Source organism: Leptidea sinapis, chromosome 25 (assembly GCF_905404315.1).
Source record: "Leptidea sinapis chromosome 25, ilLepSina1.1, whole genome shotgun sequence".
Classification (NCBI taxonomy): domain Eukaryota; kingdom Metazoa; phylum Arthropoda; class Insecta; order Lepidoptera; family Pieridae; genus Leptidea; species Leptidea sinapis.
In genome coordinates, this window is record NC_066289.1 from 6,012,520 (window position 1) to 6,084,608 (window position 72,089).

At 34.3% G+C, this 72,089-nt stretch overlaps 4 protein-coding genes across 4 annotated transcripts in view; 2 read left to right on the plus strand and 2 right to left on the minus strand.

Moving 5' to 3' along the window:
- Window positions 1–16,785: 16,785 nt before the first annotated feature.
- LOC126972111 (filaggrin-2-like) lies at window positions 16,786–18,847 on the plus strand. Its single transcript, XM_050818699.1, has 3 exons — window positions 16,786–16,901; window positions 16,970–17,309; window positions 18,368–18,847. The coding sequence occupies exons 1-3, from the start codon at window positions 16,893–16,895 to the stop codon at window positions 18,763–18,765; spliced, it is 747 nt and encodes a 248-aa protein (XP_050674656.1). The 5' UTR covers window positions 16,786–16,892; the 3' UTR covers window positions 18,766–18,847.
- A 13,186-nt stretch (window positions 18,848–32,033) lies between these two features.
- LOC126972128 (pupal cuticle protein 27-like) lies at window positions 32,034–33,625 on the plus strand (the record flags this gene model as incomplete). Its single annotated transcript, XM_050818722.1, has 3 exons — window positions 32,034–32,205; window positions 32,872–33,120; window positions 33,514–33,625. Coding segments are annotated over 3 exons (522 nt in total), but the record flags the coding sequence as incomplete, so codon positions are not given.
- Window positions 33,626–34,551: 926 nt separating this feature from the next.
- LOC126972120 (cuticle protein 3-like) lies at window positions 34,552–41,706 on the minus strand. The gene is made up of 4 exons (XM_050818711.1): window positions 41,595–41,706; window positions 40,924–41,112; window positions 37,971–38,169; window positions 34,552–35,105 (listed from the first exon to the last, which is right to left on the minus strand). Exons 1-4 carry the CDS (start codon window positions 41,670–41,672, stop codon window positions 35,014–35,016), a joined length of 558 nt encoding a protein of 185 aa, XP_050674668.1. The 5' UTR covers window positions 41,673–41,706; the 3' UTR covers window positions 34,552–35,013.
- Window positions 41,707–61,590: 19,884 nt separating this feature from the next.
- Window positions 61,591–72,089, minus strand: part of LOC126972117 (cuticle protein 3-like) — a 13,429-nt gene continuing 2,930 nt past the window's right edge. The window contains exons 2-4 of the mRNA XM_050818706.1: window positions 72,024–72,089; window positions 64,919–65,146; window positions 61,591–61,801 (exon numbers count right to left, since the gene is read on the minus strand). The exon at window positions 72,024–72,089 is cut by the window's right edge and continues 184 nt beyond it. Coding sequence (XP_050674663.1) covers window positions 61,641–61,801; window positions 64,919–65,146; window positions 72,024–72,089 — 455 coding nt within the window. The 3' untranslated portion in view covers window positions 61,591–61,640. The remainder of the gene's footprint in view (window positions 61,802–64,918; window positions 65,147–72,023) is intronic.

Genomic DNA, 72,089 nt, shown 5'->3' on the forward strand with positions numbered 1-72,089 from the left:
TATTTTATTTTAGTTATTTTCATAGTATTATGTCCTATGGTATATTGCTGTGGGGCAATGCTGCCAATATCAATACCATTTTTGTGCTGCAGAAGAGGGCTATTTGCGCGATTTATAACCTAGGTCCTTAAGAATCATTGAAAGAAAATTTTTAAGAAATAAATCTTGACTGTGGCCCCTCAATATAATATTATTATTATATTATTATTATTATTATTATTATATTCTTAGTAACAACTCGTATGTACGTACATTAGTGAGTGCTAGAAACTGTCATAATTACACCAGGAACAAACATAAGCTTATAATGCCTACTACTCGGCTGAGTCGAGTTAGTAAGCCTTTTGTGGGGCGATGTATATGCTTTTACAACAAGATCCCAGAAAATGTTCAAAACAAAAGTATTACGTTATTCACAAGAATTGTTAAAAAACTTTTGTGTGGTAAAGGTTACTATGACATAAATTACTTTCTTAATGATGATACCACAGATTGGGAATGGAGTGACCGCCCTCAGGCTTTTAAGTAATAAGTTTTATTATACGATTTTACATTGTTACCATCTTTTTATAAAAAAAGCAGCCGATATTTTTGCTCCCGTTCTTCTCAGGTCTGAGGGAAACTTTTTGCAATGTATTTATGACTTTCAATAAGTGATATTATATCCTACTTTGAATAAAAATATTTTGGTTTGAATTCGCCAAGATCGCCAACTCTCGTATAAGTCCTCTGGCTGTGTCTTCAAATTCAGGAAAATATGAACTGCGCTGGTCACATTCCATAAGGTATGTTCATTTGTCCTCATCTTAATGAAAAAAATTCCTTAAAAACTAGTATACACTAATAAAAACACTAATAAAGCTAATAAAAACATCGTTCGTAACAAAATATCGCTTGGAATTATTAATTAAATAGAGTCAAAAATATGTAAATGATTTCGTGTAAGTGAGCATAAGTCGACAAAATTAAAAAATAATTGACTTTACATATTTTTACTGCTATTGTCAAACAATCGAAGTGAGAGTCATAATAAATAATCTTGGAACGTAAGAAAATTAGAAGTTTGTGTGTAGTTAGATGATATTTTGGTTATATAACTGATAGACTTTGTCATATTATGATGTTGGTACACGTTTTGGTAGTCTTAAGATACAAACTTTGAATCATTTCCTTTGGTGTTCATTGGTTATGTTTTGTAATAGAAATAGAAATATTATTTTTTGCCATAACGAGTGACAATAGCATATATATTTCAATAACACTTGGTAAAAGTTATTAAGATACATCAGTTCGTAAAGGGGCTTTGACATGGGGAGAAGAAGTGATAAGAAACTCCCAGACCATCTTTTAAATAATATAACAATTTAGCGTTTTAAATATAAGTTTGTACAATTAAAGGTGGCCTTCGCAGAACCAGTCAAGAACTTTGGATCATTTGCAGCCTTTTTTGTCAAAGAAGCTTTAATATATATTTTTAATTTATGCACATTGAGCCCTATTATACTGCCTGGTATTTTATTGTAAAATTGAATACCAAGACTTATGAAGGAACAAAATATTCTCAATATATTCTTGATAATGTAATGTATGTTCATAGGCACATACGTGAATTTGCCAGAAACTGTCATAACCATAATGTTAACACCAGGAACAGACATAAGCTTATAATGCCTACTACTCGACTAAGTCGAGTTAACAAGTCTTTTGTGAGGCGATGTATATGCTTTTACAACAGGATCCCAGAAAATGTTCAAAACGAAAGTATTACGTTATTCAAAAGAATTGTTAAAAAACGTTTGTGTGGTAAAGGTTACTATAACATAAATGACTTTCTTAATGATACCACAGATTGGGAATGGAGCGACCGCCCTCAGGCTATTAAATAATAAGTTTAATTGTACAATGTTACTTTGTGAATGTTACTTTAATTATTGCAAAACCTATTTTTGATGAAAAAAAAAGCCCGCTGAGGTTGTTGCGCCCATTCTTCTCAGGCCTGAGTAAAATCCTCACAGTTGGGCAGTTTTAGAATCCGCGTTTATTCGCTTTATAAAACCATACACATACATCTAGCAAATAAAAATCCAATACGTTTTATGTCAAATAACCACGTAATCCGCTGTATGTCAATTATATGGTAACTTATTTGAGTTAATTAAAGGAATATTTTATAATTAAACATCCCGGAGACATTCGCACTATTTTCAAGGTGTGGTGTCATATCTTAGAATGACATTGTTATTATAACGTTTACTACAGAAACGTTTTTAACAATACTTTTCAATTTCGGTATACATATTGTGTTTTGTATATTTTCTGATAAGAGCAGAACAGTCATACATGGAGTTAAGGAAAAGAAGGTCACAGACGGCAGATAGAGACAGATTCTGATTTACTCTGGTTTCGGAGAGACACGCAAATTGCGCATCCCTTCAACACAAAAGATACCTTCGATTTGCTTTACAGAAATTCTTAGCTCTCACCTATCTCGAGACTAAATTGTCTAAAGAAAGTTTCTAAGATGTTTCCAGGATGTACCGGCCTTCATTCCGTTGGAATCAAACAGTCCACCTCAGTCTGAAGACCTTTGAGCAGAAGAGGACATAATCTATAATACCTTCACTTATAGAACTTGTTACTTGCAGTAAGAACTATAATGCTAGTGAGTATTTTCCCCGAAACAATATTAGATAAACGATAATATTATACAACCAAATGATTTATAAAATTATAAAATAAAAATATGGTACCCTATCATAAGACATTTATTTTAAATTATTAACTTCTAGCTGATGCCCGCGACTTCGTCCGCCTAGATAAAGGTTTTTTTTTTTAAATAAATAACAAGTTTGGAATTGAAGATTATCTCATGTCCTATTCCAATTCCGGTTCCCGTTTTCGCTCCCGTTCCCATCATACTATGTGTATCTTATTTCGAGGGAGATTGCTATGTTAAACTTAACCTGCTATTGGCATAGTTATAGCTCATCAACGTGAATTTTTGGTTTTTCTCAAGTCCCGCGGGAACCATGGATTTTTCCGGGTTATAATGTATATGTCCTTTCCCAAGCTCTAGTCTATCGCTGTACCCAATTTCATCAAAATCAACAGTAACTATATCAATTGTTCAAATGCTTATTACGGTAGCATTAAGTTGTAAGTCAAACTTGAAATGTAAGTTATCATGTTACCACAGTGTATCATATATCGCATTGATTAATATGTTACGCTTGCCGATATTTGAAAGTAGTTGTCAAGTATGTAATAATAAACTTAACTTCGCCAATTTAGAATATCAATAACATAATATTGAGACATTTTATTCGGCATCTCTATTACTGAGGGATATAATATGTTTTTCATAAGTATAATTATTGGTGTAATATTACTACGCTTTGAGCAATTATTGTTAATTATATGATAAAACATGCAGATGTAAAAACCTTTTAATTCTGTTTGTTTATTTAATTGAAGGATAGGCCTGATAGACTTGATATGAAACAAAATGATCAGTCAATGCTCAGTCGTCTAATTAAATTAATAATTTAAATTAAAAACTTTTTATACATATTAAAACTATTCAAATTTTAACACAATATTCAATAAAAATATTGTTAATACATTTTCGCTCAATACGACATACTCTCAATCTATAAAAATATAATTCCTGTCAAGATGTTTTAGCAAAGACACAAAACTGAAATTTGTACTATAAAGAAACATCGTTGATCCTATATGTGCATGTTTAGGCAATTATATAATTTATCATGATATTTTTAACTCATTCAAATGCGTTAGTGGTTACTTTTATGTATTGTAGTAATAATTGTGAGTTAATATAATGATAATTGCATAATATATCTCTTATTGAATGTCAAAACTTCCACACATTCTTAAATTTGTCTCAGACCTGAGAAAAATGGGCAATAAACTCAGCAAGCATTTTTGTTTTTTTTTTTTTATAAAATGTCGTAACTTATGATCAAATTTATAATTTAAATAGCCTCACTAGAAAGCACATAGTTTGACTGAAAACAGCAGAATAAATAAAGCTTCATAAAAGAGAGTGATAGATACCATTATGGTAGTAAATACTCGATGAAACGTGTATTACCAGATATGGTCTAGATCACTTTTTGGCCTCAGAAAATCCCCGTGTAGTAAATTATATAAAATCGTTATGACTATTTCACATCAATATCGAATAATTACTCTTTTAACAGTATCAGACAGCTACTAGTTAGTTGTGTATTTCAGTTTATTCAAGATAATAATAATAACGATAATAATAAAATAACGTAATTAAGTTTGGTGTCTCTTAATTCACAGTCATGATATATCCACTGTTATTTTATTGTTATTTTCAAATTAATAAAAGTGGAGGTATTATTTGACAATTTTTTTATATAAGAGGGGGCACACGGGCAAGAGGCTCATGGAGAGTGGTGGCAGATGGAGGCAACCGCCCATGTCCATTGGCAACAACAGGTGTCACGGATGCGATGCCAGCCTTTAAGGTGTATGCTCTTTTCTTTAAGAACCCTAAGTCGTTTTGGTTCGGGACAACAGCAGCCGGTAATTGATTCCACAAAGTGACTGTGCGAGGCAAGATTTTTTATTGCGAAACGCGCGGTTATGGATTGCCAGACGTCAACGTGATGCAGGTTGTATTTTGTATTTTGACTTAATGTCCGGTGGTGGAACTCAGCCGAATCAACCCAAGCAGCCCCTCAGAGCTCCTCTGAATACAGAGCTTCCCGTGATAAATGCGGTAGAAGATACAGACAGAATCCATATCTCTACGCAACGCCAACGAATCAAGCCGATCGGAGATGACTTGATCGTCGATGATTCGAGCCGCTCTTCGTTTTATGCGGTCAAATGGAAGAAGATGATACTCGGGAGTGGGCCCACCCAGAGGTGAGAACTACTGTTCTGTACATCTGTACTTCTTGTGAGGGAGAATTTGCACCTTATATAGTATGCGGTGGTTTAAGTAAGGTATTTATATAATACCACCTTCGCACGACACGCCACAAGTTAGGATATCATCCCCACCATCTGGATGTGTGGCCTCCACAGTGCGGTTTTCAAGGAGCTTTCTTCCACGTACTACAAAGCTGTGAAATGAGCTTCCTTGTGCAGTGTTTCCGGGACGATACGACATGGGTACCTTCAAAAAATGCGCGTACACCTTCCTTAAAGGCCGGCAACGCTCCTGTGATTCCTCTAGTGTTGCAAGAGATTGTGGGCGGCGGTGATCACTTAACAACAGGTGACCCGTACGCTCGTTTGTTCTCCTATTCCATAAAAAAAAGGTACTGTCTCGCCTTAACCTACACCCTTATGTACACCTTCTCTTCCAAGTGACCACGGAACTGAACATCGCTCGATATATTGACACCAAGAATCCCGATACAGTCTATGGCAGTTAGTGGCGAATCGAGGGGATACGACACAGGGAGACTTTTTAGTAGTAAACGCACAAACTTGTGTCTTAGATTACATTGGATACATTCCGAAACTTTGCAAAGCATAATCTCGATTTCAGACACAAGTTTGTTCCGGTTCTCGTCAACGCTTTCCCGGGACATGTTGGCACGGCCGGTCCAGGAAGCATACCCTGTGCTGTCATCTATTCCCGACTCGTGTGTCAAACCAGTGTGACTAAGAGTAATTTTATTTTCCTCGTCGTCACACCAAGGCTTTTACTACACCCTGTTGGTAATTGATATAAGTAATGTGTCAATTTCTATTCTCATGATCTCGACATTCTCGATAGTTTAGACGACGAATGACTATGGACGGAAAATGTGTTTTTCCTCGTCTTCACACCACGGGTTTAACTATACCTTTTATATCTTAACGTTAGTGGTGTGATAAGTACAATCGGCCAAAATAGGCTGGATGTATAGCTTTTGTACATAGGTATATCAATTAACGTAGCATTTCCATAAAATGGCCTAAACATATAAAATTATTAGTAAGTTTAGTTTGCGCATTAATAACCAATTTATCTTTTTTAAGTTTGTGGCTCTTTTTCCTTGGGCTTTTTTCAATGTCAATAATTTCCAAGTCCTCTTTTAAGACAGTTAATAGTTTATTATCTGTCACACAAATTTTGTTAGTTATTTTGTTTTGTGAAGAGTGCTAATTTTCGCAAACATTATTTGTTCTGTGTCTTTCTCTGTAAACATTCCATTCTGCAATGAAACTTTCATGTTTGAGCCAGTATTTCTTCATCTACGTTAAAAATCTTTGCCAACCAAGGCACCAAAAAAAAAGCTTTGGCTTGCAAAGCAAAATCTAATGGTAAATAAAAATCGACTGGTATAATAGTAAGTTATACAGACGAATTGCTGGTTTATGCACAGTGCTACCTCTCGTACCCCCAGAATTTATAACTGAAGGATGGGATTACATAAAAACTAAGCTTAAGAATTGAGTGGCTCGGTTAGCAAAGTAAAACTTTTTTTAAGATTTATTGTACATGAAGAATTACTGGCTTAAACATGAAATTTTTATTGCAGGCACTCCACACTAAACAAAATAATTAACAAAAATTGTGTGTCTTAAACGTTAACTACGTTAATTAATATACCTATGTACAAAAGTTATACATCTTGCCTATTTTGGTAGATTGTACTTATCACACCACTAACGTTAAGATATAAAAGGTGTAGTAAAACCCGTGGTGTGAAGACGAGGAAAAACACATTTTCCGTCCATAGTCATTCGTTTTCTATACTATCGAGAATGTCGAGATCAATAGAAATTGACACATCACTTATAATATCAATTACCAACAGGGTGTAGTAAAAGCCTTGGTGTGACGACGAGGAAAAAAATTACTCGTAGTCTCACTAGTGTGATCAGGAGTCGGGAATTCTGTCGTCAGCATATCATTGATATGCAGTTGGCATTTGTGATCAAATTTATGATTTATCATTACGCATTTTTGAAGTTACCCATGTCAAAGCGGTAGTGTACTCTCCCAAAATACAACAGATGGGTAGAATTAGAATACTCCAAGAGACTCACTACTAAAACACACAATCGTGCGGGGAGCGAATGTTGAGTTAACATACTAAATTCTTTTCTCACTGAGGCTGAGACCTATAGAGCATACTTAAACTTTACTCAGGCATTACTTACGTTGAACATAGCTGATAAGAGTATTAGCTTAGCATAATCTTTGATTTCGTTTTAATAGTAATTGTTGTTATTTTGCTGAGCTTAAGCTAAGACAGTAGAAATAGTCCATTGAAATGTTACAATTTAAGGACAGAATATTGCATTTTTTAGAGGACGCAATTTTATTTTGTAATAGTTGTAAAAAGAAGCTTAACCCTAAGTTTGTGGGGTTGCAGCCTTTGTCCCCCGGCCGCCATCTTGGAAAAAGTGGTGCAAACATCTTTTTCGCGATATCTCAGAAACTATACTACAGGAAAAATTTCCTCAAAAGACGATCTACAAGATTGGTCCTAGGTATTTTTTTTTTTTGTAAAATGTGTAAAAAAAGTTATAAGTATAGCAAAAAAGATAATTTTTATAGTGATTCTCTCACTGTTTTGCATATAACTTCTTTAATATTAAGTTAAGGGCAAAAAGTTATTAAACATATTATACTTTGCCTATAAGAGATTTGCTACAAATTATGCCATTACAAATATTTTGTAGGACACATGTCACAAAAATAAAATTGCGTCCTCTCAAAATGCAAAGCTCATGTAACATTTCAATGGACTAAATGCAAAAGTCAAGTTCGCGTTTTATCACACTCAACTAAGTTAAGGCGACACTAAATGCCAGCGACCTTGAGCGATATGAGTTCACGGCTGCCGGCCCGCCATCTATGTAACAAAGCCAATATTTTAAAAATTCTTGCGTGGAAAACAGTTTATATGCTTACAATCCTCGTTATTTACTATTAATCTGAATAAATGAACCTACACAAAAAAGTACAAGCTATAAGAATAACTTTTCTGGGAGAAATACCAAAAAAATGCGTCACACCATGCCAAAAAATTTTTTTAACTTGAAAGAAAAGTGGTAGTTGAAAAAGGTTCGGCAGTGTTAACTATAACCAACAGTAAGCATTAGCAACATTATTCGATTAGATTCAGTAGTGTTCATAGCTCGAAAAGCTATACTTTCACCACAAAACTTGTCTAAAAATACCATGTTTGCGTGTTTTCTGCTTACTCTTCGCCTTAAGTCTAAGTATACTATCTCAGCCTTAAGAGACAACGTTTTACTATTATTTTAGTGCTCACGCGTAAACTTGAGTCTTGTTAAAATCTCTCGTCAAATTAGCCCTCAAGAATAATTGCATGTAGTCTATTTTGCAATTTTATGTCATTTAAAATTAAATACTGTATAAAATAATCTATGTAGACCACGCGAAGATCTGACCTCAACGGTCTTATAAATAGTTATAATGCTCATCTCAACTGTATATGGAATAAGTTTGAAGTTAGTGTTTTTGTGATATTCCACATTTGGCATTAGTCTACGTGCCTTTAGATGTTACGGTAACGCATTAGGGACTACATACATCTATTCATAAGGGATACTTATATTTTTGCTTACAAATTTGGATACATTCAAGCTGCGCACAAATGTAACATAGGAGATTTAGAAATATTTCAATAAATCATAAAGCGTAAGATATATTCGTAAAATTGAAAGTTTTATCAAATGTAATACTTTTATGTTTCTTCTCGATTAAAGTTATTGCACTGACAAGGAATACTGCTTTTTTATGGAATATGAGGACAAACGAGCGAACGGGTCACCTGGTGTTAAGTGATCACCGCCGCCTACATTCTCTTGCAACAGCAGAGGAATCACAAGAGCGTTGCCGGCCTTTAAGGAAGGTGTACGCGCTTTTTTTGAAGGTTCCCATGTCGTATCGTCCCGGAAACACCGCACAAGGAAGCTCATTATTATTGCTATTATCATTTAGTAGCAGTTGCAGTAGAACTAATCGTTAATATCAACAGACACATGAGTTATTCTATCTTTTAAGGCCATTTTGTTAAAAAGTAATAGGCAGATTACTTAAATTAAATAATTATTATATTATTATTATTAAATAAATAAATTAATTTAATACTTTTATACGCCTGAACAGAGCTTCGTATATCAAAGCAAAGAATCATATCCGCCATGTCAGCTTTCAAATAAAACGTTTGAAAATAAAAAAGAAAAAAAAATAGAATATATTTTTTCTTGCGATTAAATGTGTGGAGACCCTCATTCAGCAGATGTTGTACTATTAACTATTAGTTTTTTATCCTTTTATGGAAGAAACGAATCAATTATTGGCGGCTCCGTTTAATTGGAAACATTTTATGAATTTAACATGACTTTGTATATACATATTCGTCTTATTAATGTTAATGAACAGATTTATATATCTTATTATTTTTTATCTATCTTGTAATACTTTTGTTACTGTTAACTATTTATTAAGAATTATTGTTAAATAAAAATAAATAAATTCAAAACTTACATAAAAAATGTTAAATATATAACCGGATTAGTGTATCTTTTAAACAAATGTAAATAAATTAAATAATAGGCATGAGAAGCAATATACCAAATTAATTTACATTCGGATTTAAAACCCTCGTCTCTCGGGATACGCCCCAGCGCTTTGACCCTTAGCCAACAGTGCACTACAACTTAAAGTTTAACATATCAAAGTCAAGGCATTTAGTATTTGACGTTTGAGTATTTTTGTTACATTACTTTGCATAATATATTTTAATTGAAATAATTTGTAAATTTATTTGAAAAGAAGAACTTGTAATACTTAATTTGTTTTGAATAGAGCAACCTTAGAGTTTCTTGCTCGTTCTTTTCTAAGGAAATCTACCTTCCAAATGAACTGTATTAAAAAATTACATATTTCAAGTGTAATGCAATTTACCTATGAAAAATTTTTTTGATTTGATTTGATTTGAAAATTTATAGATATTGCGTCGTTCGAACGGTTAATTATGTGGTTAAAGTGCTGGGGTGTATCGTGAGGGGCGCGAGATCCAATCCCGTACCAACCAATGATACCAACATAATTTTTTTTTGCATAGTTTTTCCCAATTCAATTTAAAGAATAACAAATTGAATTGAAGGTATTAATATTATTTACATTCAATTGGTTTTAAATATTTTTAAAATACTTTCTACGGTCTTTTTTACCAAATATTATAAAACAAAGTCCACCGCCGCGTCTGTCTGTCTGTTAGCTATAAACTCAAAAACTACTGCATCGATTTTCATGCTGTTTTCACCAATAGATAGCGTGGTTCTTGGGGAAGATTGTAGAGTATAATTTGTTAAAATTTTGTAAACATTAACGATATTTGTTGGAGGTGTCACAAAAATGTAAACCGTTCGGGAGCTTTAAATAAAAACGCTGTCTAAGCCCTATGATATATAACAAAATAATGTATCTTACCTATATAGGACTAAGGAATAGTCCTCGATGATATATGTCTATTTCTTAAGGATATCATACGATATACATTTTAATACTATACAAAATTGGCAATTCTAAAGCGGTAATGTAAATGCTGTTTACACAAATACGATATTATTATTCTTTATCATTTAAATCAAGTTACATATTTTACTCTTTTACACCATATGTTGCGGTACGACTCTCCCCCCGCACCGTCTTGTCTACTACAAACAAGGAATGGTAGTTGAAGGGTAGGATCATCAGAAATACGTTTTTGTTTCATTTTTAACTAATTAAATAAGATGAGAGATTAAGAATGCATTATTCCCGAATACATATATGATATTTTTTTTATTGACAGGACAGCGTCTGTCGGGTCAGCTCACTGACCTGTATAAATACCACTGAACAGGCTATTTAGTCCCTATGTTTGTCAGCAAATTTTTGTGCCACTCGCGAGCGTCCAGAGAACTAATTTTGAGGTATAATAAATTCAAATACAAAAGTACACAATTTTTTTTGTAAATTGTTTTCCAATTGATGTTTGTTTAGCTGCGGTTGTCATCACTAGTTTTAGTTCCGCAGAATCTCGCTACATGGCCAACAGCGCCAAAATGGCGAATATCAAACAGGCACAAAAGCACTTTGACAGCCGCCAGCTAAATAGGAGAGGTCAGTGGGTCAGCTAGTTAGATATATTTCAAACCATATTGTACTGTCTTTACTTAATTTGTAAAAACTTGTGAAATACAAACTATTGAATGTAAAACCTAGATATTACATACAGATAACCGAATGTTTATCAATTAAATTATTAATTAAACATTATTTGTTAACTAAAATCATAATAGTGAATGAAATGTTATGTTCCCTTGAAGTGCCTTTTGTGAATACAGCTACATAACATGCTTTGAAGGTGCCTTAATAGTTACTTTGTAATATAAAGCCACAGATAACGGAACAGTTATGATGTTTGCGAATTATCTTTGTGCGTTGTTGACCTAGGCTTCAATTTACGAGGACAAGTTAACTTTTATTATTTCAATGCCATCAAAGCCAATGGTAAAATAACCCAAATGAACACTCGTAGAACCATCGTACGGTTAAAGTCGGCTCGGCTATGAGAGTCATCCACTCAGTGAGGATTGTTGTGAGAATTTTATGACGTATTATTAAAGTAACCTTAATGATATTTTCACTTTTATTGACGGTCTTAACTCTTGTGCACACACCGTTTTGTTTACATTATGATAGCTGATCTAAACAATTATTAACGGCTATGGGATAGTTTCTTGTACCGAATATTCATTGTGGGTACCATTTATTACCACAGCAAAATAAATGGCTGTTAGGGAGTCTACACGTAAAATATCACAGAATAAAAAGTTATAGTATAGAAGTTTCACTCAGATACACCTTTTGAAGAAATATTTATTTAACAGCCTGCTAATAAGATTAGCTAGTATTAGTTTACCTGCGAGATGAAATCAGAAATGGTGAGATCCGTAGGAGAACCAAAGTCACCGACATAGCACAAATTATTGCGAAACTGAACTGACTTTTGGCAATGAGATCTAGGACCTATGTGTTAAAGCAAAAGCTACCTTTCGACTCGCATGATGACAAGAAAGAATGATTAAAATTTTGTTGGTTTTCTTGAGTATAAATTCCGCTTAGATTTATTTCTTCAATCAATTAAACACGTGTTTCGCCTCTACACGAGGCATCCTCAGGAGATTATGACATGCCAAATTTTGGCAAAACTCATGAAATTCAGATAGTTATGGATTTTCGCAAAATATCACCTAATTCAATATCAAGTTGACCAAGCTTCAGCGTCTGGCAGCCCAAATCGTGCATAGTTTCGTGCCAGAATTTGGCGAGTCAAAATCTCCTGAAGATGCGTCGTGTAGAGATGAATCACGAGTCGAATTGATTAGAGAATAAATATCTACTTAATTAGCATTATTGGCTACTTCGGTATGATGTTAACGTATGTTTTATGTTTCTAAATCATTTCATTATTCTTTTTATTATTGAGATATTTTTTAGTCCGATCAAATCAATAAAGAAAGTCGCAGCGAGCAATTGTCAACCAATTGACAATGTCTACCTCGAGGTTTCCGCGTGGTAGGGATGTCTTCGTACCAAACAAAACTAGAACTGTCGTGGCCTGCTTGACACTATGTTAAAACTTGAAACTATTTATTTTTGAAGTAAATGCTTCAGGTTCCATCACTTTAATAATATAATATACGGCCAGTGACTGCATCCGACATAGTTTTTATTATTTTCTGGTACTACCCTCACTTAGACACTCAGTCATATCGTTGTAGATATCTGTTGATTCATGGGGTCCCCATCAATACGAATTTTCTGACATTAACTATGACTGACATAATTTGATCCGTTTCAATCAGTTATCGTATCGATCATGTCCATGCGTGAATTCACTGAACTAGGAATACAGGAAGCTTTTTTTATGACAATAAGGGACGAGACAAACAGAACGTTCAGCGGTAATTGAAACGCCCTGCCCATTACAATGCAGTGCCGCTCAGCATTCTTGAAAAACACAAAAATACTGAGCGGCACTACAATTGCGCTCATCTCCTTGACACATAAGATATTAAGTCTCATTTGCCCAGTAATTTCCTGTATAAGCGGAAACTAGGTTACTACCCGTACTTGTACCCGACGGCGTATCTCGTCGGTTGCCTCGGATACAACACTCTGGAAACCAGACGGGTTCTCGACCAGGCAACTACCTTGCTGAAAGTTAGCCGGGGCTTAATAGATGCCCCTGATATTCATAATTCGATTGTATACACCCGACAATTATATTCGTTGTAGAAATCACCGTCTGCTGGCGGTACCCGCGTGTCGCACGGTAGCACGCACTGCGGCGCCCTTGCCGCGAGTCTTGAAATTGTTTAATCACCTCGTAGAAGCCCGCCCTGATTGTGATCTATTTACTAATAGACTTGAAGTGTTGGTGCAGTTGCTGCTCCAACTTTGTTAGTCCTCGCATAATAGCGTATAACAATTATAGTTTAACGTACTTGATTTTTGTAATTGGTGTTGTAACCGATTTAATCAAAATAAATAAATAAAATTTCACAATAGGCGCCGTTGTCGTACTCATAATCTAGCCGGCATCCTGTGCAAAGGAGCCACTGGTGAAGTGGTGGTGAGCTTCGAGATAGAGCTTCAAAAACAAATATAACTTGACGTCTCTGGCTACTTTATTGTTGACTTGGCCACAGTGTATAAAAATTCATGGCGCAAATATTTTCTCGTGCCAAATTATTTGCACTGCTGCAACACAATTTTCAAAACGATGCTTCAATGTAAAAACATTTAACAATCACACAAATTTAAATGTGGCCATTAATCTTCGAGTGTTCCATTTTCAACTACTGTAATTGGTTTTTTGTAGTTATATCATAAATTATAAGTCCAGAAACTTTCAGTTTTACCCACGTAGAAAATCTATAGATATTCTCCGAAATTTTCACTCTGCGGTCGTGATTCAGTTGTTACTGTTATGGCAATGTGTTTCAGTAATTTTTATTTATTTTTTGAAGTTATTCTTTTTAGGCGCCTTATGAAAAAAATATAAGAGTGAAATTTTAAGATACGCGCGCATCACTGTAACACAAAAGTAGCAGGTTGAAGTTGGTTCCCAAAATTTTCTGACGTTTGCGTCATTCATTTTTTTTTTGGTTTCTTCGTCAATTATTAGGACAGGCAAAGGGTTCCAGCCCATACAGCCGTATTCATTGTTCAATAATTAATTGTCAATGCTATTTTTGCAAGATTTTTACTAAATTGTTCTTTCTATAAACGTAGAATAGTACGATGAATAAATAATTTTAATGGTTTTTGCTTCGTTTTGGCCTACCAATGAAGTATAACTTCTAGCGTGCATACATAAGTACACACACACTTTATTTTATGGAAGAGAGGACAAACGAGCGTACGGGTCACCTGCTCATAAGTGATCACCGCTGCCCACATTATCTTGTATCACCAGAGGAATCATAAGAGCGTTGCCGGCCCTTTGAAAGTGTACGCGCTTTATTTGAAGGTACCCATGTCATTCATGTCAGTTATGTGAAACACCGCACTAGGAATCTGATTGGTGGTACATGGAAGAAAGTTCCTTGAAAACTGCACCGTCGAGGACCGCCACACATCCACATTTAATTAAAAAATCCAGCAGTGTATGTGTTCGAACCGGAAGTGAAGAATTTACTTCAATGGATTCTACGTGTAAAGACATTAAGATTGAATAAACGGCGCGGAGTGTGCTTGCTTTTTTTCTATGAAAATAAGGGGCGATACGAGCTGCACGTCCAGCTAATGGTAATTGATACGCCCTGCCCATTACAATGCAGGATTCTCAGGATGCTCAGGATTCTTGAAAAACCCAAAAATTCTGAGCGGCACTACAATTGCGTTCGTCACCTGGGGCCTTACATCGAAGTCTTATTTGCCCAGTAATTTCACTAGCTTCGGCTTCCTTCAGACAAACACAGTAATGTTTACACATTACTGCTTCACGGCAGAAATAGGCGCCGTTGTTGTACCCATAATCTAGCCGGCATCCTGTGCAAAGGAGCTTCCCACTGGTCTGGCTTATTAGAAACTACATCAAGGGGGAGGTAAATAAAACGAAATACAAATATTTTTGGTTTCATATATTAAAAGTTATAATATTTAAAATAAATATGTATAATAATTACTCTAACTAATCATTCCCCCTTAGTTGACCCAAGCTGACAATAATTGAACGAGCTTATCTTAGCCAACTCAGTTTCATTAAAAACCTATAAAACAATCTGCTCACCGCGCCTAATGAAATAGTACACAGTATGTTTAATGATGGATTTAGAAAAATGACAATAGTTAAGCAAAAAGGTACCAAACTATATTAATCTGTTCAATTAACAGATACTTTCACCCTTGTAAAGTGATGTTGAAAAGCCGCACCTAAATGACGCGTTATCGATAGTACAGTGGTGTACAAAATATTAACATCGGTCCTTGATTACGAGGGTAAACATTTCAATTCATACAAATGCTTTGAAAGTGGTAAAAAATTTAACGTTTCTATTACATACACTACACACAGTTTAAGCTAATTAAGTAAATAAATTTTACTAAGGACATGACGTATAAATCGTTTTCTAAAATCATTAAAGGCCTCAAACAATACAAATGATCTTACGTTAACTAGAACATCCTCTGTGTTCACATAACTATCGATCAAACTGTATGCTTCACTGAACTCCTCAACTTATACCAATTAAAAGGGCAATGTCTTACAACATATTATTGTAATGTTGGTGTTATTTATAATATGAACTATAATAATAATAATTATTATGCAAATTCAAATTATTGACAATATTCAAAAATCACCGATTGGTATCACGATATTCAAAACAATTGTTTAAAAACCTCTGTGTGGTTAATAAGGTTAATATAACATAAATTACTTTCTTAATGATACCACAGAGATTGGGAATTTAGCGACCGCCTTCAGGATATTAAATACTAAGTTTAATTGTACGATATTATCTTGTAACCATATTTTTTGTGAAAAAGTGGCCTGCTGAGTTTGTTGCGCTCGTTCTTCTCAGGTCTGAGGCATTCTTTTTGGAATGGGTGGTAGTTTTTGACATTCAATTAGTGATATCACTTATAATTTGAATAAAAATATTTGAATTTGAATATATTTTTGTTCCTCTATCGATACTTTACATTCAGTTAAATTTAAAATAAATCAAACCTTTTTAAATTAACAAAATTTATTGAAACCTAATCTACTTAATTAAGTAACGTATTGAAGACGCTTAACATATCTTCGTTAAAACGGCTCATACAATATATTTTGTTTCTTCACAAAAAACATCTGCCAAAATAGTTTTACAAACGTGATCTGCATTTGATACAAGCTCGCTCTCAATAGAAATTCAACACTTACATTATTCCATCACACACCTTACAAAAAAAGAATTGCAAAATCGCACGAGTTAATTAAAAAAATTACTAATGGACTCCTACACACGAATATAAAATTAAAATCACGATCCAAGTTGAACCTTAAACAATATGAGCTTTCATTATTAATTGATGACGAAATGCGATGAAATTAATATACTTTGTTGTACCCTTGAAAACTTTGAGTGACGAGGTCGTGCCAAAAAAAAATACTATAGTAACTAATTACCTGGTCATGTATGATCTCTTAAAGAAGCTCTTTTATTATTTTAAGCAATAAAGGCATTACGTCAGAACACGCGTAAGATTTATCAGGATTAGGCGCAGGTCATTTTGTATATAATAGGTCAATTCGTTCCGAAGTATCACAGTTTCGAGTCAGCTTCAGAATTGGTACAACCTCCCACGACCCAAAATGAAATTGGTAATGTTTTAAATATTTTAATTAAATTTGATTTGAGGATTTCTGTAACATTTACTTATTGTCAGCAGTTTGTGATTGCTGCTCTTGTGTCGGTCGCTGTGGCTGGGCGTTTGGAACATTTGGAGCGCTCATATCTTCCACCAGACAGCTCCAACTCTATTTCTCAAGGGTTCCCATCAAACGGTGGCTCCCATGGCTTCGGATCAAGCGGAAACTTTGGTACAAGCGGCCGAGGCTCCCAGAACTTTGGACAAAATGGACATTCATCCAACGGCTTTGGTCAGCAAGGGTCTAATGGTTTCGGTGGCCAGGGACTCAGCGCTACTGCCTTAAAACAGTACCTTCCTCCAGATTTTGCTTCTAACACTGGATCTTCCTTCGGTAACTCAAATGGACTTACAATCAAACGTAAGTTAAATAATAATTATTCCTATATAATAATATATTCGATATGTTTTTTGTAGCAAATTCAAATCACAAAAAGTAGGACATTTACTAATAAACATTTTCCATAAGAAACATCCATAACAGTTTCCATGACAAACTTGAAATAACGTAACGTAACATAACGTTAATACTAACATAGTAAATCAAATTTAAGATAAAAAGTAAGTTGTATTTTCATCTTTTTACAGAAGCTTTTAAGTTGACATCTAAACATTGTAATCTAGACTCCTAACTCAATAGTTATTCATTAATATAGGTCAAGTAATGATACGAATGTAAAAGTTGTATATATTACCACAACGAAAAGTTGAACTCATAATGAGAAAAAGTGGCTACAGAAATTCATTTCCACTCTTTTAATACAAAATTTATAGCTTCATCGTTCAATAAACCATTTTACTTACAATCTATACAAAGTGATCCAACAAAATACTCAAAAGTAAATCTCAAAAAAAGCCTCAAGAGTTATGGAGTAGCTATAGTGGATGCATCAATTTACAAACTTTAAATAAATAAAAAATGTGATGCGAACATTAAAAAACATTTGAAGGATTAATAGAAATTAAAGATTAAAATATAAAAACAGAAGCAGGGTTATCGATGACAGAATCATCTTAGCGCCCGTTCACGAGCATGAAGCATGGATAAGCCATCGCCAATCTCGCCTAAATTTTACTTACCTATTTTTTATCTAAAGATTATAAACTAAAAGGGATGTTTAGACTTTTAACTACAGATACTTAACAATTAAATATTTTAACTATTCTAGTGGTTGGTATACCTGTAATGGCCGGGGATAATAACCCACCTTCAAGTGAATGTCAAACCCATCCGTTGACAAATAACAAAAACCAAAAAACCTTCCACACTTCAAATCCTGTTTTGGTGTATAAAAGAAGAGAGCACAATAATTATTAGAAATCTATTTCAATTATTTGACCAACAAAGTCTTATTTAAGAAAATATATGTTTGCCTTAATATTTTATGATATTAGTTAATATTTTTCAATTTCTTACAGCGGCATGTTCAACTTGTGGACGCAGTCATCAGCTCTCCTCAAACCAGTTTGGATCCCAAGGACCCAGCTCTCAATACGGACTCCCAAACTTCGGAGCTGCTTCATCTTCTGGATTTGGATCTAACGGTTTTGCTTCTTCTTCTCATGGTTCAAACGGTTTCGGATCAGCACCAAACGGATTTGCATCATCAAACGGCGCTTTCGGTTCTCATGGATCTGCTTATAACTCTGGAAGCAATGGCTTTGGATCGAGTGGTTTCCCTTCATCTCAGGGTAGCTTTGGTTCTCAAGGCCAGTCCCAGTTTGGAGCTAGTCGCCAGTACCTTGCTCCTAAGTCGTCCAATATCCAAGAACTCCCCCAGCAACCTTTTGACGAACAAACTGGCTACCATTACTAATTATTACGATATTATTGCCAGATTTTTTATTAGTAAATTTATGTTCATTGTGTTCAAATTCTGTAATAAAGAGTTTATATAATTTGTTGTTTCAACTATATTTAATAATACTACATATGATTACATTAATTTGAAACTATCATTACGGGAAAGTGTACCGTGTTGGATAGCTAGGCTCCGTTGACCGAAATAGCTGCTAGCGCTTAGGTTTCTAGTAGCCCTTTTGAGTCGCGTAGATAGTACTTTGTACATTAATTGTGTCAACACATTCAAATAAATACATTTCATAAGTCGTAGCACAACACAATGCCCGAGACTATCGACGGCCTACCATATTATAGTGTGCAGAAGATAGACTCGCTGTAAAATAAAGAACTTTTTATCAAAAATACTTATTGGAGTGCTTAGAATAAATTTCCAAATTTTTATTTTTTCTGCTGTAACTGGTAGTGAAACTGACCTTTTCTGCGGCATTATGAATGTCGAATATACCTGCCTGGCCAAAGATTCTGTTACAATTCTTTTTTTTAGTAATCTATCTAAATATATAAAATGAAATGCTGTTCGTTAGTCTCGCTAAAACTCGAGAACGGCTGGACCGATTTGGCAAATTTGGCAAATTAAAAGTTGAATAAATGGTGAAAAATGCTGCAAAATTAAATAAAAACAACAAATTTGTTTTTCCTTTGATGTGTCCATACATAATTTCTATGAGAGAATTTATTGACGCACAGTTTGACAGTTCTGCTGTGAAACAATTTCATTACTACAGCAGGGTGCATATTTTACGAAGTAATTTTTGATGTTATGGTATATTATTGACAAATTCATATAAAAACATTATTTTATTTATTATATACAGAATAACGTCTGTCGGGTCAGCTAGTATATACAGGCTGTCCTAAAGTTATGGGACATGAAGGGAAAGTACCTTAAATATCGAAGATAGGCTATTTTACTGAAAGAAGACTTAATGTTATTTTTAAAATTTAGTAATTCTGCATTCAAAGATTTTCTAATAATTACTTGCCTCGTCTGGTAATCGAACCGACTTAAATGTAAAAAAAACACCCCTACTTTTATGATGCCAATCGAAAGAATGGCCAAAAACTAATAACTCTTCTTAAGTAACATAGTAAAGTTTTAAAAGAAAGGAACAACGTAAAATGAATGTTTTCTTACTTGGATTGGTATGAATGGACCGACAACAAAAGTGAGGCAGGCAAGAAATACTGGTAAAAAAATGATTGCATTTTTGATCTCAGCACTACACAATTCCACTTGAAGATCAAAAGAGTGTTAATGCCGAGTGGTGAGTAATGCCATTTGTTTACGCAGGGTGTAAAAAAGTTCGCGAAAAACGAACAAAAAGCCGCGTTCGCCTACATCATGACAACCGAAAACGTACAACTCGTCACCCATCGTGCACATAGCCCCGACCTAGCACTCTGTGATTTCTGTATTTTCCCCAAAATCAAAGATTTGATGAGAGGTTTCACTTCTACCAATTCCGAAGAGGCAGTCATAGCGTTAAATCAGCACGTAGAACACATGCTTTCAGATATGTGGCCTTCCTGTTGTAAAAAATGGTTCGATCGCATGAAAAATTGTGTAAAATGTAATAGAGAGTATTTTGAAAAGCAATAAACATACTATTTTTGTTATAACATGTTGTTTTTTTAAGTTACGGAAAACTTTTAGTGTGATCTACGTATTAACATTATTTTTTGTTATTTGGTTGAGTTCTTGTCACAGGCTTCGTCATGCTCCCTTAAATTTCACTGCTTGTGTCGGCGAAGTAGTATCGGTCGTTCCCTTCCCTAAAATATGGTCAAGGGTGGGATGGCTAGCGTGCTTGTTCAGCGCTACTTGTGGTGGCAGGGTGATCCTTAACTTAAACTCTGTTTCATGTTAAAGTTATAAATTTTTTTATAATCGAGTTATTGAGTACATTAGATTGATGCATATACTTCACTCAATAACTCTAGTTTTTACGGATTAATTTACATTTACTTTTTTGACTTACTTGTGTAAAGCATAATTTTTAAGTTTTTTTTAACGTTTGAGTGTTTTTGTAGCGTCACTCTACATTTATTGTAGTTGAAATGATTTGCAAAACGATGAAGCTGTACATTTTTATTTATAAGAGCGCAAAGAGTTTCTTGCCACTTCTTTTGCTTAAAGGGTTGAGCCCTTTACGAAGTGGCGGAAAAGAAAAAAACATTCATAAGAGTCATTTCCTTGAACTACATGAAAAAAGTAATTTTGTTTTTTATCTTTGGTCATGAATCTATGATTTTAGGCACAATATTTGCATGGGAAATTTAGCTACTGCTAGTTCCAATAATTTCTTAAGTGACTCGTTTCGACATTTTCTACAATTGTCTGTAATTAGTCCAAGATGTTCAGACTTGACCTTCACGAGGGCTAGTACAAAACTTCAGCTATTATAAAGTCCAGAATAGTTACTTCCAGCCAAGCTTGGGTAGTTTGTGGCGTGGAACCAGGTGTTGCAGGGTCTTTCTGGAATGTTCATAGTACATTTTTTAAAAGCATTTGCTTGTAAAGAGGCTTACAAAGGCTTCGATACACTTTGGGATGTCACAGGATGATGACCACGTCGCAATATTCCGAACACTTGTGAAGTTTCTTAGGAGCTCTGAGCAACACTATGTCATTTTGTTCGTTATATCATTTTATGGAAAAGGATGACAAACAAAAAACATCCTGCAACACCAGAGGAATCACAGGAGCGTTGCCGGCCTTTAAGAAAGGTGTACAAGCTGTTTTTGAAGGTACCTATGTCCTATGTATTATAGTCCTCAATTGAGATTTTTGTTGTTCAGAGAATCATTGATATCAATACACAACAAATAACTGATACTATTAACCCATGTAACGTGCTGAGTAGGTACGCATTTTAATCAGCCCACTCTATTTAACTGTACTATATTATATAGTATATTAATAGGTTAGTATCCATCCCTACTACATATACTACATACCACATACCACATACCACAGGGTATTAATTTATGTAAGTATCCATCATTTTTGAAATATGGCACTACAAATAAAAACACTGTGTCCTACATTTTACAAAAACAAACAAAATATAGAAAATATTTTACTAACTTTACAAATACAATAGAAAAAGTATTGTACATCACACTGTTGTGAAATGTAGCTCACTGACTATACTTTTTAGAATATAACTATTGGAAGAGTATTGATACAAACTTTAATAAATTTCATTAATAAAATCAAAAATAATAAACACAAGAACTTTATATCGATTTCGTGACCAATTACAATTTAAAATACCTTCGGACTACTTCATGACGCAATACTAAAAAATATGTCCTCAAGTGCGTTTTCTTCTGGTTTTGAGCCAAATGAAATGATTTTATTCCTTGTTAAGTTAGTAAAATTGATTTTCCTGTTGTAGTTGCTTTTTTGTTACTGTTGACTTAGTAAATACTGTCGTTTTGCATTAGCAAAATATGCTACTCTGTATCTACTACTGCTAATAAATTACAACTTCCTATACCCATGTCTTCAATATGACAACGTTAATAATTTTCATATTACACAGTTATAAAGAGATGCACCTATTTCATAAATGGGTTGTCGTCATTTACACGAAACCAAAAAATGGTATACCGACCCCAAATAATAGCTAAAATAGAAAATTGACAAATACAAATTAAAATCCACGTGACGTATTAGAAAAACTAGTTTTCAGAGAGAAAACTCAAGTTATGATTAAAAAATTTCATTAATATAATTATAAATTATAAAGATATTAATTTATTTGCAGAAAATATTTTGACTTTAAATTTTTTTTAACAAAAAACAACCGACTTTAAATACACTATTCCAACACAATAGATATAATATGCACTAAATGGTAAAAAATAATTGGGTATTTTTATACAATCTAATGAATTAATGTACTTCTAGTTACACAATTTGAAGTACACAAATTAACTTTTTTTGTCTAAATATGTGTAGATATACTAAATTTTTCAATGCACCAATGAACGTAAGTGCTTTGCAATTTGATTACAGCCAGTTAGAAATTCTGCCACAGATCGCACCCTTCGTCGTTAAGGAGTCCCATTGATCATCATATTCAACTAAGACAATTACATGACAATAACTATGTTATGGTAGATCACTTAAATATCTGGGTAGCATAAAAAGATTCGGTCGAGTATCGTTAATTTGCTCCTAAGAATTGAAGAGTTCCGTTACTTTGTCATGGATTCCGTAATCAGAACCTAACCAAACTCTCACCAAATTATCTTTGAAGTATATCCTTTCCAATAAAAAAAGAATCATCGGAATCGATTAGCGCGATATTGAGTCGTAAATTTATCGTCGACTTTGCTATACGTATGTATAGCAAATTTAAGATTTTATTATTTTAATTTTATGATTTTCTCTTGGATACCACTGTCAGATTTGGATCAAATACAATGGAACCACACGGGAAGCACCAGATTTCAAATAAAAAAAGAATTATCAAAATCGGTGCACCCAGTCGAAAGTTTTTAGGTAACAAACATAAAAAAAGCTGAATTGAGAACCTCCTTTTTTGAAGTCGGTTAAAAATTCTTATAAAATATTCAATACTAAAAGTATTGATATGAGAGAATAATTTATCGATGGCCTTGTCATTCGTCCAAAATATCTGAACTTAATGTACTGTATTCTTTATAATTAACGCCTGCCATCATTTCACACGCGGAAATCAATTACCTATTCCCATTAATGTTAGATACGCCACATAAAATAGCCAAAATTAATGTGATCGTATCCCTATACATAATTGCTTTGGGCATCCAGTCAATGATCTACAAATTATTTTAATGGATTAAGATAATATTTTTGATCTACGTTTAGTGTAATAGATTTCTATAATATGAAAACATATTTATTAAATAACAGGTTGCACTGGAGTACCGGTCAAGTGAAAACTTGAACATATAATGAACATATAATGAACATAATAATGTACTAGCATGTAGTTAAATACAATAATATTTTATTGCGCTATCGTACACAAATATGATAATTATATTACATAAAAAATTTAAAGCTGCGGAACTATTACAATTATTTTACATTTAAAAGTTTTTCTCTCAGGTAAATCAATTTTCGTCCATAATTTCAATGACTGTCTTACGAATTTTCGACCAGGTCACGTGTTCTGATGTGAGTTTAACAATCCCGAGAACTCCCAATCCCACGAATCCCAATCATCAATCAAAGCCGCCAAAGAAGTTTTCACTTCAAAAAATTGAATTAATCCAACGTGTTACTTGAAGTTGAGAACAACTGCATATAAATCATTTTCAAGACAACTATCACACACTTTTGGAAGTCTTGAATGGATCACCTATGATCCGAGAAAATCCTCTCACACGTATACTTGCACACACACCCTCTCTTCCTCTCACGCATACACACATAAATTTACCTTTATTATCTTAATATATATAAATTACGTGACACGTTGTTTGTCTGCGATAGACTCCTAAACTAATGAACGGATTTTAATGGGGATTACTTCATGGAGTACAGTTTAGTCCAACTTGAGAGATAGGATAGTTTTTATTTCAATTTGGGACCCATAATTATTTTTATTTACAATATTTCTTTAGTATGGACATATTTTCTATGTGAGAATTTATTGACGCGCGATTTGACAGTTCTGCTGTGAAACAATTTCATTATAACAACAAGGAGCATACGTTACAAAATAGTTCTTGAAGTTTTGAAATATTATTGGCAAATTCCTATAAAAGAGTATATTTTTTTTTTATCTACAGAACATCGCTGTGGGGTCAGCTAGTTTATGAAATATTAAAAGTACCTACATAGTTATATTAACCAAAGCGTTTAAGAGCTTTTTATTCTCTGTGTAAGAGTGGAATCCTGGTGATCAGCAACACAGGTATATTATTACCTACCACAGGCACCAGCGATCCACAACCAAAACTTTTGTGTCCCTTGTTTTTGAGATTTCATTGTATGTAATTTGGTTATCGGCGATAAATAAAGATATATTATTATTAGTATTTTTTAACCTTTCAATAAAATAAGAACTGATTTCAATCTTTCACAAACAAAACATTACAATACAACCAGAAAAAAGAAATTATTCGAACAATAAAATTAATTTATTGTGCAATTTATTTGAACAGTTTATCTCAATACTGAAGCTATTTGTTGTTTTTTTTTTATTATTTTTACTCTACTGCTAACAATGAGTTGTGATTTGATTCTAATTTATTATTATTTTGTTTTTATTTAAAGCTATTGGTAACTATTGCTTAGTGATAAAATATAAAAAAGTGTCAGTTAGATTAAGTATATGTATTAATAAATATAATCATAATATATTTCATCGTCAGAATTTACTTTGTACCTAGGTAACACTGAAAATGTTTAGAAAATGAAAAAATGCTTAATTTACAAAGTTGGCAATACTTTTATTGTTTTTCGAAGTAATCTCCGATCCTCTCTACAAATCGTCGCATTCGATGGAACCACTGAGAAAAGCAGTGGGCCCATTATTCCTTATCTATGGCATTTTCGTACGCTTTCACCGCATTTTCAGGGCTCGTAAAGCGAATATCTCGAATTTTATCTTTAGTTCTTGGGAATAAATAAAAGTCGCAGGGCGCCAGGTCAGGACTGTATGGCGGATGAGTCAAATATTCAACAGTCCCTTTTGCGGAGTGCTCTGAAGCATTGTCGTGCTGAAGGAGGATCCTGATTTGGGGGTGCTGCTGTAGAATTTTTTCATCAGACCACAGGCAAACAGCGATTGACATACCAGTTCAAATTGAAATTCAAATATTTTTATTCAAAATAGGATTTATAGTCACTTATTGAACGTCAAAATCTACCACCCATTCAAAAGAGACTGCCTCAGACCTGAGAAGAATGGGCGCAAGAAACTCAGCGGGCTTTTTCTTTATATAAAATATGGATTACAATGTAATATCGTACAATAAACATTAATAATTAAAGAGCCTGAGGGTGTTCGCTTTAATCCCAGTCCGTGGTGTCATTAAGAAAATCGTTTATGCTATAATAATCTTTCCCACACAAACGTTTTTTAACAATTCTTTTAAATTTCGTAACACATTTGTTTTGTACATTTTCTGGGATCATATTGTAGAAGCATATACATCGCCCAACAAAAGACTTACTAACTCGACCCAACCGAGTAGTAGGCATAACAAGTTTATGTTTGTTCCTCGTGCTAACATTATGAATGTCACAGTTTCTAGAAAATTCCTCAATGTGCTTATGAACATACAAAACATTATCATAAATTTATTGAGAAGCAACAGTCAAAATGTTTATTTCTTTAAATTTTTCTCTTAATGATTCTTTAGGACCTAGGTTATAAATCGCGCGAATAGCCCTCTTCTGCAGCACAAAGATAGTATTAATATCGGCCGCACTGCCCCATAACAATATACCATAGGACATAATACTATGAAAATAACTAAAGTATACTAATCTCGCCGTATCTATGTCAGTTAACCGTCTGATTTTCTTAACCGCATATGCTGCAGAACTAAGCCTATTCGCCAATCCTTCAATATGGAATCAAGAGTAATGCCAAGAAATATAGCAGATTCCACTGGTTTTACCACCTCTCTATTTAATAAAATATTCGCATCTACATTTTTGACATTTGGCGCGGTGAATTTAATATATTTGGTTTTATGATTATTTAACAATAAGTAATTGGCGCTAAACCAGTACACGATAGAGCATTGTTTACTTCGTCATATAAAACTTGGCTTCGTTTCACTTTGAATATAAGTGAAGTGTCATCCGCAAACAATACCACCTTGTCTTTTTTTTCTACAAGGTTAGGTAGATCATTTATATAAATTAGGAAGAGGAAGGGTCCAAGAATAGACCCAGGAGATCTCCTGCCATTCACCTCGACCCTCTGAATCCTATTATTTAAATATGAGATCAGAAGATCGAGTGCAGATCCTCTTATGGAGTAACTGTCCTTCCATCTTGTAGCACAACTGTCGCGAAATGACCTTTCCGACCAAAGAATGAGGCAATCATCTTTTTTCCTTGACTTCTTCCTTTCTTTACCTTAGTTGGCCGATCCTCGAAAGGAAACACCCACTGTGCTGATTGTCTTTTGGTTTCGGGTTCGTAGCAATATATCCAGCTTTCATCACCTGTGAAGATGACAAACCTAGCATTTGATTCACCGCCGTTGACTTATCTAACATTTAGCGACACCAGTCCATGCGAAGGTGTTTCTGGTTGTCGGTTAAAGTATGGGGAATCCATCTGGTACAAAGCTTCCTGACGCCTAAATGTTTCTGTAATATTTTTGAATTTGACTCATACCAATGCCTGGGCTTGCTCGTATTTGCTGATAGGTCTCTCTTATCTTCCTCTATCATGCGTCGATAACACTGATGTTGTCTTCAGTAGTCGCTAAAGGACGTCCCTCACGCGGATCATAATTGAGATTGCTACGTCCACGCTTAAACTCGTTAAACCAATTATAAATAGTGGCACGAGAAGGGGCATCATTAAGAAATGCAAATCTCAGCCTATCATAGCTTTGTTGTTGAGTAAGCCCACGAAGAAAGTCATAATAAATCATTGACCGAAAATTTTCTCGCGTTACGTTCATTTTCACGTGTAACAAGAATTTTATATTTGCCGCCAATTCACAAAAACAAATGACAAATGAATGCAATATACTATATTAGGTTACCAAAGAGTTCTAAAATTGAAATTCAAAAAAAAGTTTTCATTAGCAATGTTTCTAACTGGCCAGTTCTAAACATTTTCAGTGTGATCCACGTATAGTGGAAGAGGTTTGGTGGTTACTTCAACTTGGCTTAATTCACTACAGCTTCCTCAGATCTGCTCTGTCTTACTGTATTTAGAAACAATCAAAATATCTTCATAGATTTTGTTTAGTCCATCTCCAATATTATCTTCGAATGTAGCAAATATTCATGGAAAAATAAAGCCCCTTTCTAGAAGTACTGATAAATTTATATGTGCCTGAATGAACTAACAAAGCTTATTGTATGTTTTACGATGCCTCCCAAAATATATAGAGCCTGATATAGTAAGGAAATATTTGCTATGGTGTAGTGTAGGCTTTATCAGACATGTTGAATATAATTGAGATGAAAATTTCATTAGGTTTCCTTGTGCGGTGTTTCCGGGACGATACGTCAAGGGTACCTTGAAAAAAAGCGCGTACACCATCCTTAAAGGCCGGCAACGCTCTTGTGATGCCTCTGGTGTTGCAAGAGAATGTGGGCGGCGATGATTACTTAACACCAGGTGACCCGTACGCTCGTTTGTCCTCCAATTCCATAAAAAAAAGGCTTGCTGAGCACTTTATTTTGTGACCATTGAATGAGAATAAGCTGCCATGCTCGGCTATGTAACCCTTAATTTGGTAAAGCCGATCGGAGTTGCCTTAGGGAGCTTGGAGTGAAAACAAATTATTGTGAAATTAAGGTCTTATTCTTCAAACTAATTTATTAAACAGAACTGGAACTGGGGAAATAATATCAAAAGATTCATCATCATTTCAGCCGGAAGACGTCCACTGCTGGACAAAGGCCTCCCTCAAAGATCTCCACTACAATCGGTCCTTCGCTGCCCTCATCCAACCAACTCCGGCGATCTTGACCAGATCGTCGGTCAATCTTGTGGGTGGCCTACCAACGCTGCGATCAATAGATTGAATACTTTTGATTTTATATAATGTAGTGTTAAGTCTACCATGGCTCAGTCTTCTAAATGACGTGAAACCTCTGGTAAGAAACATTTTTTAAGCTTTAAACGTCAAAATAATACTAATACGTCAAAATATTGAAAAAAAAACTTCATGTTTGATTAAAGTTTTTTGATATCTGTAATAGTTACTGAATAATCGCCGGTTACACTTACCGATTACATGTTGTATTAAAACATTATATTTATGGCAGGTATCTTAAGGGTCATTTGAATTGGGCCGGCACGCCCGGACATAAACCCACCACGTTCACCGTAGATTTCTGTAATATCAGGGTGCTTTCCAGAGATTAACATCTTGACTTGTTGCTTTCAATATATCCTTTATAATAACCACAATAAATATAATCAAATTTAATTTGCTAGAAACTGTCATAACCATAATGTTAATACCACATAAACTTATAACGCCTACTACACGGCTAAGTCGAGTAAGTGAGTCTTTAGTGGGGCGATCTATATATATGCTTTTACAACAAGATCCCAAAAAACGTTTGGACATTTTCTGGGATCAAAATGGAAACCAAAGTATTACGATCAGGGGCATGCATTGGTTTTCTAGTGAGGTAGGCACTGTGGATCTAACGTGTTGTAGTTGAGCTTTGGAATATGAACAAAATTGCTTACCGTAGGTATTTAGTATCTAGCATAATGAAAAATTGTATGAGTGGGTGTTAAATAGAAGTGAGGTTATAAAATAACGGAACCAAATAAACTAAATAAACTTTAACACTGGTGCCATATTTATTCAGATTCATAACGTGGTAGGCGCTGCCTTATTTGTTATATTATGATATGCACGCCCCATATTACGATATTCAAAAGAATTGTTAAAAAACGTTTTTGTGGTAAAGGTTACTATAACATAAACGACTTTCTTAATGATAACACAGATTGGGAATGTAGCGACAGCCCACTGGCCTTAAATAATAAGTCTAATTGTACCATATTACTTTGTATCCATGTAACCATAATCAAAAAGTCCGCTGAGGTTGTAGCGCCAGTTCTTCTCTAGTCTGAGGGATTCTTTTGGAATGGGTGGTAGTTTTTGACTTTCAATAAGTGATATTATATCCTATTTTCAATAAAAATATTTGAATTTGAATAAGACTGATTCATCTCATATCATAACTCTCCTGCCGGGGGTATAAACTAGAACACTCCTTTATACCAGAAGCTGGTATGGGCGTTTAACTCAGGGATGATGTCTATCCTCATCACCTGAGACGACAAAGTCCTTTCTGACTAGACTGCGATGATAATTTGAATTTTTTTATGATGAGAAGTGAGAAGATGTGCAAGACTTTCATGAGATGACGTAAGTGATATGCCTTGTTCATTTCAAACCCAAAATTCTGAGTGGCATGCAATTGTGGTCTTTATCACATAAGATATAAAGTCTCAGTGAACCAAGAATTTCATTTCCTATAGTGCCCTTCAAATAGTGCTTGCAAACTACTGCTTTCTGAACTAAGGAGTCTGGTAAAATAAATGTATATTACCCTAAAATATATATAATAATATCTGACGACGTGTAAAGCCGAGTGGTTGGCAATCCTACCTACTAAGCTCGGGGTTCGAATTCCAGTAGGCGCAAGCATTTATATGATGAATATGGATATTTGTTACCGAGTCATGGAAATTTAAATGTATTTATGTAAGTTTAAGTAAGTATATTATATTAAATAAATAGTTGTCTTGCAACCCATAACACAGGCTATATATGCCTAATTTGGGGCAAGATAATTTGCGTAAAAAGTGTGTAAAAAAATATCATTACTATTTATTAACATAATTAACTTTCTCTTGACCACATCTTACCGATAACAATACAAGGTTAATGATTGCTTTTTTGTCAACTCATCTTTAACAGAAAGTGGACCTATATCAGCAAGGTTAACTCAAGGATAATTCAATTATTGTTCAGTTTTATATTTTTTCTGTAAATATATAAAGTGTAATAATTGGCTAATGAGACACAGTTCAGTTTTGAATTCCACTTGGCACACTTTGGGATATTCTTAAATTACACAAACAAAAACATGTATATGTTGGTAAGTTAATATTGTAACAAAAATAAAAACTGAATAATTAAAAGAAAATATGTGTATGTACCAGAGCATACAGGTAAGAAGTGAAACTTCTTTATGATATATAATTTTTCTACTATTTCCAACTTCACAGAAATTGGGTAGATAAGGCATAAAAAAAAATTCAATTTTAAATTAAAGCTATTTTATTATAATAAACATGGATACAAATAAGTCTTTTTATTTTATTATTTTCAACTTAATATATTATTTTTTATATATATCACAATATAGTCATAAAAAACAACATGGCGCGTAACCGAAAATCGTGACGATTTGCTATAAAATTTCTCTCATACGTCGATAAAGAATTTCACTTTAAAAATGAAACGTTAATGTTTTCAGAATGAAATTTGAATTACTAAGTAGTTTGAAAATATTTAATATCTAAACAGTGCAATATTCAACTTTTTTTCATTTCAATTTAATGAGTCATTCCTTGAGTCAAGAATTTTTAAATTTGGGATTTTTTTATTAATTTATCTATTATATTCTATCTCTAATGAGAGGCTGTAAACGGAGCTTAGAAATCCAGTACTCTCTCAACGGCTCTTGGCTTTGCGTAGGGATGTTGCTCAATTGCGTGTCTTCTACCACGCTGAATGAAACCACCAGCCGCTGAATTCCACCATCGCCCCACATATTATGTCAAAATATCCATGAGTGAAACGTGTACCGTTTTCATCTGGTTGGGAGCGGTCCTACAAGGTGCGGTTTCCACGGAACCTTTTATCAATACGACTACTATAAAAAAAACGCACACACGCGTACATTTTTTTTTATGGTGGACAAAAAATACATATTATTCTTTGGTTGTTATTATAAAATAAAACTATGACTTCTTGTACTTACCCACAACCACTTTTGTATCAAGGACATTTTTTTTATAATATGTATATTAGCTGATGCCCGCGACTTCGTCCGCGTAGATAAAGGGTTTCTTAAAATAATAAGCAAGTTTGGAATTGCAGATTATCTCATGTATTATTCTGGTTCCAGTATTCGTTTTCGCTCCAGGTCCCAACATATTATATGAATCTTACTTCGAGGTAGATTGCTATGGCAAATTGAACCTACTTTTGGTATAGTTATAGCTCATCGACGTGAATTACAGTTTTTCACAAATCCCGTGGGAACCATGGATTTTTCCGGGATAAAATGTTGACTATGTCCTTTCCCAAGCTCAGTATTTTTTATTTATTTCAGTAGCTTTGGTTTAATAGCGTAACAAACAAACTTACATTTACATTAACAATATTACTGGGGATTAGTAGGGATGTATTTACCGTCGATCTTAGAATCTTAAGCGTAATCCATCATATTACTATCTTTTAATAATCATCTTAAATTGTATTACAGGTGATACTACTCTCCGTTACCACCATGATTTTGGCAGCCCAACTACCAAACTCATACCTACCTCCTGGATCAGGCAACCATGGTTCTACCAGCAGTGGTAGACTACAAGCAGAAGCTGAAAGGAATGCTGCTGTTCTGAAGTTAGACCAAGAAATCAAAGGAGATGGTACGATCTGCTTTATCAAAATATTATTGGCGCACTTAATTTGTCTGGCTGGATAGACTACTGTTCATTTATTCCTGTATGAATTACCATCATAATATAAATTTGATTAGCAATTAAAAATTAAGAATCAATATCATCTAGACACAATAAAATTGTAAGCGTGACTTGTTTGTTTATAAAACTTTTTATCAAAAACGAGTTATAGGAGTTGTACCTATACAGCTATGTAATAACCAGCGAAGCAAAATAATAGTTTTAGAATTTTTGACTATTTGTGTATGCACTTGGGTACGCTAAACCTCAATTATGGATAAGCCGAATATAACTTGGATTTCACTGGTGTTTTTTTTTGCAAGCTCTCAGTAATTTTAATTATTATTTAAAGCAATCGGTGCACAGTAATAACAGTTAAGTTATGTTATTTGAAATAACACGTCGAAATCTACGTGGACAAAGTCGTGGGTCGAATACTTTCGGTGATAATACGATCTGAGTCATAATGCATCAAAAATATCGGAACCGAGAGTAAAAAACACCTGTTACTTACACACTCTCCCTTTTAATAAGTGTTCTGCTATTAATAGCAAAAATAGATCAAAGCAATAAAATATAATATATAAATTAAAAAAAATATCAATAAATTGTAAAATAAAATATTATTAATAGGTTTCCGCTACGCGTATGAAACATCGAACGGTCTTCAAGCAGAAGAGGAAGGCAGCAATGGTCAGAGTCGTGGAGGTTTCTCCTACACGGGGGACGACGGTCGAACTTACACGGTGACCTTTACAGCTGGAGAAGGTGGTTTCCAAGCCCAGGGTGCTCACCTGCCTGTACCACCTCCTACTCCTCAAGAGATACTTCTTGCGTTAGAGCAGAATGCGAGAGATGAAGCAGCTGGAATCTTTGATGATGGTAAGTTTATCGTTATATATAACATTAGTTCTTAGATTTAAGATTGCTGTCCACTGCGCTCCAACTAGTTGCCGCACTACCTAAGAATAATAGCTTTTTATGACGCCAGCTATTAGATGCTTATGTGCGTTGCATCTTGTCACTGACTGGCATCTTTCATCAAAATTTTGTAACATATGCTTCGTGTTATTTAACATTGAAATTAATAAAATACAAAATAACTATTTTTTATTATATTAAACTGATGATACATGATTCCAGTGTCTTTCTTACTTAATTTATTACTATTCTTAATTTTTCTTAAATACATTCATGATTACTTCACACCAAGTGATCCGTACGCTCGTTTATATAAAAAAAAGACTATGGTATAAAATGTTTTGTATCTTACAGGAACATATAAAGCTGAAGGCGACGACAAACATCAATCCAACAAGGCTTCATCTGCTAATCACCAAGGAAAATTTAATAAAAATTCTGGCTATACGTACTAAACAAAAGCTACAGATGTATTATTTGGTTAAATAAAAATTTGATAATTCAATTATTGATGTTCTTATTAATGATATAAAATAAGACAAACTGACATTTTGTAATTACGTTGCTATTTCAGCACGAAAAGATGGTTGTCAACCATTTCTAATGAAAAATTATGAATAAGTAAATAATCATATTGATCGTTGCCAAAATCTAGAATTTGTTAGAAGTTTATATTAATATGACTGACTCTACAGACTTTGCACTAAATATAAATAAAATACTGGTTTTTATGAATTTGTCAATAATATTTCATAACATAAAGAATTAATTCGCAAAATATGCTCCCTGTTGTTATAATGAAATTTTTTCACAGTAGAACAGCACTCAATCCGTGCGTCAATCAATTCACTCATAGAAAATATATCCATACAAAACACATGTTGGAAATAAAAATAATTATGGGTCACAAATAGAGATATAAACTATCATATCTTTCAATTTGGACTAAACTGGACTCTATGAAGTAATCCCCATTAAAATCCGTTTATTAGTTTAGATGTTTTCTAGAAACAAACATCAGGACCCTGGATTTCTATATATTAAGATAAATCCAATCAAAGTTTTAGTAAAATAAAACTGAAGTTAATAAAATATTTACCGTAGAGGGTACCTACCCTTTAGCCTCTAGCTTTTCTAGTTTAAAACAAACTTGGCTAACTATTTATAGGTAACAAATTCGTGTCATTTTCTCAGAAAAATAAAAAGCCGGTTTATGCATAAAACTACAAAACCGTAGTGAAAACTGCAAGGCGAAGTATGCAATTGGAAATGCAACTATACTTACCAACACCTCTCACATTATTATGTGAGTCTCATTCAGCATCCACAATATAGAGAGGTAAACTCGCCTTACTAATTTTTCACTTCAAAGGAAATAAAATAAAATAAATATTTAAAAAAGGTACAAGTTTATTCATAGAATAAATAATTCGCGTTTCGATCATATGATCAATTACTATAAAGTATTATTATGGTCTATCACAATATCATAAATTTATATTTTCTTATCGCTTTTTCGCGTTTGAAGCCTCGTAAACATTTTGACATATGATTGAAGAATATTTTTCACACCATTATAAATTGTGGAAGAAGTATAGATGTATACAAGGTATTGTTTTGTCTTTATGTTATATTCTTAACTATTTTTAAATGTGTTATATTTCTATAGTATAATGGCATTTTTCTATAAAAATACTATATACTATACGAAATATAATTATGAATTAACATTACAATTAATAATGGAGAGACTCAATCTGCTAAGTTATCACAATATTGCTTCTTTACTAGCATATCCTAACTGTCAAACTACTCTATGTCTAATCGTTAGTTTGTCTGTAGCTGAGGTCGTGCTTAGAATTTGTTGTACTGTCTGAAGCCTGCTTGCGCACGCGCTAAGTTGGGCTGCACGATGGCACCTCCGTATTTAGCGGGGTTGTATTGTCCTGGAAATAAATAAAAAAAATATATAGAGATACAGATATACTGTTGTAAAAAAAACATAATATTTTTAAAAACTCCCTGGCAAATGATAACATAATATATTTTTTATTTAAATAAATATTCTGAAATCTTAGAACCTTAAATATTTAACACAATAATATCCACATATTTTACTAAGTATGTTATGCTTAAAATTAAAGCGCGCGTTGATGTCTTTTCTATCGGTGAAGTATTATGTATATTTAGATTTAATAAATCTTAAGTTTAGATTTATATAATGTATTTGAATTTGTCTTATTTTATTAATACTAGTTAGTTTAAGGTTAATAGGAGTGCTGAAAGTTCGTTAGTTTTGATATATTTCCAAATTTTGATATAATAAAATATAATAAACAAAATAAAAACTAAAGTGTCATCCCACAAAGAAATGACACGAAACATCATAAGAGATCTTTAACAGTTGGTCTGTAGCAATACTAAGAAGGTTCTAACTTTAAGGAAATGCCAACTTAATCTTACAAAACATACATTTTGATTGTTGCAGAACAATCGCCACACTAGCAACGATCCATCACATACACATTGTTTCATTAAACCTATTGTTGTCTGCAACCATTTGAAAATGAACTTTCGTCAGGCTCGTTAAAGCTCTTTTTATGTAATAAAAGGCTTTGGCAATGCAAAGCTGTTAAATCATTAGACTACGCGATTATCGACTTTATTACAAAGACTATAAGTGAGTTAAAGAAGCAAGTTATTTGAAGTGAAAGGTCAAACGGAGAGGTCACATGGCCTTCAAATAACCACCTTACAAAGCAGTTAATCTGCATGCATCGGATAACAGATGCAATTTTAGAATTCCATGATAAATTTAGAATTCCATGATAAATTCTTTTTTTATGCTTTACATTATAAATGGCATGTGAAGTTTTAGGTCACTTACAATGTTTTCAAATTGTTTTAACGACGGATGAATTTTAGCAGATTTGGTTTATTTTATATCACTCTAATGACAGTAAGGCCTAGATTTCGATAGACTTCTAGTCTTAGTATCAATCGAAGCCTATTGAGTTTTTTAACGTAAAACGTTCCAAGCCACAAACATCACATTTTAAGGAATTCATGTTTAAATTTAATAAATATTATATTTCATACATGTGGGTTGGGTTACTAAGTCATGATGTCATTTAAAGAGTGACAGTAGGGCTGCCATGTTTTGTCAGTGCGTTAATATGAATCACGTGACCAGTTCTGTGTTCTTAACTCAATATCGACATGATTGTGGTTTGGAACGTTTTTCTGGAATAGCATCCAATTAAGCAATACATAATCAATATTTTATTACTATAAGAAAACAAAGGAGCCCATCTTTAATTTAAACACGAGAAGAATGAAAGAGTTCTCAATAATTATATATTAAATCAGACAATATTATAGTTTGTTTTTCGCTATAAAAATAATTTTTACTTATCGAAAATATCCGTAGCACGCTCAGTACATCAGCTCATATTTTTGATTCCACTAAACGTTTTTCTTTAATAGAAACTCATAGGAAACAACATGTATTTATAATATGTGTAACAAAACAATAAAATGACTCGCGACATTGTTTCTTTCATCAGGTGTGTTACGGTTATAAAAAACTTCATTAGGAAATCATTTAGTTAGCATTTATTGATCTCGTAAGACATTGCTTCATAAACCAGTCTTACACATCGGTCCTAATGTTAGGTCTAAGGTTAAATTTCATAAGTTGAAACTAAATTATACACCCATCATGCCTCTGACATTAAATGAACATTCTTTGTGGATCGTATATTTGAGATATATTTGCAATTGATTTCAGATAACGTGTACATTGCCGAATATTATTTTTATTACTAAAAACATGAATTTCAGCTATACTTCGAAATAATTTTAGTTATATTAGATTGCTTTTAAATTTGAAGTTAACATAATTTTCTAATAATTTCTTATCAATTTATGCATTTGGCTTAGAAATGCTATGTTGCAACTCGTACAAAGATATGGCACGAATAACTCGATTTCCAGGTTCAGTAATTTGTATGTTAATAGATTAATAGAAAGACATTGCATATTGCTAAAATGTTCATAAAGATAAAATTTCTTGAAGTAGATTTTGTACCTTGTGTTTTACTATTAATACAAATTAAGTTTTACTATTAATTATTCTGTTACTATTATTAAGACTATTCTATACTATATTTGTGAGAATACTTTGCTACCGAAAGCAAGTAATTAGAAAAAAGACTGGAAATAGAAGAAGAAATAATTAAATACATCAAAAATTTTAACGAATGATGAAAATAATGAATATCATTTGAAAGCTTTTGTTTGAAGTTGATGAAAAAAAATAAACAATGTTTTGAAGTTAAAGGTTTCCAAAAACAACAATATGAAAAATTGACATTGTAATCTTTTGACTATATAACAACTAATTTGTTGTATCGTTAATAAGTTAGGATTATGTGCATAAAAGATTTAACTTTATCTTCCATTCCATGTTTGTCCATTTATTATCGTGTATAGATTCTTCAGTTATTCGCACAGGTCAGTTAAGTTTTATATTTATCTAATGAAAAATCATCCACTTGTCACAATGAAGTTAAAGAATCTTTATGTACTCTCCATATATAGGTAGTCTTACTTATACTTAATAGTTCTTTAAAACAAAACATATTTTTCAAAAAAACATCAGTCATTTTTGACTAGCTTGATTTATTCTTAATAGCCAATGTTGAGATTTAAGATTGTGTCACTTCAATAATATCCAAATAGACTCCAAAAGTCAATCTATACTTGTGTAATAATATGTTTTCGAGAATTCGAAAACTTGCAGGACTTACCATCATCAATGATACCAGCGGCTTCATCGCGGGCGTTTTGCTCCAAAGCCTTAAGGATTTCTTCTGGAATTGGAGGTGAGGTTGGAAAATGAGCAGCCTGGGGTTGGAAACCGCCTTGGTTAGCGACGTATCTCACAGCGTACACCTGGCCGTCATCACCAGTGTATTGGTAACCACCCTGAGCTTCGATGCCATCAGCCTGGAAACATGAAACATTATTATTTATCATTGTGTGCTCATATTAACCTAATTAATTCTAGTTAACCTATGAAATAGTTTTAATGTACGTAACTCAATTAAATAAATAAATTCCAATACCTTAAGTAAAAAGTTTATTTTATTTTTTATTTATACACATGTGCGGAATTGAAAACTAGAATAAATACTTCATGCTGTATCTTAGTTCGTTTTTGTGTGTTTTTCTACTCGTTAGTTTCTTTTTGTGTATGTTTTTTCAATAATTTAAAGTTCATCATCAACAGCCGGAAGACGACCACTGTTGGACAAAGGTCTGCCCCCATCCAACGTATTCCGGCGATCTTGATCAGATCGTCGGTCCATCTTGTGGGTACCAAAACTGCGTCTTCCGGTACGTGGTCGCCATTTGAGGACTTTTCTGCCCCAACGGCCATTTGTCAGTCGATATATGTGCCTTGCCCACTGCCACTTCAGATTCGCAATCATTTGGGCTATGTCGATTACTTTGGTACTCTTACTGATCTCTTCATTTAAATTTTAAACTTAAACGTAAATAATTTATTTAATGGCAGGGATATTATTACCTAGTATTAAGACAATAGGATCAAGCCCGAATGCTTAACGTATACCGAACATAATCATTAGCCTACAAAAAACAAATTTAAAATGAACTATTGTGCCGGATTGACCTCGTAACACTATTACATGATAAAATTAATTTCAACACTATGATATATTGATTAGATGGTGGCATCTCATAAATATAATTTAGCATAATTTATAATAAATTATCTATAATTGGAGTCCCTTTGATGCGTCAGTAAATGTTAAGGTTCGGAGCGCGACATTTGGAATAGGTTGTGGTCTACCCATTGAGTGATTGTGTCTGCAGAGTGGCCCTGATAGTGTGAGAACTAGCCACTGTCTTGCGGTTTCACTTGGGATTCAATATATCTAAGTTTTGTATGATATTATAATCTTAATCTTAATGTTAATGTAAACTTCGGTAGATTTAAAAAAAATGCTCTAGATTTATCTAATTTTGTCTTCTATTATGGCGATTATTAGAGATATCAATGAGAAAATGTATAAACCGTGTGTAATTTCTCTCACTATTTATATGAGTTATTACAATAGAAATTAAAATGATTTCTAAGACGAATACTTTATACGACTAGATAGTCTGTGACAGCTGTGAAAACGTCGAAAAACGCACACTAATACAAAGTGTCATATAAATCGCGAGTGTAAGACGTCACGCACACTAAACTAATATTCCTGGCCAGTATATATCGGTTGCGTAACAGCAAGATACTCTTTCTAGACGTATTTATTACTTAAGCTTAGAGGTTTAATTCGCCCGTGATAATGCAGGATGTAAAACGTCGGGGTAAAAATTATGTCAATATTATTAGAAAATATTGTATGCAATCAGTTATTTGAAAACAGAACTTTGTATAAAATAATGTTTTTAACTTATTGATTTTTTTTTTAATAACCAACCTGCGATCGATTAATATATTTATGACTCTATAATGTTTTTTTGTTAACAATATTTTACAGCTTAAATTAAATTAATAACCTAAGAGTATTACATGAATAGGATCTGTAATATCCTATGCAATACTTTTTACATCTCAAATCAACACTAAGTGTTTTTATGATAAATATAATGCAAATTTTCTACATTTAATGTTTAGCTCGTACCGTTTTTATCTATAACATTCATTAGTCTCGCAATAAATGACATTAAAAAGTGTTTCGAAACGGAATATTTATAATATATTACTTTTATGAGTTCTCTATATTCCTACACTATTGCAATCGTTCTATTCGCAAACTTACGTAATAATTTAGTGAGTAAAGCTATTATTTTCATTGATTCTAATTTTACTAATAAACCAACAAAGGTTCAAATTTCAAAAAGCCTCATTGTTAACTTTTCTTATAAAAAACACTATGTCCATCCCTGACAACACTTTTCCAGAACTTTTCAGTTACTCCTGTTATCATATTCAACGGAATTGATCTCATAAAAGTATGATAACGCTTACAAACAAATATATCCGTTACCAATATCATTTAAGAGTAGCACTATATTGTACGCTTTTCTCTCCGTCTGAAGGTTAGTCGTAATTCGAGGCTTTCCCGTGATAGAGTGAAAACCATGAATTAAATTATTTCAGTTGCGAGGCCTTAATGTGGTTTTTTAGGGAACAAAAGAGCAATTCCGACAACAGCGCCACGTTGTAATACCAGATGAAATAATTGTTCGCGGCTTTTTAAATAGATGTGTACGCTTTAGGTATAGCTAATAGCTGATTGTCTATAGAACTCGATGGGTTATTAAAACAACCTTTGATAATTTATACGTCTAGATAGACAGTCTATCTAGAAAGGAACGAAAACTTCGATAAACATTGAGGTTGACAGTTACCCTCTATTTTGAGTAATACACATACATTAATACAAAGTGACATACAAATCTCAAGTGTAAGACGCGTTGTCACGCACACTAACGTAAAAAACCTGGCCTGTTTTCATCGCTTGTCTAGCAGCAGGAGGCTCTATGTAGACGCATAAATATTTTTTATCAACCTTTTTTATGGTAATCAAAGAATTATGAGCGTACTGCTCCTAAAGACTATCCTACAGTGTCCGCAACATAATATTGATTACCATATATTAAACGAAGACAAATATGCTGATACAGTCCAACGACTTGTGTTTTAAAGAAATCTGTCACATGACATACCTCACGACCCTGTTCCTCAGCCTTGATACCGTTTTCTGTCTCGTAGCTCCATCTGTAGGAGTCTTCTTTGACGTCAGCATCATAAGCCAGGATCCTGGCGTTCTTGTCTAGGGAATCTTGGGGCCTGCTGGGCTGGTAGTTTGGGAGTAAAGCGGCGGCGGCGAAGCCGATGAAAGAAGCGAGGACGAACTGGCAAATAAATTATTAAATTTGATTTAAGAACAGCATTTTTCAGTAAACATATTGCTCAGTAAGCGTACATTTTTCTTTGATGTTACGTTATATATAAATAATTTATTTCCAAGAACAGGTAGTTTAATATAGAAAATAATTTAAATGCAAGTTTTAAAATTCAACCCTAAAATATTGGCTTTATTTTTGTACACATATTCTAGACATCATAAGATAATAAATTAAGAAAAATGTTTATTTACTTAAAATCATAATTAGTTTTTTAAACATATTTTCTCAATAAATAAACATTCAATTATTTTAAGATAATATATATTTAACAATGATAACATCCTTTTTTAATAGGTGTAAAAATAAAAATTATTGAAACATAAATTCTTACATTAAAAAATATAGCATAAAATAATACAAGGAAGATAAATAATCGAGTAATATCTCAGAATCGATTTCTGATTCGATTAACACTCGATTATACTCACCAGTTGCATCTTGTTTGTGTGGGGTCGTAGTTGAAACACGAATGATATCTCGATGCGTCGTACCCCATATATATACATACGTTCAGCGTTACAAAATTCATTCTAGATTATAATGAAACAGCTTTTCTCAATAAATAACTGAACTTTAGACACTTTTGCGTAAGTTTTTTTGTGTGGGCTCATCTAAAATCGTATCACTAATAAACTATTATTCACTTATAGGTTACATTTAAAAAAGAAATATCGAGAGTTTACGTTTAGTTATACATAATAAGAGTTTTTTTATAAACATTTTTATAGACAATCATTACTTTTAATTAGAACATAAAAATTTAATATTGTTTTTTATTTTCTACATTTAAGACAGTTTCACGAGAGTAACATAGAAGTGAGAGATACATTGTCTAAGCTTTTATTTCACAAATTAAAATATAACTGGAATACAGAGGTCAATGAATGAGCATAAAATAATTTATAAAATACTATTATTTATTTTTCATAGACATAATATTTTTTTAATGTAAGAGTACAGGTATTGTATCCATTCAAATATCCATGAAGCGTTTTGGCTCTTTATTATTTTACATAAAAAGAGGGCAGAAGATCGTACGAGCCATCTATTCATAAGTAGTAGTCCCCGCGGGATTTGTGAAAAACTGAAACTTACGTCGATGATCTATAACTATACCAATAGTATGTTTAGTTTGCCAAAGCAATCTTCCTTTAAGGATGAAGTCGCGGGCATGTAGTTATTCATAAATATTTCATAAAAAAAAGCAACGACTAAATTGTTTATTTGATTGAGCCTGCGCCCATCATTACGGGGTTCTACAAAAGGCATAACATGGTGATTTCTTGACCTAATTCACAATTACAATAGTGATATAAGAACTCCAAGCTTTTTGTGTCTTAAAAGATTAATTTTCACCCTGTTCTATTAAACAAGGAGATTTTTATTTATTTATTTATTAAGATTGTTTTTTATTACTTTTTCTATTATTCTATTCTAATTAAATTATTTTTCAAGGGGCTTTCTTACACGTACAAAGCTGTGGAATAAGCTTCCTTGTGCGCGACGTTACGGGACGATATGACATGCGTAACTCCAAAAAAAGCGGGAACACGCAATTTAAAGGCCGGCAATGCTCCTGTGATTCCACTGGCGTTGCAAGAGAATATGGGTGGCGGTGATCACTTAACAACAGGTGACCCGTACGCTCGTTTATCCTCCTTTTCCATAAAAAAAAATGTAGTGATGCGCTTACACTCATACAGCTTTAAGCTTGTTCCATGATACCAGTTTAAACGCACTCGACAAGAGAAGAAAGCAGATAATCACTGGAGTATATCTCCAGTTATAGAACCAAATCGCTTGCTTTAGTATCAATACAGCGGTTTTCGCTTGGAGACCGGATCCGAATGGGTGCAGTTCAGGATTTTAAAAATAAAAGGCAGTTTTTTTTAAACTATACTATTTATACTGTTTTGAATGAAATTAGACAAAAACATTCCACGACCAAATCGGGTTTATCAAATTGAAGGGGAGAGTTAAAAATGTCAATAATAGGATAGTTTGCGAATGATTGTAGCGAGTACATGAAGCCAGAACATTGACATAACATACTGTATGTTATAGCTCCGTAAACTCTGCCGATCCCTGAGATAGTCGCGTCTGACTATCACTACTTATTATAAAAGAAAGTCCTCCGCCGCGTCGGTCTCTCTGTCTGTTCGCGATAAACTCAAAAACTACTGCACCGATTTTCATGCTACTTTCACCAAAGCATGGTTCTCGAGGATGGTTGTATAATATATAATTTGATAATTTTTTGTATACATTAACGATAATTGTTGGAGGTGTCGGAAAAAGATTAGCCATTTGGGAGTATTCAATGAAAACGCCTAAGCCCTTTGAGTTACGACAAAATAATGTATCATGGAATTGTGTATCTTATACAGGTTTCAAAAAAGTCCGCGGGGGTATATTATGTGTATCACTTAAGGATAAGATACTATATCCATTTAAATACTTAAATAATTGGACAACATTATACTTAAGACTACATTATATTCGAATTTTATACATTTTTTCTATGGACAGAACAGCGGCTGTTGGGTTAGCTAGTTTTTAATATGTTACTTATTAAGACAGACAGAATCGGTTCGATATCTTAATATTATTTTGAAATAGTTAAGTTATACTAGATATGATGACAGGTTGTTCGTAAAACGAATAAGGATGTCGCAACAAGCATTTATTTATGATGAAGGTGTCTAAGTTCAATGTCATTTACAACTATTGATATATTGAAATATTACTATTAATAGAATTTTATTATGTAAATCAATACTTAGCTGAGTTAATTATGTGGAACTCACCGAAATATTAATATTAAATCACTGTATAAATGTTACTACCGTTTGATGGAAATTTAAACCAATATGTTGAGTTTTTTATGACAATAAGACGATCTGGACGTTCAGGTGATGGTAGTTGATACGCCCTTACCATTACGATGAATATGGATGTTTGTTTCCGAGTCATGGATGTTTAAATGTATTTATGTATGTTTAAGTAAGTATATTGTATTAAATATATATCGTTGTCTTGTAACCCATAACACAGGCTATATATGCTTAACTTGGGGCAAGATAATTTGTGTAAAAAGTATGTCAATATTATTATTATTTTTATTATTATTATTACCATGCATAGCCGCTCAGGATACTTGAGCTGTAAAGTATCATTTGCTCAGTAATTTCACTAGCTACCCTACAGACCGAAACACAATAATGCTTACACATTTCTGCTTTACGGCTGAAAAAGTCCATTGTGGTCCCACACTGTGCAAAGAAGTCTCCCACTTCGGGAGGAATTCTTTATTAATTTTGATATGACTATAAATTTCACTATAGCGAGGACTCAATTTATTTTCGCCATTTACAGTGGATCCCTTATCAGTGTTCTTGCATCATTAGGCTAACTATTTTGCAGTTTCCCCAACAGTCCAACTGCGTCCATGATAGCTTCATAATTCCTTAAATAAAATAGCCTTAATTAGTTAAATAATTATTAACATTTTTAGCTTTTTAATTCTGCAATATTTTCTGCAATACTCTGTCGCTTGCCTTTCTTCTTCAACCTTGTTATGTTTTGACATTTTAGCGTATAGGACTTCAATTTACTTTTATAACATAATTATGAAAGATGAACTAAATTGTTTGTATGTTTATATGCATGATGTGTTCACCTGCATGGGATACTGATGCACCTAGGATAATGAGATGTGTGTTCTGTGTTGGTGGAACTTGAATAAATGAATGAATAAATAAAACCTGTTTAGGGGTGCAATTGACTCGACACGACCTTAACCCATTTGCTTTGGTTTATTTAAATGGAAAACTAGATATCGGTGATAAATTTAACTAAATAGGCATATTACAAGAATGTGCAAGAAAAATTGACTACCGTTTCCATCTTGTGATTTTTTTTTATTTTACTTTATCTGATAAACCAACAATATTCATGCACAAATGTAAAAAAATATTAACTAGGAGAATTAAAATTAAAAGATACAGCAAAAATATCAAAAAATGGCACGTATAAAAGATTTAGAGACATACACGGACAAAAAAAAATTAAGGACTCCGTGTCACCTTACATAACAGTGTAACACCAAAACAAGATAGAAGAAGAAGACCGATTAACGTGTAAATACATAGCCCCACGCACACACTCACACTACAACAAGCCGATAGGCGGCCATTATGAGAATTGTCATCGTCTGTGACAGATCAGTTTGCGTCTCAATAAAATATTTTAAAAATGCCGTTGTGCGTTGTGAAAAAGTGTAAAAACGATACTATATAAGTATTTGTGGCCATATATGATTATTTAAGGGAGATAAAATTGTGTAACTAGTATCTCACAAGTAATCTCTAGTAGTAACCGCACACACACATGCTTATCAGTGCTTCACTTGCTAATATCACGGCGCAGAGTCCTTCGATTTTTACTCGTCCGTGGAGACATACAGTTTTTAAAAGTAGTGTAACAAAAATAATATAAGATATACTGATAAAAATCCACTTGATAAATATAAAATCTCTATGTAGCAAGCATCAAGCGCAAAGATTATTATTATTTTGAATTTCAGTTATTCAATATATGTTTTGAAATTTTACTTACGATGTTTTGTAAACATTTTTATAGTGATTTCTTCCTAAAACTTATCATTTATATTTCTTAAGGGAACAAAACAATTTTTAAGGGTTAAGAAATATGTATGGGGGGGCATTAAAAATGTAGAAATGTTAAGGCCTTGGCCTAAAAAAGGTTGGGAAACACTGATCTAGACACTGTAAGGAATAATTCCGTCCGAAATAAGAAGGGCTTCAATAGTGTAAATTTTATCATCATCATCATCAGCCGGAAGACGTCCACTGCTGGACTAAGGACTCCCCAAAGATTTCCACAACGATCACTCCTTCTCTGCCCTCATCCACCGTATTCCGACAATCTTGACCATATCGTCGGTCCATCTTGTTGAGGGGCCTATCAACACTGCGTCTTCCGGTACGTGGTCGCCACTAGAGGACTTTACTGCCCCAACGGCCATCTGTCCATCGAACTATGTGCCCTGCCCACTGCCACTTCAGTTTCGCAATCATTTGAACTATGTCGGTAACTTTGGTTCGGTAAATTTTATATTACTTACTAAATGCACCAAACAATCAAATGCTAATTCGTTTCACTTCAACGCTTATTTAACCGACTTTGACAAAAGCTCTTAACAGGCTTTACAAAATATTAATGTAACATTTAAAAATACTTGTTTAAGCATCAAAACTCGTGTTATAATTATTGAATTTTTCATATTCTTTAGAAAACTTATAATTTTACAACATTTTATCTATATTTTGTCAATAGCAGCAAATATAAGCTATGAATTGGTGTTTGACTGATAAAAATAAGCGAAGAATTATAAGCTCCTACAAAAAATATCCTAGTGTAATGATATATAGAGATTACAAAAGCCCCGTCGAAACGATATAAGAAGGATTAACAGCCAGGCAGGCTGACCGCTAGAGAATGTATTAGTCTGTCGACACACCGATCTGTCATTTCAGGTAATTACTAGCAACTCAAAGCAGAACTCAATTATGGTTCATATTTTGATGGGCGCTATCGTCTACGGTCGTTACTTAGTTACTGACGTTAACATGCCGTCTAATGCAATGGTTCTATGTATCTGTTTTTAGAAATAATCCATGGTTTGACGATCGCAAAAGTAAAATACTAACTTCAAATTCTTTTGACTTAAACTTATACTTTTTTGATTCGATTTTTAAAAAATGCAGGCAAATGCGAGTCAGAAACTTCCATTCTATCATATAAGATCTAGTCGTTTCTGCTCGCTTCGCTGGGTGAATTTTAAAAAGAAATAAATTTTATTTTATTCATCATTATTACAAATACAATAAAAAAATAAGTAGAAACAATGGTGGTAGTTTCATGTCGATACGATCAGTGGTTTAGGCGTGAAAGAGCCTCAAACAAGGACCATTTACATTATATATAGAAGATGTACGACTGTCTAATTATTTTAAACTATTGTAAATATAAAAAAATTCGTTATTTGTTTGGAAACCATTTTAGAATATGTCAAATAATGTTAATATATATAAATTACGTGACACGTTGTTTGTCCGCGATGGACTCCTTAGCTAATAAACGGATTTTAATGGGGATTACTTCATGGAGTGCAGTTTGGTCCAACTTGAGAGATAGGATAGTTTTTATTTCGATTTGGGACCCATAAGTATTTTTATTTTCAACATTTGTTTTGTATGGACATATTTTCTATGAGAGAATTTATTGACGCACGGTATGATAGTTCCGCTGTGAAACAATTTCATTATAACAACAGGGAGCATTTTTTACGAAATAATTCTTGATGTTTTGAAACAGTATTTTTTTTATTATCTACAGCAAAAACGTTTGTCGGGGCAGCTAGTTTATTATATATAGCAAAAAATTTCAACTGCAATAACTAGAATTGTGTGAGAAACATCTCGCCGAGGACGTAGGGATTTTCGATTCAATTCAATGCAAAATATATTTATTTTAGATAGTTATAGACTTCGATAACGGAGCCCTAAAAATTAATGTAATTTGGACTTCGATATAATATGTACAACCTTTTTTCCGCAACCTACTGATAGTCAGTTTTGATTTCTTGGCGTTATTTCATGTTTCAATATACGAAAAGTTCTAAAACATATTTTTTTTTCAGAACAGAAAGTTTTAACAGAACTTGAAACTAGCACTTTCATCAGTGAAGTTTTCAAAAATTATACAACACTTTTAGTTAAAAGGTAACGATATTAACCACAAATCAAAAAAGTTATACAAACTAACATAATAATTACCTAGCTAAGTTACAACACTACTTTAAACTCTTATTACACAATACAACAATATATTAGTTACAATGACTTAAGGAGATAGTCAAGAAAAAATAAGAATGGGGTTAAAAAAATCAGTAATTACTTTTCATTATCACAAACCAGCGATCTGAAAACATTTATCTTTTCATAAAATATGACAATATGATTGTTTACTCTATAATATATGTATATTTTTATTCATAATAATATTAGAGATATATTATGAATAAAAATTTACGCCAAAAATTTTACCAAATATACTAATAACGATATCACAGCGCCTTCAACACAAAAATACAGAAAAAAAATTGGTTAGTCCAAGGACACCTACATATTGTATATTGAAGAAGTAATTTGAAAATTCTATTTTGAATGCAAAATATTTAAACAATTTGTTGTGTTTTAAAGTGATAACCCTCACATCCGTAATTACACAAATAAAATTTGAAAACAAAATTTATGAACGATACGAGACTCGAACCCGCGACCCCTCGCGTTCCGTGCGAGCGCTCTTCAAACAGAGCCAACCGTTCGAGTGACTTTGCATTCAACTGTCAGGTGATGGCTATAAATTTTGTTTTCAAATTTAATTTGTGCAAAATATTTGAATTCGACTTCGACCTCACTAAAAATACTTGGTGTATGAAATATTCAACAAAAGTAACATAAATTTTAGTTTTCTTGACATGTCAAAACTCTGACACGTATTATTCACGCCTTGATCAATACTTGTGTCGTGTGATCATAAACATCAAATAATAATGTTTTTTAATTAAAATAAGGGACGAGCAGGACGTTCAGCTGATGGTAGTTCATACACCCTGACCCTTACAATGCAGTGCCGCTCAGGATTATTAAAAATCCTAAAAATTCTGAGCAGCACTATAATTGCGCTCGTCACCTTAAGAAATAAGATGTTAAGTCTCATTTACCCAGTAATTTCACTAGCTACGGCACCCTTCAGACCGAAACACAATAATGCTTACACATTACTGCTTCACGTCAGAAATAGGCGCCGTTGTGGTACCATAATCTAGCCGTCATCTTGTGCAAAGAATCTCACTGGTAAATGGTACTGTAATAAAATAATCAATAACAGTTAATCTATAGATTTGAAATACGTGCAATCTTTTGACCTAATAAGTAAATGCATTTTGATTTGATTTGATTTAAACCGAAAATAAATTCAATAGAGTAATCCCACAATGTGAACAAGTGATATGAGACAAATGGTAACACGATACCAGCCGGAGCGACCTCAGAGGTCACCGTTACGAAACGCATGGCCTACAGAATTTGTAACCTCAGGCTATCGCCATTTGGTACAACTAGAAATAACTCTCGCCCTGCGGCAATGTTCTTACATCGCGTATGTTACGAAAAATTATCAGAGCCTTCTCTAAGATTTTAAGTGATGATGCTATATACTTGGCAAACGTTTTCCTGCCAGATGGATGTGGGAGTGGGAGGCTCCTTTGCACAGAATGACGGCTAGATTATGGGTACCACAACGGCGCCTCTTTTTGCTGTGAAGCAGTAATGTGTAGACATTATTGTGCTAAAAATTACTGGGCAAATGATATTTATCATCTTATTTATCAAGGTGACGAGTGCAATTGTAGTGCTGCTCAGAATTTTTGGGGGTTTTTCAAGAATCCTGAGCGGCACTGCATTGTAATGGACAGCGCGTATCAAATAACATTAGCTGAACGTCCTGTTCGTCTAATTCCTTATTTTCATAAAATAAAAAAATAGATATGATTTTATTTGTTCAAATATAGCAACAGACCTATTTACATAGGTATCGGTTATCTATGTTGCAATATAGTAGATGACGAGAACAGACATTATTAACATACCATTTTCATAGTGGTCTGTTTTATGTTGTAAGAGTGTAAAGATAACATATACACAAAAATCCACATATTATAATAACCCTACTTTATAATATTATAAATGTGAATGTAAGTTTGTATATTAAGCTTTCACACCTAAGCCACTCAATTGATGTTGATGAAATTTATAACAGGGATAGACAAGAGCTTGGGAAAGGACATTAGATCGTTAGTAATCTTCTCTCCATCCAGCCTAGTGAGCAGGCGGTCCGAGGTTCGAGCTTCCTTCCGAGACTACATTTTCGGCCTAAAAGGCCCCCGCCCGGCTTCAGTGTAAAAGCCTTTACAGCATCAGCACAGAGGAGATTTTTAGGCGGTAGGCACCCAAGCCGACATATAGTCCACGTTTGGGGTCTTCAATACATCAGTGTATTTTCCTAGTCTTCATAAAAAAGGGAAAGGACAAAGACTACCTTTTATCGCGATTAAAAAACTTGACGGGGTTGAAAGTTTGAAAGTTCGTCATTAGCAAAGATAGCACCATGAAACTTTTAAATATTTGTTCTAGCGTTTTTGAAATTAAGAACCTGTATGGGGTGAAAAGGGGGGATGAAAGTTCTATAGTTGGTATCTTATAAAAATGTTTTAACCACAGCATTTTGTTGTGTATTATTTGCAAAGTGAGTATACTAAAGAATAGAAAATGCTGCCCAAATTAACTATTGTAATACATGAGAAATAACTGAATTTAGAGTTTTTCATTTTTAATCTCCAAGCATTATAAGTTGTGGTGAAATCGCCAAAAAATTGCTTCAGTTAACAAATTTGTGAACTTGTATGATTTGACTAACGACCGTTCCCAATATTCAGTCTAACTCCGATTGTGGCCTACTTGAGATAAATATCGTAACTATCGTTAACTTTTCTGTCCCAATAAACTTATCCACGGTAACTCACCTTATCCGTACACGTTGTCTGCCAATGGGACGACGTATAGATTACCAGCATAGAAGTTTGTATGGAAATTTCAATTCACGCGTCCCAATATAAGGCAACAAGAATGACTTATCGGGTATATTGGAACAGCTTCAGATTATTGACAGCTAATTACTAACAGTAGAAGGTAGAAATTTATCTCTAACTGTAGAAAGTATATTGAGAACGGCCATTAATAATTTGACTTACAGTATCAAGGAACTATAAATACTTACTCATAAATTTCTTATCAATATCAACAAAAAAGTTTCCATGCGTTTCTGAAATAAGGGGTCATGCCAGATGAACAGACTGACAGACAGTTGTGTTCCTTTAGAGTTGCGACAAAATAACCAGTAAACAATAATATCTCTCGTATACTGATAAATTTCAGCCCTTTGAAGTAAGTCAAAACACGGCAAAAATATCTTATTCAATAATGTTCATATCGTTGGTGTTAAACAGTTACAAACAATTTAAAATAAATAATTAATCAGTCAAGCAATTATGTTGTAAGCACAACAAAAAAATGTGCTGCAAGTATTTATAACTGTCAACATCTTCAACACATAAATACTGACGATTCTTCTCCGGTATGTCGGATCGTTAATATTTCCGCATCAATTATTATTATTATGAAAACGATATTACGGTGGATTTACAACAGGTGACTGATATTTCTCAAAATGTTGGTATGACAGCTATTTTTTTTTTAATGAAAATACGGGACGAGACGAGCAGGACGTTTGGATGATGGTAATTGATACGCCCTGCACATTACAATGCAGTGCCGCTCAGGATGCTTGAAAAGCCCAAAAATTTTGAGAGGCTCTACAATAATTACGCTCGTCACCTTGAGACAGAAGATGTTAAGTCTCGTTTGCCCAGTAATTTCACTAAATACGGCGCCCTTCAGACTGAAACACAGTAATGTTTACACATTACTGCTTCACGGCAGAAATAGGCGCCATTGTGGTACCCATAATCTAGCCGGCATCCTGTGCAAAAGAGCCTCCCACTGGTATTTGAAGCAGTGGTGTTTCTAAAACAGGTTTTATTTGATGTACGTTGTTCATACTCTGTGTACACTCAACAAATTATGAATTGTATAACCCCGTGGGGATCACTTGTATACACGGGTTAGGTTTCATTAAGACTTTTATGCTACGCCATGTGAAATAGCTAGTCCATCTACACACTTCTATGCATTCTTGACAATCTCATATTTTTTTTAAATTTTTAGAACCGCTTAACATTATATCCCAAAGACAATCTTCGCGAATTAAATCTTTATTGAACTTACATACAACACGCTGTAACTATGCACAAAATGCCTTCATTCATCGTTCTTGTTTAGTATACAACAAAGAATACTGTTCAATTGATTACTTTTCAGGTTCGTTACAGAAGTTGATTGAAGAAGTTAGTTTTAATTATTCTTATTTGTATTAAATAATACTGAATCTCATGTAAATGTATGTTATTATTACTTAAACAATTAATTATTTTCTATTAATATTTTATTATTTTCAATTCAATATAATATAGATGTAGGTACTTTTAAATTCTAATTAATTTGCTCTCATTATTCTAAGTACTATTTAATTGTGGAAACATTTATTTATGGTGGTCAGTAATTTATATTATACGTATAGAAGCTTTTGAAATGTGGACATATAGACGTATGTTGGCCATAAGTTGGACCCACAAGGTCACAAATGTGGAAGTTCTGCGCCGCGTCAATCAAAAACGCGAACTCATGCAAACTATCAAGTGAGAAAAGTCGCATATTTAGGGCATGTGCTTAGGCACTAGAGGTACAAACTCGTACCATGATGGGAAAAGTTGCCGGAAGAAGAAGCGTAGGTCGCAGAAAAAAGTCTTGGCTGCGCAACATCCGAGAGTGGACTGGCATCGCGAGTGCGGCAGAACGATTTCGCCTCGCGAAGGACAAACAATTGAAACTACAAAGCTGACCGCCAACCTTCGCCAGTCGGAGAGGCACGCGAAAAAGAAGAAGAAGTGATTTATATTGTTCGTTTTACTTTTAAGTGTTTTAAGTTGTACTATTTGTTTCCCGAATAAAATATAATAAATATTTGTTGATTGTAAAGCAATAGAACATACTGTTCACTTAGCAATGTATCACATGCAACTGTCCCAGCGCACAGATAGCTCATAGCACAACGAGCATTGAGGTAACTTTCACAATTTTCACTTCACAGTTCAGAATTCATGTGATCGATTGTTTTTTCTTAACACACTAAATACATTCGAATAACAATGCATTCATGCACTCAGACATATAAATACATAAATTAGAAGAAGTAAAGTAGAAGATTAATGTAAACGGGCGCTAATCGAGCATTGTTTGCTATGCGTAAGTTGGTAGCACGTAGGCTCAAATAACTTAATATATTACACTCGTACTTGTATCTATGCATATTAGATTGCTTACTAAGTAAGCAAGCCTACCTAATTTGATAATATTTAAGGGATAATACTCACAATAATAACATTATATGTTCAACTTTGAGGTATTCCCCTTAACCGCCATTTCAGGTAAAAATGGTTTGAAATACACTTTAAGTAAGAGCCAATTTACATTATTTTATTTTGTGAAGACACGTATAACTTGAATCAAAATATTATCTTTTTCAGTTATTGTAAAATATAGAAATTATGTTCGAAAATTTAATTTTAGCGTAAAATATCTAAAAAACTTTACGTTGGTATATATTTTTATCGAGAATATTTATTTTTATCGTCTTTCATCTATTTTAAATAATGCAATAAATTTGAAAATTGTGGAATTCCACCTGTTAGCAGATCACATGATGAGAAATAGACAGTAAATTAACATCACTTTTGGAAGGTAGATCTTTATCCTTAATCTTAATTTTTAACTTTGGGACAGAAAAAAGTATATTCTGGCTGGATAAGTTGAAATATTGCACTGACCTCTACTATATACCACTGGACTAGGGGCTGTCAAAGTGCTTTTGTGCCTGTTTGATATTAGCCATTTTGGTGCTGTTGGACATAGTGAGAGTCTGCGGTACTAAAACTAGTGACATAACTAAACTTGTTTGAGATAGTGGGGAACTATATACAAAAAAAAAACGGAAAAGGAACGAAATTAATTGGAAATGCAAAAATTCTTCAGAGTATTCTATATTTCTTCGCAGCTATTTGTATTAACGTCAAAATTTCTGGACGCTCCCGAGTGGCGCTTCAAATAGGCACAAAGAAAATTCTGTCAAACATATGGAACAGCCTGTCCAGTGGTATTTATACAAGTCAGTGAAATATTGACTTAAATAAAAAATAAATACTGAGAATATTTTATGTTCTTTAGAAAAGTCTTTTGGTTTTAGTTTGTAGGAGTGTGTTTTCAAAAATGGATAATATTTAATTGCTTACTTCTATATATGCAAATACTACACCGTATTCTATAGCTGCACGTTGGTGCGACAAACAAAATGTAGAAGAATATCCACTAAATTTGACCGTCACTCGAGTCGCGGAACGACCTAGGATTAGACGACCTATTTTTATAAGGCCTAGAGTTTCTTCTTTGCGTTATTTTACTTACTGCGGACAATTATCAAATAAAATGGAGTTTTATAAGTTAGCTTGTAAATATCCACCAAATTATATTTTATCGATCAACGGTGCGGCGAAGCAAAACTATTTATCGACACTATAGATATCTAGCCGAGGTGAACTGCAATCTAATAGCCGTAATTAAATAGATAACTCTTCATTTATCTAATATTAATTATTAAGTGATGTGTCTTATCAATATGTACATGCTGTAGACTTGTTATGAGACTTCGCTTCAATTGGGCGGTTGTTGCAGAGCCAATAGCAAATTCTAGGATTCTAGGATATACTGACTGATGACTAACATGAATGCTCCTTTTCATCCTAAAACAACATTCGAGATTAACATTACAATGAACAAATGCACAAAATTTTATCGCACAAATCAACCTTACAAACTTAGATTGTTTATAAGTCTAGACAGAAATTGAGTTTAGAGTTTAGAGAGCAATTCACGCACACTAACACAAAGTTTCATACAAATCGCTGTGTAAGTCGTAGCTTGTCACGCGCACTAGACTAATATTCCTGGCCTGTTTTTATCGGTTGTCTAACAGCAAGAAGACTGTATCTAGACGTACACATTATCTAAGCTTACAAAGCTTGCCTGACATGCCATACACACAACGAGTCAAAATCTTTGTTTCCTAGGCAATAAAATTATATGGCATGTGGCATAAAACATTTTTGGTGTAAGTTCTTCCACGTTTTGATTCGGCATACCAACGTGCCACTGAAGAGTACGGTGGTGCATTTGCACCTTAAGTATCATGTAAATGATACTTTAAGTGCAATTATTAAAAATTATGTTGTAATGAAAAATTATGTTAATTTGTAAAATTATGTGAAGTATGTTAAGCACATTTTATCCCCATTTTTGCCAACACGCTTCGACAAACTGAAAACTAAATCAACACAGAAATTTCATACTCAAACCTCTATTATAACAAATATTAAATTTTTGATGTTTAATACTCTATAACACTATACGCTAGAATGGCAGAATGGATCTCAATAAAATTTGGTACACAGACAGATTATAGACTGGAATAGCATAGAGCCAACTTATGATCCCGGAAGTTTTTACGGTTCCCGTGGTACAGGTATTGTTTTTGCTTTTCAGTTGTTTCTTTTTGAATATGATTTTTTGGACAGACGTTTTAAGGGGTCATAAAATCAAGTAGGCCTTTTTTGATACCGAAAAAATGTATAATTACCGTGGGATAGATTTGTTTACGTTTTTCACAGTGATAATTCTTTGGTGAACACATCAAAATTTCACGAGGATGAAGTTACTGACAACAGCTAGTTATTATATAAATTACATAATATCTTATAAACTACAATGGCGGTATCGTTTCAAATGTAACCTTTGTAAAAATAACAACATTATTCAATTGTATCTATCATCACTGCATTGTTTATGAGTGAAGGTTGCTATTGATGAGTAGATTTTGGCGCGAGGCTTTATCACAAGTTAAAATATAGGATAAAATATTCATAATAACGCTGTCAGGTGAATTTTTCCTTCGTCATGTCAAATCTCTTTATCTAATTAATAATTACATTACTATTATGATTATTACTAGTGGAAGGCTTCTAAGCAGACTATTAGCTAGGTGAGTATCACGCCTCCGCCTTTTCTTCCATAAAACAGTACTATTTTTTTATGGAAGAGAGGACTGGAGATGGATATTCGCTTGGCAATCTGAACCCTAGAGACCGGTAACGCATCTCTTCACCTTTGGTATTGCTGATCTCCACGGGCAACCCGTTTTCTACTTTTAGGTGAGCCAATTACCCGTTTGTCCCCTTTAATAAAAATATATACCGAAACACTGAGAACCCAGAAGAATCACAGAAGCGTTGCCGGCCCATTAAATAATGAACGCACTCTTTTGAAGGTACCCATGTCGTATCAGCGTGTAACACTGCACAATGAAGCTAGCTCCACAGCTTGGTCGTACGTGGAAGAAAGTTCCTTGAAACCTCACTGCGGAGGAATGCCACACCTCCATATCATGGGATGATATCTTAATTTGTGGCGTGCGAAAGTGGAATTTGGCGGCAAGAATCAGGATAAACAGCTCTTCGGAACACTCCCCGTATTAAATGCTGTAATATACACACATTATTACAAAACATTATTATGTCTCTTTTAGAAGAATGACGTAGCCTGTGAAATCACTGGCCTTAATGAGACTTAACACCTTATGTCTCAAAGTGACAAGTGCAATAGCAACGCCGCTCAGATCTTTGGAGTCAATAAAGAATCCTGAGCGACACTGTAATGAGCAGGTCAGGTGAACGCCACTTTTTCTCATAAAAAATATTTGTTATTGACTTGTGTATACATTATTTGTTGGATTATAAATCATTTACGATTGTTATCTGTTAATTATTTAATTTGACAATATTATTATTAAAACCTTCTTGGTCTAGATGGCCGGGGTAAGGGGGCAGTGCAGGACCCACTGTCGTGGAGATCTTTGGGGGAGACCTTTATCCAACAGTGAAAATCTTTTGGCAAAAATGATGAATGAATGGGTAAAAATCGTAGCTGATTTATCGTTATAGTTCCCAACAATTTGCTGTTAGAATAAGAGCAAGGCGTGATGCCTTTTTAACCGACTCCAAAAAGGAGGAGGTTATCAATTCTATCGATTTGTATGTATGTACACCGATTACTCTGAAGTTTATGATCCGATTTACGTAATTCTTCTTTTGTTTGATGCGAAATAGATGCCATTTGATCCCATAAAAATTTTACATAGTGTGACTCAGTGCTTTTAATTTAATAAACATTTATATGAAAATTGTTGTCTACCTGGATGACATAATTGTTTTCTGTGTACGGTTGAGTTTTCATTCAGGTTGATTATATAATATTATTATTAACTGACACTTAAACGTAAATAAGAACTTCTTTTAAAAAACTGACTTCAAAAACTGAAAAGTATCAATTAACTTAAAATTTAATTTAATACACCTCAGCAAACCTTTACCTTTAATATTAATAAAATACTATTATATGTATGTGCTACATATTGATAGCTTTGAAGTCGGTGCCAAGCCAAATGTAATGAAGTCACCACGCCACGCGTGACTTTGAGCGGGATAGCTTCGTCTAGAACAAAACAAGCCAGACACGCGTGGCCAGACAACCTAAATAATTACAGTAAGTAAGCCATTTATAATTTTAAGTTTTATTTTGTTTAGGGCTTGGCACTGACTTAAAACCTATCAATAGGTAGCACATACAGATAATAGTATTTTATTAATATTAAAGGTAAGGGTTTGCATAAGAGGTGTATTTAATTAAATTTTTTGTTATTTGATACTTTTCAGTTTTTGAAGTCAGTTTTTTTAAACGTATTTTTATTTTACTATTGACATACAAGTCAATTCAGCCTGAGGTGGCTCAAGGCAAATGACTAGTACGTTATTTAATTATTTTCTTACATGCTTTGTTTTTTGCAAATTTAATTGTTTTGCAAATTATGTTTGATATAAATTTCCTAATAAATAAAATAATGAACTTCTGTGTCATCCTTGATTCGAACCGGGGCTCCGTAGTGAGAGTCAATGCTTGCCTAAATTTTGCCCCAGGCAATGGCTCAAAATAATATCAACAAAATCTAAAATCTATTCTATCTAAATATGAAACTATTTCATTCTGAATTCTCGTTTAAGATGTGAACCAGTTCTAATACTGCATCTATTTATTTATTAACAACATTTTCACTAATTCCCTTTGACAACAAAAAAATAATTACGATGGGAAGACTATAGCAACTGTCTGCTATAAATATCACGAGGGGTTGCTGAGAACCAGTGTTGAGTTGGTGTCTTCTGCACTAACCAACAATATACTGCCTCAACTTCTTTTAGCAGGGAATCACGCACCGCAGAGTTCTATTTTTTTATTCTTATATTTTTTGTTGGTTATTTCATTTCATTTAGTATTTTAAGATCGTAATTAATACTGTAAATTAAAGGTGTGTTTTTTATTGCTAATAAAGTGTTTTCCATTCTATTCTATTCTAAAAGTAATTACAAATAGATTTTCTCATCGATCAATTTATCCTTGAAATAATGAATGATTCCCGGACACGTGGACAGACTAACTGATGGTTCCTTTCTATTACATAGACCTTGACTTTATAACTTTATACGACCGTCCGCATCAGTATTGAAATACCGCACAAGTGATGCACCAAAGCCATTCCCATAAACATACTTTGCACGTCAAATGTTATGTTTGCTCTTAATAGTGATTTTCATTATAATATCACTAAAAATAAGGGAATGCTTGTAACTAATTCTAGTAGGCTTAATAAGATACATAATAGCTTTAAGCGTAAATGTATACCCTTTTATAATAGAGTCCCAGCCACGATTTAGGCATTATCAATAAATAAATAAAATGTTTTATTAAAAATGGGTCTGTCGTAAATCCTACTACTCCACAGCTGAATATCTAAGTGATTGGACAGCCTGGGACTAGATTATGATATATATTTATAGCAATAGCAATGACAGTACAATATTACATATTTTTATTAAAAAAAGCGCAAAAAAAAGGATGTTGGGAGAGTTTCTTGCGCCGCTTCTTCTCTCTCAGAGCGCCTTTGTTTCCGATGCGGTAGTATATTTTAGAAATGACATCAAAATGAATTCTAAAGGAATTAATTTTGAGAAAATAAATGCCTTTTATTACAGACTTTAAAAATTATTTTTATTATTTCAAAGTTCCAATATGTCAATAATTATTGGCGAAGGCTTTACAAATGAATTTACTTACAATAAGGTGCCATGATAACACAGCAAAATTAGTATCACCTAATGTTGTTATGGGATTGACATGTTAATACAATGATATTCTTATTTAGGCAAATCAGGTCGCATAAAAACAAAGCCGAAACATGGAACATGCCAGAATTCACACCGTTATAAGCTTCGACGGCTATATCTATAAATTCCCGCATATACCCAGTTGCTTAAGGCGACACTAAATGCCAGCGACCTTGAGCGATATGAGTTCACAGCTGCCGGCCCGCCATCTATGTTACAAAGCCAATATTTTCAAAATTCTTGGGTGGAAAACAGTTTATATGCTGACAATCCTCGTTATTCACTACTAATCTGAATAAATGAACCTACACAAAAAAGTACAGGCTATAAGAATAACTTTTCTAAGAAAAGTACCAAAAAAATGCGTCATGTCATGCCAAAAAACTTGTTTAACTTCAAAGAAAAGTGGTAGTTCAAAAAGGCTCGGCAGTGTTAACTATAACCAACAGCAAGCATTAGCAACCTACAAATAAGACTTAAGGATATGTGTAACAGGATTAAGTAGTGTTCATAGCTCGAATTGCTATACTTTCACCACAAAAGTTGTCTAAAAACACCATGTTTGCGTGTTTTCTGCTTACCTACTCTTCGCCTTAAAGTATTTTTGCTCAATAAGCAGCAATGTACAACATTTTTTCAGATTAGGTTACGTATGTTCAATTTAGAACTTGATTCGGACTGTGACAGTTGAAGAAAAAGAAACAATTCATTCAATTCAAACAATCAATTCCATTATTTTTCCAAAATTACGTTACGATTAATAGAATTTTGGAGGTGGAAATGATCGAGAACAAAACCGCAATACTTGAGTTTATTACTAAGGATTTTCAGCCGGAGCTTCAGTAAAATAAAAAATATAAATATGTGTATTTTCGGACAACTATGATCCAACGATTGTTAGTAAACTTATAATCTAATTGAGTTAGTAGTTATAACTGCGAAGAGACAATATATATTTATTTTTATTGAATGGCAAACATACGGACAGTCCCCGCTGTCTGATAACTGTTCCTGCTGCCTCGTATTCGCCAGTTGCATTGGTGAGTCATGGAAGGTAAAAACCGGCTACTTATTAACTTCAGCAATACGATACCTCAAGAAATGTGTTCCATCCTTTGAGATAGAAGTGGGCTCCAGACTTAAAAAGTCCCTGAATCATATCGGTTCGCGAATGCAGCAGCATGCAGAAGATACACACAAATACCAGCTACAAAATATTGATGTTTAAAGCCGACTCACGCTTGACCTATCTAGTGGGTGTGAATAGAAAGCGTGAGTACATAGCTAAACGATGAGTAACAATCCCAATGATAGACACATCGATTATTATCTGTCTTTATATCCTTGACTCATAATTTGCTACGTTCCGGATGGTGGGTTAAATACGCTAAGCATTTCACGTAGCAATTGTTTAGTATTTATTAACCTTGATGTCATTTCCCATAGATAAAAAATGTTTTATAATACTTACTTGTAGAAGTTCGCAAACCTCACACAGCATGTAGGCCGAGTAGCACAGCGTTAAATTTTTTGATAATAAGCAGCATTGTGAAAGAACTATTTGTTAACGTTTGAAGGGCCCCTAATGATGTGGCTATAAGCAAAGAGGATGTAAATACTACGTAATAAGAGGCGGAACTGCCTAAGTAAAAATTGAGGTTTAGTTTAGTATGAGACAAGCAGTGATTTGACATAATCAATTGGATTGAAATATAGGCATCAAATCAATAATATATATCGTGAGTACCCGTCATAATAATTACAATATTAAGGTTCCGCGATGATAAAAGTTGAAAAACATAGATTTGAACTAAGTTTGAAATAATAGTAATTACAGTATGTCGATTGACGAAAACGTATAAGCCGGCTAAGTTTGAAAGCGAACAGTTGCATAAAACGTAGTGGATTTCGGCTATCTCCGCTTTTTACAAGATTATAGGCGTCATCTGTCAATCTATCAATGACTACACGTTTCATACAATCGAGTGAATAGCTTTTTTCTTAGAGGGATTCACTAGGCTGATATTCAAAAACTAGTAGTATAGAATCATGGTTTCTAAAAAAGAAAGGAATAGTTTTGGTTAAATTTTCTAGATACGGTTGAAATAAAAAATATATACTTTGTCTTAAATACACAAAAGATAAATAAATGGTAGTGTATTTATACGCGGAACCAATAATTTCAACTGACTCGAAACATTTACTCAACTCATTCGTCAGGAATGGCAATCGCCAATAAAAAATAACGCCTTACGCAAAATGGAACACAAAAACCATTATCAACATAATAGGAACGTTTATTGAACATAACAAATAACAGTTAAATTTAATGTTGGTAGCCGATATCATTAACCTGCACAGCCTCCGCGTGCAAGCCTTGCTGCCCCTGCGATTCTTGGCCAGCGTGTGAGCCTTGCTGATCGTGCGAGTTTTGTTCGGCGTGTGAGCTAAAATCGATGCTGTAATTCGGTTGCTGATGATAATGACCTGTAATCAAATAAGGTTAAGGTTGATTATTAAAATTGTTAATATTAGTGTCTTTTTCAACTTAAAAACTTTGAAAATACATTGAATTTTTGAAAATTGTTTTCTCTATTTTACTGTAGTTACAATATTTCATATTGTGTTAGGGTATTATATAGTATTATAGCAAATTTTGTATATTAAAAATTCACAAAAATATATGTAACGACTCAATAAAATATTGTATTTATTAAATTTGTTGAAGCTCGATAATTTTTTACGCTTCAATCTACATGTAGCATTCGCCCTGTGCTTCCCCGGGGCATAAAAAGAATAGGGAAATCCCAGGCCCAAGGGTGTTAGAGGCGACTTAGGGCATTTACAATTCCTCTTCGCACTGGATGCTGGCTAGATTATGGGTCCCACAAATCCACCTTTTTCTACCGTGAAGTAGTAATGTGTAAGCATTATTGTGTTTTGGTCTGAAGGGCGCAGTACCTAGTGAAATAGCTGGGCAAATGAGACTTAACATCTTAAGTCTCAAGGTGACGAGCGCAGTTGTATCACCGCTCAGAATTTTTGGGTTTTTCAAGAATCCTGAGCGGCACTGCATTGTAATGGGTGTATCAATTACCATCAGCTGCACGTCCTGCTCGGCTCGTCCCTTATTTTTATAAAATAAGTTATACCTTATTATTATATATATATATACCTAGATTATCTTGCTGTTAGACAACCGATAAAAAAGGCCAGGATTATTAACTATACTCGCGATTTGTATGACAATTTATATTAGTGTGCGTGTATTGCTCAAAATAGAGGTTAACTCTAAACTCAATTCTTTTCGACGTTTTCGCAACTGTTATAGTCTATATATAATAAATGATCTAAGTTATAGGTTATGTATTATTATTATACCTACCCTTGCATATAATAAATGAATATTATATATATTAAAAAAATTGATTGGCAATTACGGTTTTTTATGATAAACAAACGTAATTGAGGCAACTATCAATTTATTACAATGAATCGATTTAACTTAAAAACCTATTAGAATAAACAATGTAGTTATCTGTTTGCATCAAGGCTTCTATAAATTACTGCAAATTGCTCAAACTTTTTGCTATCACGACTTTTGAATTTAGTTTTTGATGAAAATAAAAATAAAAACCTGCACGGTTATTGTAATTTAAAAATTTTATACTAATTATATCTTTAGTAGAATATAAAGGGTGGGTCATCTGGTGGTTTAAACTTGTCATCGTTTTTAGGAACTGAACATTAATTCTCGCACTTTTCTGAGAAGAATTTTGCATTAAAACCTCGGTATGAAGGCTTACAAAGCTCAATTGGTCCAAGAACTTAAAGAAGCCTCATGACCACCCGATGCGTTTTCGCTTCGCCCAATTTGCTGAAGATTGTTTGGCAGATGATGAAACATTATACCGAAATTGATGTTTATGGATGTTTTTGCACATTCTGAGCCGCAACAGCAATGTTTTTCGGTTGAACTCACATACGAGAACGTACTCGGGTTGCTTTGTCTAATAACTATGCATTTTCACGAACTTGCTTTACAAATTAACGCACAACCTGAACTGAAGGCAGATCATTTCTCGAAACATTTCCACGTAAATTTCTTACAGTTTGCGTTAAAGACTCACTACTTTGGAAGTAACTTTTTAATATTTCACAATTTCGTTATAGCGTCCCATTTTGCAAATGCCAAATATAAAATTAACTTCCAGTCAAAAAGAAAGGTAGAATGACATTCGTTCTACCATTCAAAGTCAAAGTAATCGGTACTTTAAATTTAAAACACTAGCGGCCGTTTTAAATAACGTGTCTCTAGTTATGGATAGATTGTCACCGTTTAATGACAAGATCTTATCTTTATATATTTTCATAAGTAAGTCCAATATTATAGTTATATTATTAGTTAAAGTGCAATTCTATCTGTCGATAGCTTATTGAAATGTAAGTAAGCGTAACAGGATAGATTTGTCTACCTCGAGTAAGTTAAACTAACGACAGGTTATTGAAGACGGTTATTGAAGACGGATAGATGGAGGGCCGTCTAGTGTTTTAAGCCCTTTAATCTGAAAAATTTCATGAATCGGGGTGAAAAAGTGTTCAAGGATTGATAATCAGATATAGATACTTGGAAAAGAAAAACGTCAGGGTTGACAAGCACGTGCGGAAGAAACTCATGAGCAGTCTGCTTATTTTTTATATCATGATAGTGCCTAGTGATTACAGTTTTGATATGGACACACCCAAGTAATGGAATCTCTCATTCATACACTGATTGCACTCATTTCTATATATATATAAACTGATGATCAGATTAGTCTCCTGACCGTGTTAACAATATTCTCAAACTCACCATTCTGCCATACAGTCACTGAACACCCGAAACCTGGTGAACTGTAAGACTAATGCTTGTGCAAAAATAGGCTACCTTGACGTCTGGGTAAATAGATATACCCCACCTGAACCTCTGCGGATTTTTTGCCTGCTAAAAGCAAAATGCTTTGACGATGTTACTTAAAACTGCAGCAGAGCAACAGAAAAATTTTATCCTAATTCAAATATTTTAATTCAAATTAGAATATAAATATAATATCACTAATTGAAAGTCAAAAACTACCACCCATTCCAAAAGGTAAGCCTCAGATCTGAGACGAACGGGCCTAAGACGGGAATGTCCCTAAGTCTTTTAATATTAACGCCTGTATGTAATTCCATTCCAAGGGTATGGAAATATTATGAATTACGGCTAAACATGGGTATAATAGATCAATGGATCCGAATCAAATCAATATCAATTTATTCAATGCATTCAAATAAGTTACAGTTGTGAATGTCAAAAGTTACACTCCTTACCACTCCCGAATAGGTTGAGCTTTTTTGAGAAGAAGTTTCAAGAAACAAATTGACATCCTTTTAAATGAACATTTAGAGATTCAACGTTTTACAAATTATTTTAGTCACAAGTGAAGTAATGAAAAAAACTCAATCGTCAAATTTTCAAGAAAGAATAAATGTAGATTAATAAAAAAAGACAAGAGTTATTACAGGAGTTGCATCAATCCATATATTTGGATGCTTCAACCCCAAGCATTTTAAAAAACTCACCATCATCTACAATACCATTAGCTTCTTCTATCGCATTCTGTTGCAATGACTTTAAGATGGCTTCGGGGATGGGAGGTGGTGTTGGCAGATGACTTCCATAAGCTCTGAAGCCATTCTCATCAGCAGTGTACGTTACGGTGTATGTTTGTCCATCATCACCAGTGTACGAATATGCTCCCTCCGCCTGCGTGCCCTTGTTCACTTGACCGACTTCTTGAGCCCTTATACCTACAACAGGAACAAGTAAGTATTATACATTTAAATCCAAAAAAACGGTTATCTGTTACCAATACTGAACTGACATTTACAATAAAAATAAACTAAATTAACCTTATTAAATATAATAATCGTCCTAATAATTATTCTAGCGAACCATTGGCAAATTTCAATGGTTGCTATCATCATGTACAATTCACTTATTTTTTTTTTTTATTATCGCCAGGCAATTTTATAATGGTGTTCCCTACCCCGTTTATGTTCCCAGTCTAACCATGCCTACGTTAATATCTACCACTAAACGAACTTAAAATTACTCAGGAGGAATACAAAATTATAAATGACGGTTTCAGAAAAATCATTAAAAATCTAAAAAAAAGAAAAAACAAAAGATAGATCAAACGATAATCATTTTATTTAAAAACAGAGACAACAATAACTAAACTTAGTAACGAAATAAAGAAATAAATAAGATAATACAAACATAAAATGAGAACTGAAACGTCAAACAGTCTGAACTGAACGGTCACGTACAAAAATATCAGGTGAAACTAAAAACAACTTGGAAAAACTCTAAGATTACACAAAGTGGATTATTAACGTAACACAAAACAAAGGAAAAAAAGAAACGACATATTAGAAATAGCAACTGATTTCTATCGTAAACTTCACAATGATGAACGAGTAATATAAATAACCAGAGTGATATTGAAGAACGAATTCCAGAAATATTAAGAAATGAAATTATGAATGCAATAACATCCCACAATTAAAAGGCTTAAGATAATCTTGCTCCACAAGAAAGGTAAAACAGATGATATCTATCTCACTAATGTGCAACACTTATAAAATATTCTTCAATATAAAATTAGAATAATTTAGACGAATATCAACCAAAGGCACTTAGGAGCGGATTCTCAACTATCGATCACATCCATACTATAGAACAAATAATGCAAAATGCGGAATGCATTACTACCTAGCATATATTGCATACATCAAAGCATTCGAATTGTTTAAGCATGAGAAAATATGGGAAGCCCTTACCGCATAAGGGGTCCATTATAAATACATTCGCAAAATATGAAAGGACACAAAAGGTAAGAGATCACTGCCCCATTAGAAGAGGAGTCAGAAAGACTCTTTATCACCGAAACTCTTCTCAGCAACCCCAGAACATGTATTTTGATAGCTCGATTGGAATAAACACGGCAAAAATATTATTGGGGAATTACTATCAGGGGGCTTCCCTGAGGTTTGCCGACGACCTAATACGCGAAATAAATAAGCGAAGACAAAAAACCCTACAGGTTATGATGGAACAACTAGTACATGAAAGTGAACAGGTTGGACTATCAATGAATACACGATTCACAAAGGTGATGACTAATTACGCCAATTTTCCTGTTAAACCTTACAATGCCAATGATTTTTCAATATGTAGAAGAATATACCTACATACATTTGCAAAATAATATCTCCTAAAGATCTCACTGCAAAAGCAATAAGCAATAGAATAGCAATAGAAAAGATATTGGGCCCTAAAATGTGTCATGAAAAATCCAGATCATACATACCAACAAAAGGAAAAAAGTAATCAATACGTATGTTAAGTATAATAAGTTTCAGATCTGGAGTTGCACAAACAAAAATCTGAAAACGCTAGAAACCTGTCAAAACAAAATGGAAAGAAGTATACTTAACATAAAACTAAAGGATAAAATTAGGCTAGCAACAATAAGAAAACGAACCACGATCATAGATATTAAATATCAAGTCAAAAAACTGAAATGGAATAGGGCTGGACACATAAGAAGTAAGACAGAGAAATTAACTAAGGCCGGCAATACAAATAAAATAAAGACACAATTTTTATGAATGATTAAATATTTACTTAGTTTAGTAGTTAATTATTAGTTTCAAATACATTATAAAATATTTCAGTACTTCGATAGAATTTTAAATAGTACAAAATGTTTTTTTTTTTTATATTAGAGGGGGCAAACGGACAAGAGGCTCACGGGATGGGGAGAGGTGAGGCAACCGCCCATGGACATCCGCAACAACAGGTGTGTCAAGAAATGCGTTGCCGGCCTTGCTTTGCTATGCTTTTTTCTTGAACGTCCCTAAGTCGTATCTGTTCGGGCACAAAGTGGCTGTGCGAGGCAAGAAATTTCGAACAAAACGCGCGGTTGTGGAATGCCAGACGTCTACGTGATGCGGATGGTACTTTGCACGTAATGTCCGATGGTGGAATTCGGCCGCTGGAATCAACCCGAACAGCTCCTCTGAGCACTCCCCGCGATAAATGCGGTAGAAGATGCAGAGAAAACCCACATCTCTACGCAATGCTAGAGAATCAAGCCGATCGGAGATGACTTGATCGTCGATGATTCGAGCCGCTCTTCGTTGTATGCGGTCAAATGGAAGAAGCTGGTACTGGGGAGCACCCGCCCAGAGGTGAGAACAGTACTCCATGTGAGGCCGAATTTGCGCCTTATAAAGTTGCAGGCGGTGGCTTTTAGTGACGTACACCAAGCTTTTTTGAGGCCAGTTTGGCCTTCTCTTCCAAGTGACCACGGAACTGAACGTCGCTCGATATATCGACGCCAAGTATGCCAATACAGGCTGTGGCAGTTGGGATACGACAAAGGGAGACTTTTTAGTGGTGAACGCACAAACTTGTGTCTTCTTGGGGTTGAATTGGACTAAATTATGTCGGCCCCATTCCGAGACTTTGCAAAACATAGTCTCGATTTCAGACACAAGTTTGTTCCGGTTCTCGTCGACGCTATCCCGGGCCATGTTGGCACGGCCGGTGTAGAAAGCATACCCTGTGCTGTCGTCTGCATAGCAATGAATATTGCTGATTTGCAGCATATCATTGATATGCAGAAGAAACAGCGTAGAGGATAGCACGCAGCCTTGCGGGACACCAGCGTTTATGGGTTTTAAGTCGGAGCATGCACCGTTGATAACAACCTTGATGCTCTGATCAGCCAAAAAGCTAGTGACCCATTTGCACAACTTCTCGGGAAGCCCATAGGATGGCAGTTTCGCTATAAGCGCTTTATGCCACACCCGATCGAAGGCCTTCGCTATGTCCAAACTCACCGCCAACGCCTCTCCCTTCGACTCAACCGCTTGCGCTCATTTATGGGTGAGGTATGCAAGAAGATCACCAGCTGAGCGACCCTGATGGAAACCGTACTGGCAGTCGCTGATCAGCTGGTGCCCCTTTAGGTATCCCAAGAGCTGGCGGTTGATGATCGACTCCATTACATTGGAGAAAATGGAGGTAATGGCAATGAGGCGGTAGTTGGACGGATCTGAGCGTACACCTTTCTTAGGGAAAGGGTGCACTAAAGCCGCCTTCCATAATTTCGGGACTACGCCTGATGAGTAAGAGAGCCGAAAAAGACGGGTAAGGACCGGCGCCAGTTCCGGAGCACATGTCCACAGCACTATCGGGGGAATGCCATCGGGCCCGCTCGATTTGTGAATGTCCAAGGTGAGAAGTGCCTTAAGCACGGCACTATGCCGGATTTTTACCTCCGGCATATATGAATCGCACCGCGGAATATGCGGTGGTGGTGCACCTTGGTCATCCAGAGTCGAGTTGGACGCGAAGAGGGAGCCCAGGAGATCAGCTTTCTCGTTTTCGCGTCATGGGCCAGCGAGTCATCATCCCTGTGCAGTGGCGGAATGGCTGGCTGGCAGAAGTTTCCTTGGACAGCCTTGGCGAGCGACCAGAACGCACGAGTTCCCGAGGGAAGGCGTGCAAGTCTCTCGCCAATTCTGCCAATGTGCTTCGACTTCGCGTCAGCAATAACTCTTTTGAAGGAGCTGGAGGCATGATTGAAGTGTTTTTTAAGTTCGCTGGAATTCACATCCTTAGATACCACCGCATTGACCCAAGCCTGATAGCACTCCTGCTTTCGGCGAGAGGCCATTTTGCAGGAGCGGTCAAACCATGGTTGGGACCTGCCACCGGTAGGCACAGAGGAGGATGGAATGAAGAGTTCCATACCTTGCAGTACCACATCAGCAACAGCATCAGCAGCGGCATCTGGATCTCCCAGCGAAAAACAGATCTGCCTCCACGGGTAGGATGCAAAAAAGCACCGCATCTCGTCCCACTCTGCTGACCTATAGTGCTATACGCGGCGACAGCCTAAGAAGCGGGGCCGTGTTAGGCGCGTGAACGGCACGGTGCTCCGGATCAGGCAGTGGTCCGACGATCCCAGAGGAGGGTCAACGGAAACTAGGTAGCCGTCCGGATGTGAGGTCAACAGAAGGTCCAACAGTGAAGGTGTATGATCTTGCACATCTGGGATTCACGTTGGCGCAATAACCAGTTGCGTCAGACCATATGCTAAGGCGAAGTCGTGAACAGATCTTCCTGCATGATCGGTGGTACGTGAGCCTAGCCATTCGGCGTGGTGGGCGTTAAAATCGCCAAGAAACTCGTGTTTCTTAGCAGATCCCCACTGCAGAGATCGTTCTCTGCAGTGGGGATCTGCTCCAACACGGAATCTGTAGCCATTTGGATGTGTTCGAGAAGCCGGTCAGTCTCTGCGTTACCGCTATGGGACCTAAACAGACATGCGTAGATTCGCGGATGGTCATCGCAGTCTACACGCAGCCAGATGATGGATAGGTCCTGTTCTTCAAGAAAACTCAGGCGTCGAGAACAGACATCCTCCCTGACGTAAACACGCACACGCCAGCCCGTGGTATAAAGGAGTGTTCCAAATTATACCCCGGGTAGGAAAGGTAAGATGAATCAGCCAGGGAGGCTATCTGTGTCTCGGTTAAAAAGAGCAGGGCCGGCTTCGCCATCTCCAGGTGAAAGTGGACGGCATTTAAATTTGATCGAAGCCCCCTGATGTTGCAAAAGTCCACAGCGAGTGTGGAGGAGGGTGTTTTGAGCCTCCTGCTCAGTTTGCCCCGAGTCAGCGCAGATTTGCCCCCTCCAGAATACGCGGGGCAGCCTGGGCAACCACTGTTAGGTACAGACCCTAATTGTGGACGCCCAGGGGCGGATTCTCCAGGGCTGCATAGCCTGGTACCGTCCTGGAGTAGTCTGTTGGAGCCCTTCCAATCAAAATAACGTAAAAAGTTATTAACCATATTATGTAAGATCTGCATATTTTTCTTAGTAACACACGATTCCTATGAAATATTTAGAATGTTTGTAATTTGCTTTTGATTAAATTAAGTTGTCATTGTTTTAATTACGCTTGTGAGAAATGATTGCAATGTTGCGGCGTTCTTCTGATAAGAATATTTTATTGTAATTAGGAAGGTGTGAGCAGCTGCGGGCATACGATTGTTTTAATTATTATGTGAAGCAAAAGAGATCTATTCGCGCTATTTATAATAACTGAGATAATAGAGAATCAGATTTTTTGTAAGAATTGCTAGGGTAAAAGAACGTAGTATGGTCCTTAATATAAAATAATAATATATTTTTGTTAATGTTTTGTTTTTTATTTATAAGCATACTAATGAATTTTCTAGAAATTAAATTTGAAACCAAAATTTATTAATGACGCGGGACTCGCACCTCTAGAGTTCCGTCCGAGCGCTCTTACCAGCTGAGCTGAGGGATATCACTTTAAAATTACAAATTGTTTAATTTTCTTCCTTTCTTGTTGATTGTTCTTATGTTAACACTCAAAATAAATATACCTGCTACTCGGCTATTTCGAGTTACTAATTATTATTTTTTATGGAATAGGAGGACAAACGAGCGTACGGGTCACCTGGTTTTAAGTGATCACCGCCGCCCACATTCTCTTGCAAAACCAGAGGAATCTCAAGAGTGTTGCCGGCCTTTAAGGAAGGTGTACGCGCTTTTTTTAACGGTACCCATGTCGTATCGCCCCGGAAACACCGCACAAAGAAGCTCATTCCATAGTTTCGTAGTACGAGGAAGAAAGCTCCTTGAAAACCGCACTGTGGAGAACCACCACACATCCAGATGGTGGGGATGATATCCAAACTTGTGGCGTGTCGTGCGAAGGTGGAAGATTTTTGACTCACAACAGCGTCCCCGAAAATGTACATGGCGCGTTACGAAATTCAAAAGAATTGTTAAAAACAATTTGTACCAAACCATAGCACAACAATATTTTTATTACACTTTGGGAATGATTAGATAGATTGATTAAAACAAACACTATCACTCGGTTTTTTGCTTCGTTTTTCTCAGGTTTTATGCATATGCTTTCATATTTGTGGTAGATTAATTAGTTAGATTTGATTTTGAAGTAACGTTTTGAATTGGAACATTAATAGCTCAAATATGTTTGGTTAAGTATTAATAATGTGTTGGTTATTTTCACGTCTGCAATGGAATGAGATACCAAAAGTAATTAATTTGTCTATTTGTACGGAAATGTAATATGTAAGATTTGATGTGGAAAAAGTGTATAGGTCTTGGAGGAAAAACTAATTTTTGAATTAGTTGAGAGAAGAAGAAGGAATGTCATCGAAAGATAACTATTTCGAAACACAAGGCGGTGCTAGTGTCAAATTATAATTTATATTATAAAAGCCAGGTCTTAGTTGGGGCAGATATATGCTCTTAATTATGAAAACTTTGCTAAAATATTGAAAGATTATTGTTATGTGATAAGAAAATTGATATTTTAGCTGGCTATTTGAATGACAGTGACAAAAAGTTACGTGCTCAGATTTCTTCAATGTACATTCTCTATAGTTTGATTTAGTTATTTGACGAGTTTATGTCTACAAAGTATTTATTGCTATTATTTTTTCCACAGTCTTAAGATATAATAGCGTATAGATATCCTGACAGGATAATAATTTGTGACTATGCGGAACTTCTGAAGTATTATAACTTACTTAGAATTATACCTACCATTTTCAGTTTCATAAGAATATTGATATGCGTGTCCATTGTTATCGGAATGATAATTTAGAATTC

Coding starts and splice junctions, on each gene's coding strand:
- LOC126972111 (XM_050818699.1), top strand. Junction 17,310..18,367: donor AAATGGACTTACAATCAAAC/GTAAGTTAAATA, acceptor AATTTCTTACAG/CGGCATGTTCAACTTGTGGA.
- LOC126972120 (XM_050818711.1), bottom strand. CDS start 41,672: ATGTATATATATGGGGTACGACGCATCGAGATATCATTCGTGTTTCAA. Junction 38,170..40,923: donor CTGAGGAACAGGGTCGTGAG/GTATGTCATGTG, acceptor TCATGTTTCCAG/GCTGATGGCATCGAAGCTCA. Junction 35,106..37,970: donor CGCTGGTATCATTGATGATG/GTAAGTCCTGCA, acceptor ATTTATTTCCAG/GACAATACAACCCCGCTAAA.